Source organism: Pholis gunnellus (assembly GCF_910591455.1).
Source record: "Pholis gunnellus genome assembly, chromosome: 12".
In the NCBI taxonomy this organism is placed as follows: Eukaryota; Metazoa; Chordata; class Actinopteri; order Perciformes; family Pholidae; genus Pholis; species Pholis gunnellus.
In genome coordinates, this window is record NC_136539.1 from 48,037 (window position 1) to 112,157 (window position 64,121).

General features: G+C 41.0%; 1 protein-coding gene across 6 annotated transcripts; it reads left to right on the forward strand.

Moving 5' to 3' along the window:
• Positions 1-2,606: 2,606 nt before the first annotated feature.
• slc37a1 (solute carrier family 37 member 1) lies at positions 2,607-46,196 on the forward strand. 6 transcript variants are annotated; one of them, XM_079170058.1, is made up of 21 exons: positions 2,607-2,758; positions 3,569-3,827; positions 11,474-11,555; positions 15,267-15,390; positions 16,079-16,157; positions 17,071-17,206; positions 18,628-18,704; positions 24,193-24,359; positions 26,609-26,661; positions 29,692-29,769; positions 30,882-30,920; positions 31,737-31,859; positions 33,303-33,393; positions 36,393-36,455; positions 36,650-36,735; positions 37,278-37,326; positions 39,592-39,665; positions 39,776-39,854; positions 40,446-40,543; positions 41,416-41,480; positions 43,603-46,196. In XM_079170058.1, exons 2-21 carry the CDS (start codon positions 3,772-3,774, stop codon positions 43,616-43,618), a joined length of 1,635 nt encoding a protein of 544 aa, XP_079026184.1. In that variant the 5' UTR covers positions 2,607-2,758; positions 3,569-3,771; the 3' UTR covers positions 43,619-46,196. The 6 variants fall into 6 exon arrangements, with proteins under 6 accessions (XP_079026184.1, XP_079026187.1, XP_079026185.1 ...); XM_079170061.1 differs by having other exon boundaries at positions 29,695-29,769; XM_079170059.1 differs by having other exon boundaries at positions 3,595-3,827.
• Positions 46,197-64,121: the final 17,925 nt, after the last annotated feature.

A 64,121-nucleotide genomic window follows, 5' to 3' on the forward strand; every position in this document is an offset into this window, starting at 1 on the left:
AAAATACCTAGACCTCGTCACCCTTTATATGATGTACTGAGCATGGCCCCGTTCAAGATGAATACATGTACTCTTCCGCATGCCACGTTTAGTTCATCAATTTCTGTAATTTGATGGGGCTTTACAAGCTAAGATACCTCTCCTTGCCGTGGCTGTTAATACTTGACATGCTATTATAGCTATAGCTTACATGCATACATACAGTGCATGAGCTCAATTTATGGCAACAGCAGCTCCACAAGGATAGGCACACCCCCAATAATTATACATGTACATGATCAGTGTGCAGAGACGGGAAAACCAGCCTCATTAGAAGGTTTTGACTAAGATCACATCCCTTAGCTGATGATCTAACATCAGTAGAGTATAGTGACTTCAGATGTACCCAAGTCAGTCTTTCCAAGGTTCTTCAGTATGTCCAATGTTTGTGGTGAGCTTCCAGTGCAATATCAAATAAAACAGAGCATGAAGAACAAAATTGTTAAAACTTACATTTGTACACTATGTGAAATTATCTCCAGCAATAGAAGAATTTGTCCTCCAAAAGCAGAAAGTGAAAGCTACTGTAGATTATCTGCCTCATTTAAGGACCTCGAACAGAGAAGTTAAACTTTGTAAATGGTAATGGAATTTACTTGTATATCTCTTTTCTAGGCTTCCGTCCACTCAAAGCTCTTTAACACTACATGTCATCATTCACTCATTCACACCCATTCATACACTGATGACAGGGCTACCAAGCAAGGTGTCACCTGCCCATCAGGACTAACTACTATTCATAAAACAAAGGCACAGCCTGAGGGAGCAATTTGGGGTTAAGTGTCTTGCCGGAGCCGGGGATCAAGCCACCAATCCTCTGATTGAAGGATGACCCTGCTCTTCCACTGAGGCACAGACCCCTTTGTCTGGGTATTGGAGCTTTTATAACATAAGTATCTGGGGGTATGTAAAATGTGTTAATCATTCAGGCCTATTGTTAGAACTTAAGTGTACATTTGCGTTATTACTTGGTACGCAGTAATGATCTGTACAAGAAGACTGTAAGCAACTAAGTGTGTGGTAAAAAACTAGTACGAAGCCATTAAATTACATAATGAATATAGTAGTACCAGTAGAGCAGTGGTGGGCCATCAGGGCCAGCAAGGCCTTCTTTGCTGGACTAGACAGAATCACAAAGTTAAAGCTATTTTATAATTTCATAATTTTTCATAAATACACTGCAAGTATTACAATTATTTTTCCTCATTAGCTTATTTTCTCATTGCACAGCTACTGTCTTCCTCAGTTGCTCTTCTTCCAGTGCAGCTTGTTTTAAGTAGAGCTTTTATCCAATCACATTTCAACTCTATGTCTCTAAGAAGAGAGGCCCCAGGCCTGCTGGATAGACTTTGCAGTTTAAGTGAATGGGGACGATATTGTTGATTGTCATCGTCTTCAACCAATCAGATCTTTAGTTTGACATGTTAGGCGTATTCTTTGATGTGCCAGAGCCTGCTAGCTGGCCTAGCCATACGTGATTGGTCAGTGGGCTAGCGTGACATGTTGGGCGGTGACAATCCCAATATCTGCTGCCTCTGTGGAGCGGACATTTTCAGCCTCAAACGCACTAAAACCTATTCAAGAAATACAACGGTGGAGGCTCGACTGTCTTCACTGGCGTCTAAGAATCGAGAAGGACTTCTTTCTGGAACTAAAACGCACGGATATACTGAACAACCGTGAGATTAAACTCTTTATTAACAAAGAAAGGAGGACTTTGTCTTTAAATAGTGAACATCAGTTCTGGTAAGTTAACTGCTTTTGTTTGTACATCTGCAGTAGCTTTAAGATGCTTGTTTATATATTATTATTTGTACAACTTTTTTTGTCAAAAGCTGGATTTTTGTTTGGTTTTATATGTGATAGGTACTATTGTTACGTCCAATGTTGCGCTGGGGACATATTTAGCCAGTGCCAGTGTTGCCAACGTGGCGACTTTCTTGCTAAATCTGGCGACTTTCCAAACCCTCACGGGTGCTGCCGTGAGCCGCCCCAAAGCACTTATAGGCGGGTACTCTCACAGCAGCCTCGCGCAGCAGTCCCAGCTGCAGTCAGAGCAGAGAGGAGAGGAGACGCACTCTCGGCGTATTCATGTATCTGCACTCTGCAGTTAGTGTATTTGTAGGCGTTGAGCTTCATTTTTACACGAAACAAATAATAGCCTCAGCTGTGTTTCAGCTCCAGGACAGCAGTGAAGGCCCAGGAGAGTGATAGTAGTGTGATAGTAGTATACCAGTAGAGTGATAGTAGTATGATAGTAGTGTGATAGTAGTGTGATCACACTACTATCACACTACTATCACACTACTATCATACTACTGTCACATTACTATCATACTACTGTCATACTACTATGGCACTACTATCATACTACTATTACATTACTATCATACTACTGACATACTACTATGGCACTACTATCATACTACTGACATACTACTATGATCGTAGTGTGATAGTAGTGTGATGTTTGACTGTGGCCCACAGTGAGAGGCTCTGGTCAAACATCAAACAACCATCTGAGGCAGCAGGAGCCGGGAGTGACGTCAGAGCAGCAGAGAGGAGCGTGCGCCGCGACCAGCCCAGCTGTGTGCGTGCTCTGTGTGTGTGAATGGCTTTGAGGTGACAGTGGGCTAGCTTTCACACAACAAGGAAGTGGAGGACATGTCGCTCAACTGAAGGCACAAACAAAGACGAAACCGTCGACTTTCCCTTCGCGGTAAGCTCAGCAGCAGGAATGGAGTGTTTGTGGCTCATTGTGATCGGGTAACGTCACGAGACGGACCGAAGGTCAGCGATTGAACGTTTGATCTAGCCGCGATGTGACCCGCTAGCTGTCGTCTCGCTTGCGATGTAACCACGGTATTGTTTCACGCATGAGGGGAAAGGTATTGTAGCTTCCTCTGTTGATCGGCCGTGTCTCTGTCGACTGTGTCGATACATTATTGAAGACTGGAGGTTCTGGATGTGTTTGTTTTAATTGTTTCATGTTCGCCATATGTTATACACGAGGATTATGAGAGAACATAACCATCGTCCCTACACTCGCGTCGGTCGCTGTTCACGTCTGAAGTTCCAGATGCCCCCGTCAGTCCCAGCAAACATCGTGTGGTGTGCCCAGCGGACTTGAGACCAGTCGTGATTTGCTGCGTTCATGTAAGGGGAAAAGGCACGGAGCAACGGGGGTATAGACGAGGCCTTGACTCAAATGAAATGCAGTTATTAATCCAACCGCCTTGTCAAATTTGGCAAGGGAAAGTATATGAAAACTGCACTCCCAACAGCCTGCGGTGTATACATAGGTGTAAATGTTAGATAGTTCTGATGGGCAGGTGGCACCTTGCATGGTAGCTCTGTCATCAGTGTATGAATGATAACATGTAGTGTTAAAGAGCTTTGAGTGGTCGGAAGACCAGAAAATTGATATTTCCCAGTCTCCTTCTTTATCTCTTCAGCTATACCCTCTCTTATCGTTTCCTTTTCTTCTTCCCTCTCTCTCACCCCTCTCCCTCTCTTGTCATCTTCTCAGACTCCTGATTTGTGCTGTCCTTCCAGCTCCAGTGCTCACGGTTTCAACCGTGTATCCTCATGTTGCCGATCTGCAAGCAGCTTCCTCTGAAATGGAGATGAGCCAAGGCGGCGCCACCATGTTTGCGTGTACCCCATCAGCCTCCTCAGCGTGAGGCCACACCAGCTGCCCGTCACTGTCATTGTCAATATCCGTGCCCAAACATGGCCACTGTTCCTCCTGGGATCCGCCTGCTGGTGTCCTTCGACAGGGACCAGTGGTGAGTCTGAACCCGGTTGTGTGTGTTTAAGTGGGTGTAGTCTCTTTACATAGTCTTTTACGTAGTTAGACTTTCCTCTGAATTTTCCTCTGAGTTTGTGTTTCTGACAATTTACCATCAAAGCTAATGTAAAAGTGTTAATTGTTTGCCAGCTGTTTTAGTCGTTGGCAATCAGTTTATTTGAATTTGGATGTGCATATGTGCTTATTTCAATTTGACTTGTTGAATTTTTCCCCATCCAAGACTATTTCAACAAGATGTCACAGTTAATCAAGATATCATTTATTCAGATATTTCTGTGCAATATGGACATTTTAGTGTATCAATCAGCACATACAAACCTTTTTGTCCATGTGGGCTGAGCAGTAATGTCAGGTAATGCATTCCCATGACGTTTGTCACTGAGGATGGTGCATAACAGAGTCCTGAGAACAGGAAATACTACATTCTACTGAGGGCTTTCGGCTGCCTTTTAAAACATTAGTTGGCATAGTAGTGTTCAGCAGACGTGGGGTTGTTCACGCTTTGACGTCAACTGCAACAAGTCATACCAGTTGTTGCATTGCAGGAAGTTACATAAGGCGTATAAGAATCATCAGATTCATCTAAATTAAAGGATACGACTGTTATTGTATATCTTTCTTATTGTTAACATGTCTTATGAAAACTGCAAAACCACCAATGTGTTAGTCTGTCTCTCTTTTTGACGTTCCTAAACGGTCTTTGGTTGTCAGTAAATCTTTAAAAACAGCTCACACATATTAGGGGTGGGGAAAAAAATCGATACACCATAGCATCGCGATATTTTGCGTGGCGATATTGTATCGATACACGGAAGCCAAGTATCGATCTTTTATTATATAAACTATAACCTTTTTGGTACTATAAAAATAAAATCAATTGCTCTTTCAGTCCACTAGATGGTGCTGAGTTATTTTCTGGTGAGGTCAGCAGAGGTCCCGGGTCAACGTGATTGGTAGGAAGTTGGTCAAAACAAAGATGAGACATCGGAGAAAGAAATCAGAAATGCGCCGTCTGCGTTTGAATCAGACGTCTGGACTTATTTGGATTTTTTTTAACAAGGAAGGCCAGTAGGCGTTTTTTCACAGACACAGCCATGCCCAAGCTCTACAGAAAAGTGAAGCTTAATGGGATGAACGGTCGTACATTTGGAGGACACAGCATCCTCGCGTACTTGGAGAGAATATTGTTGAAAGAATGTGTAGCGTTAGACATTCCTGCAGCTATCTTCGTTATTACAGTCACCAAAGTGGTTAGCTAGTAGCTCCTAGTAGCTAGCACTCACGGGAGAAAAAGAACAGACGACCATCGTCTCTTTGGTCTGGGAACTCACACTCTGACAGTTTTATTCTGCGCATGCGCACAACAGCACCTCAGTGCACGCAGGCATAGGCCACTCAACATGGCTTTGCTACTCACATAGGAATATGCTCAACACTCCCACTCAAAGACATGTGTATAGCTCTCTATGTTGGTAAATAAAAACCAAAAATACACAACTTCAAAATAAAACATTTTGCATACTGGCAGTGTTCTGAAAACTTCAAAACATCTGTCAGTTCACATTACTCACCAAACAAATACCCCTTGAAACTCTCAAACTTATTCTTTGTCACTGGCTTGGTAAGAACATCAGCTACCATGTTTGCAGTAGGACAGTATTCTATAGATATTTTCCCTTCTGCGTGTGCAGACCGTATAAAGTGATACTTTATATCTATGTGTTTGCTTCTCTGTCTGCATACTGGGTTCTTAGATAAAGCTATCGCCCCCTGGTTGTCCTCATAGATCTTGACTGGTACATTACATTACATTACAGTCATTTAGCAGACGCTTTTATCCAAAGCGACTTACAAGAAGTGTATTCAACATCGGTATTCAAGAGAACTACTAGTCACCAGAAGTCATAAGTGCATCTCCTTTGCTAAACAAGTATCTAGAGCATAAACCAGGGCAAACGTACAGTACAGAAACAAACATACAATAAGTGCAACGAGCAAATCCGCAATACAATAAGTGCAACGAGCTAATACGATTACAATAAGTGCAATAAGCTAATACGAATAAAATAAGTGCTAAGTGGAAGGCTCAGGGTAGTACTTCTTGAAGAGGTGAGTTTTCAGCCTGCGCCGAAAGATGGGCAGCGACTCCGCTGTCCTAACGTCAGTGGGAAGTTCATTCCACCACTGTGGGACCAGGACAGAAAACAGCCGTGACCGGGTAGATCGGCCGCAGGGACCTCTGAGCGACGGGGAACCAGTCGCCCTGATGCAGCAGAGCGAAGTGGTCGGGCGGGGGTGTAGGGCTTAACCATGGCCTGGAGATAGGAAGGAGCTGTACCTTTCACTGCCCTGTAGGCTAGCACCAGAGTCTTAAACTGGATGCGAGCTCTTACAGGTAGCCAGTGTAGAGAACGGAGAAGGGAAGTTGTGTGGGAGAACTTGGGGCGCTCGAACACCAGACGAGCTGCAGCTTTCTGGACAAGCTCCAGCGGTCTGATGGCCGACGCCGTGGCTCCGGCAAGTAGAGAGAGCAAGTAACATGAGCAAGTAGCAAGAGCAAGAGTAAGTAACATGCTGGTTACCACTATCTATTCCTCTAAGTAGTTGTACAAGGTACATACTCTCTTGAGTCGTGGCTGCAAGTGCCATATACTCTGCTTCGCAGGTGGACAACGCCACTGTTGGCTGTTTCCTACTCTTCCACGATATAACTGGACCATTCTCAGTTAAGCTGAAACAGTATCCACTTGTGCTCCTCCTATCATCCTTATCAGCTGCCCAATCAGCATCACTATATCCTTCCAGCTGTAGGAGGCTTTTCTCACATTTCTGGTAGTGTAGTTCTTGATCTATCGTACCCTTTAAGTACCTCAGTATGTGTTTTGCTGTAGCCCAATGCTGTTGCTTTGGTTCTGCTAGATACTGAGATAGTTTACTCACAACCCAGCTCAGGTCATGTCTGGTACATGTCATAATGTATATCAAGCTACCTACTATCTCTATATCCTGTCGAATCAATAACTTCACCCTCACTGTCAAAGTTTAACTTTTGCTCACATGGGGTGGATCTCGGTTTGCATTCGGACATTCCAAATTTCACTAATATTTTCTCTATGTGTCTCTTTTGAGTCATTTTGATCTCTCCCTCACTTTGTCTGAAATCGATACCCAGGAAGTGTTTAAGTGGACCCATATCGTTCATCTTAAACCTTCTCTTCAACATTTCTTTTACATCACTGAGTAAGGTGTTGTTACTCGTTGCTATGATTAAGTCATCTACCCACACTAACAGAATCACTTTCTTGTTCTCAGATCTTCTGCTGTACACAATGATCAGCATCATTGTGCACAAAACCATTCTCTGTAAAGTGATCATGCAGTAACATGTTCCAGTTCCGCCCAGACTGTTTTAAACCATACAATGACTTGTTGAGTTTACACACTAAGTGTTCCCCTGTTTTTGACTTGATCTCAAAACCTTCCGGTTGCTCCATATATACCTCACAGTCTATTGGAGCATGGAGACAGTCTTCACATCCATTTGGTGTAGGGTAAGATCCTCCTGTACAGCCACCTGCATTAATGCTCGTACAGAGGTCATGTTGGCTGTCGGTGAAAAAGTCTCTTTATAATCAATCCCTTCCACTTGACTATACCCCTTTGCGACATATCTGGCTTTACAAGTTTCAGATCCATCTGGCCTCTCTTTCACTGCATACACCCAGCGACCTCCCACTGCTTGTTTGCCTCTTGGCAGTGGGGTCAGAGTGAAAGTATTATTCTCTGTCAAAGAGTTCATCTCCTCTTTCATCGCGTCAGCCCACATTTTTGACTTCTTTGAGTCCATTGCCTCTTTAAGTGTTTTAGGTACATCATAAACTACTCTGTAGAAATAATCTATATTTTCACTTTCATCATTATTACACTCAGCTTTACACTGATACTACTTTAAATATTCTGGAGCCTTTCTTTGTCTCATAGGGTATCTCTTTTCTCCCTCTTCTCTCTGGGTACTATCTGTCTGGGTCGGACCTGCCTCAGCAGTCTCCTCAACATTTGACTCTTTACCCTCCTTAGGCTGTCCCTGACCCTGGTTGACTATCTTCGGTGGTGTACCTCTTTTCTCAATATCTTCCCCCATGTCACAATCTGTCTGAGTCTGGCTATCTGCGCTACCTTTTGTGAGGAATTTCACCAGCCTATGTTTGAGGACTTTTCCTGTCTCGGGATAATACACATTATATGCTGGACTATATTTGTCATAGCCTACAAGGATCCCCTTTTTGCATCTAGAATCCAGCTTTTTCTTATCCTGCTGATATACGTATCATTCAGAACCAAATATCTTCATGTTAGATAGGTTAGGTGTTTTTCCTGTGAAAACACGGTAAGGTGTCTGCTCTAGCCGCTTACTGTAGCACCTGTTGCGGATTTGAGCTGCTGTCTGTACAGCATATGTCCATAATTGCTTTGGGAGGTTACTCTCCAATAGCATGCATCGAGACATCTCGAATAAGGTTCTCCAACCTCTTTCGGCAGTTCCATTCTGATGAGGTGAGTAGGGTGCACTCTTCTCATGCCTTATCAAGTTACTCCTAAGTAAAGACTGGAACTCCTGCCCGGTATACTCTGTGTGAGTTCCCAGACCAAAGAGACGATGGTCGTCTGTTCTTTTTCTCCCGTGAGTGCTAGCTACTAGGAGCTACTAGCTAACCACTTTGGTGACTGTAATAACGAAGATAGCTGCAGGAATGTCTAACGCTACAGGTTATGGGCCCAGTCAATCAGGCCAAAGGTGGTTCAGACTTTTATTCGACGGTGATGAGAAAAATTACGAGCTCTGGGAAACAAGGTTCCTCACGCACATGGAGTTACGTCGTCTCAGAGAAGTTATCTCGGAAGACCCGGAGATCGCTGAGGATGACGAAGAAGCTCTCGCGGATGACGAGGAAAAGAACGGTGAGGCATATGCAGAACTAGTGCAATGTCTGGACAACAAGAGCTTGTCATTGGTAATGAGGGACGCGAAACGTGTCGGAAGAAAAGCACTGAATATTCTTCGCGAGCACTATGCCGGAAAGGACAAACCCCGCGTTGTGAGTTTGTATTGTGAACTTTCCGCGCTCCATAAGGCCAGCAATGAAACGGTCACAGACTATATTATTCGAGCAGAGACTATATTCACGTCATTGAGAAGAGCAGAGGAGCATATTAGTGATGGGCTTCAGATGGCTATGGTAGTAAAAGGACTACCTGATTCATACAAGCCATTCATCGTGTACATCACTCAGACAAGTGACACTGTAACGTTCGGCGAGTTTAAAACAAAACTGCGAAGTTACGAGAGTACTGAAAAATATGGGAAAAGTGACGTGAATGCTGAAGAAGACAACGTGATGAAGACTAGCGGGGCAACGAGGTCCCGAGGAAGAGGAAGAGGGAAGAAAATGGACCTGGCTGATGTCGAGTGTTACACGTGCGGTAAAAAGGGACTATGTAATCAATGTAATCAGATTCTTTATTATCCCCCAAATTACAAGCAAATGTCTGTTTATTGTCCAACCATGTTGGAGGAAATGTGGGGCAGTAAATGTAGACCACACCCATGTTTTGGTTATGTCCGGAAATTGTACAGTTCTGGGGAAATGTCCATATGGTTAGTCAAAATTCTGATATACCTAAGTCTTTGTATGTTACTCTACTTTGGTAACATGACAGCAGATACTGTGAACCCGAGAGTGCCCCAAATGGGGGATTTGAGGGGGGGCGAAGAGTGTACACATGTAGTACAAATCACTTTTGAGAACAAATGAAATGATATTTTAAAATATTTCAAAAACGTACATGACGAAGAGATTCTGATCAAATGGACCATGTAACCTATTTTAATCACTCAAAAACATATATATACACAAAGTACTTCAAGGTACTGCAAGTACTACCACAATTTCACCTATTTCTCGCCAGGAGAAGGCGAGCAATGTTCTCCGTTATCAATCCCAGCCGCGATCTACGGCACTTTCACACACACTTCATATCCAGGAGCACGAGCACAACAAACTGCATCGAACTATTGCCTCCAAATTATTCTACTTTAAACCATTTTAAAGTTACTATTGATCTGCCACAGATATCAACTCAGCCCATCATAAACATTGAAACTGTCCGTACCTTTTAGATGTTTCCTGGATGAAAATCCCCAAAAAAAATTAATCCGTGCCGCCATTTCGCCATGTCTCTCTGATCGTTCTGTGGAAAAAACTGAGTCTCTGACGAGCTTCTATGACGAATGAGTAATAATTTCAGTTTTGGCCAATGGGTTTGACCCATGGGGGCAGATCACAGTTTTCGATTATTTTATTGGCTTAAAATTCTGTAAACAACTCAAAGAATGAATTACTGCACTGCCCAGAGTCTTTCGGGTTCAGATCTGTGGGAATTGCGCAAATCGGCCAATCACAGGCTGTGTTAGGTTCAAATACATCACGTAAAACTGAAATTCTGATGAAAATGAGCCATATTTTACAAGTTTTCATATAGCCCAGGCTCTCAAAATGATGCCAAACTTCTGTATTAGATAGATTGAACACTATTAGTGATAAAAGAAGTGAAATATAAAGTTAGATAGTATTTGAAAGTACAATAAAACAACTATATCGGCTGCTTTCAAAATCAGAATTGACGTTGGCTGACCTCAGCTGACCTGTACACCGGCATTGATTTCTCAGGCATACTTCACTCTATCAAAGCCAATTCTTTTTTTAAAAGGACTTGGAATTGACTTGCAGTGTCGATGTTACAGTTTACTGTTTTTGTCAGAGAAGAAATGACCAATCTGTTAGTTTGATATATTAGTAATATGACAGCTGGCTAACTCTAGCTAGAGTTAGCTTATGTTAACGTTAGCTATGTGTTTGTTTGCCGGGTGATATTTGTGACTTTAAAACAAGTGCTACAGTGCTGATACCCCCAACTTTAACTGATACCAAAACAAAAAGGTTATACACAGTATGCCAGGCGGGGCTTGACACAATTTTTTACCCTTTTGCCAAGTAGCTGAGATGTTCTTTGGACATAAAAGAAGTCCAAAATGTGAGCCATAGTGATGGAGCCCAGGCTGCTTTGTTTGGAAACCAAGAAATGGCTGAAAGCACTGCACATGTAGCTCTAGAACTCATTTTCATTCTTATTTGGAGCCAAAAAACACATACGTTTTTTAAATATTTCTTATGTTCCCTTTCATTGCCAATAGAACGAGATTAAGTAATATCCCTTTTCATTTTCTAATACTATGAAGAAATACCGTCACTGCAAAAACAAACACCAAATACCATGATATAGATGGTCTATCTCCCACACCTACTACTATCTGGTCATGTTACACAAATATCCCTAAATACCATCTTTTTTCTCTGACTGCTGTGGTTTTAGACTGTATTGTTGGCAATGAAGGAGATAACGCAAGCCTGTAAAAAATACAAGCGTGAGCTGTGTCCTGTCACCCCCTCACCTCAAACTGACATAGGACATGCTGCTTTCCGTCAGAGGGTCAGAGGGGGTGTTTGGATTTGTTCTCTGGTCCTTCAGCTCTCACTGCTGCCCTCTTGTGTTTCCTCTCTGCAGGTACAGAGCTCTCACTTTCCTCCTCACCTTCCTGCTCTACACCAGCTTCCACCTCTCCAGGAAACCCATTAGCATCGTCAAGGTAACAAATGCTCATTGTTATTGTATACTCAATATTTCACATGCCTGGCATCAAAGGCCCCTCGAGGGACAGGCATTGGAAATTAACAGTAGCTAAACATGCTGTGATACATTGCATTGGAAAATTGTTGTGCAATTCTCATTTCGTATATTCGAATATGTATTTGTCCCTATTGGATAAACATGACATGCATCTGCATCCCCACAAAAAGTAACACTCCCTGAGCCAGTTTCCCTGACACTGATACATCCCCAGTCTAAAACTGAACACTAAATTCAAATGAGACTGCCATTGATGATGATCTTATTTGAAGGCTAGACTTAAGCTTAGTACGGGGAATTAGCCTCCTGTGTTTAATAGCATTGTGAAGTATGAGGAACTGTGGCAACACATACCAGAGCATCCTTGTGCAAGATCAGTTATCCTACCAGCTTCAGCAATGACACAATAGTAACCTGCGCCTCAAGCAGAGAGCTGAAGAGAATTTCCATTCTAGCAAATGGACCTGTGAGTGTCAACGTTGTGTGTTTACCGGCTCTATTTTTATGACCAGTGCAAGCACAGCAATTTTGGCGCATTAAGGGGATAGTTTTTTTTTTTAAAGTGTGGTTGTATGAGGAATTCATCCATCAGCGCGTTACCCGTCGGTATTACCCTTAATATCGTTTTGTAGTTCCTAGTCAGGCTGTCTGACGGCAAGTTGAAGCAGTGAAAATATTCTAAACACAGCGTACTCCTCAACTAATACTGATTTCTTTTAGGTGTCTATAATAGGTTTTGCTGATGCCCCGTCCACAGCAGTACATTGCTTTGCTCCCGTGGTGGTATTCCTGTCTGTTTTGACTCAGAGGTAGAGTGTGTCGTCTCTGGTCACATGGTGTGTGACAGGGGGCAGTTAGCTTCGGCACCAACTGACATAGAGGACTCTTTTCTGGGCTCAGCTTTTGGGTTTGGAGGGCATTGGAGTGGAGGGGGTCTTGGGCTGGATTTAAGGTGGTTAAAACATGTGAGTGCTCTCTTTTGAATGTTAATTATCAATGGGCCTAATTATGCTCTACATGCATTTGTTGGTGTTTCTGTGTACGTGTAAAATGTAACTTTGTAACGGCGGCCGCTGATCACAGCTGATCACATCTGGATCAGCTGTCAGTCGGCTTTAACAGCTGGAGAGACTTTTGAGAAGTTTGTGTCTGTTCAAATGATCACTTTACTTAATAATAGTAACTAATAATACTAATAACTAATATAGACACATAGGGATCATGACTGTAGAGGTGTTGTCTCTCTGTAGCCTGTTAACAAACTGTGTCTGTGTTCTGTTTATAAGCGCTGGACCGATTTATACCGGCGGAATGCGTTCGTCTTATTTATGTATTTATTTGAGTCTGTACGTTTTGAAATTAATTAATGATTATTGTTTCTCTTAAATGATAAAACTCATCAAACACTCGTGAGGCTGAATGAACAGCCTCACGTGACTGAATGAAATTATGATAAATGATTTAAAAAGATCTCTCTGACTTTAATTGTTTCCATAATAAAAGTTATTGAGGGAAATATCAGATCATGAAAAGACAAAACTTTCGAATAAATGAAGAAAGTTGTTTGTGGTCCTTTTGTTGTTCAGTCTACAATTAACATTTATTTAAACCAGACGGTGAATCCGAAAACTAATCAAATATAAACTAGAGTTTAATCTGATCTGTCTTCACTCTGGTGTTAAACTCAGTCAGTCCGATCGGCTGCAGCGTCCAATCACATAACTGATGAACAATGAGGGGGCGTGTCGGCTGTTAAAACACTTCCTGGGAGTCTGTTCTCGTGGGTCCTCGCTCATGGCTCCTCGGAGATCCCTCCTCCCTCCTCCCTCCTCGATCCTTGCTCCTCAGAGCTAAATAAGAGCTTTGGGACGGCCGTCAATATGGCGGCGCAGAACAACTTCCGGTTCGAGCGAGGATCGAGGAGCAAGGAAATTACAATTAAGAGACTTGGGATGTACCCTATGTCTGCCGTTCTCTGAAATAACTGAATTTCTACATGCTTGTATGAGGAAGGGGTAGTCTTTTCAGTTTGACGAATCATTTTCTGAGCCTCGAAGGTCCGCCTCACCAGATTGGATTTTTAGTGGCTTAAAACTCTGCCAATCACCGAATTAATCATTTCACTGCATCCTACACTCATTTCCGCATCCTTAGACGTATCGCATGTGCAAATCGCCCAATCATAGGCTGTGCAACATTCAAAGGAAGTCTATAAGACTGGAACTCAGACGAGGGTGACCGATGTTCTACAGGTTTATAGAAAGCCCAGGCTCTCAAAATGATGCCAAACTGCTGTATTAGATATATTGAACTATTGTTTTAGTGATAAAACAAGTGAAATATATAGTTATATAGTATATAAAATTAGCATGGGAGACCTGGAGCAGCTGCATCCAAAATGAGAATTTGGCCTGATCTCGGCCGAACTTTCCGTACAAAAGCCTCTATTTTTCTATTGTGCTTTCACTTTATCAAAATAAAAACAGTATGTAGAGACTACTGACATGTTGTACTATGATTGTGGATTTTTTTAGGCTTACTGCTGCATTATTTCAAATACAAATCAACAATAGAAGTACTTTTTTTCCCAGGCAAATCTGAACATTTTCAATTTTTTCTGTGTGTTATCTTCATTCAGCATTAACCAGTAGCATATACACTGATATGTACACATCTTAACAAAGCTCACTTTTTTATTCAAATAGACCTTGTAGTTAGAGAGAAAAGCTCTTTTCAGTATGGGTATGACATTTTCGAGCAGAGGCCTCAAAATAGGCTAATTAGGGGTTATGGTGATATGACATAATGGGTAAGGCTGGGTTGTTTGGTTCCTGATGTTTTTCATTTGCTATGTCTCTCACTCTCACTCTCACTCTCACTCTCTATCTCTCTCACTCTCTCTGTGTCTCTCACTCTCTCTGTCTCTCACTCACTCTGTCTCTCACTCTCTCTCACTCACTCTCACTCTCTGTCTCTCTCAGTCTCTCTGTGTCTCTCACTCTCTGTCTCTCACTCACTCTGTCTCTCACTCTCAGTCTCTCTGTGTCTCTCACTCTCTCTGTCTCTCACTCTCTCTGTCTCTCACTCACTCTCTCTCTCACTCACTCTGTCTCTCACTCTCTCTCACTCACTCTCACTCTCTATCTCTCTCACTCTCTCTGTGTCTCTCACTCTCTCTGTCTCTCACTCACTCTGTCTCTCACTCTCTCTCACTCACTCTCACTCTCTGTCTCTCTCAGTCTCTCTGTGTCTCTCACTCTCTGTCTCTCACTCACTCTGTCTCTCACTCTCAGTCTCTCTGTGTCTCTCACTCACTCTGTCTCTCACTCTCTCTCACTCACTCTCACTCTCTGTCTCTCTCAGTCTCTCTGTGTCTCTCACTCTCTGTCTCTCACTCACTCTGTCTCTCACTCTCACTCTCACTCTCTCACTCTCTGTCTCTCTGTCTGTCTGTCTGTGTGTGTGTCTGTCTGTTTACATAGTTAGATGCTAATTAGTGACTTATTATATCAATATATTCTCACATATACCATTCGTTTAATTTCATGTATGAAGTAAAATTAGTATGGACAAAGAACATGGGGTTGAATGGAATATGTACACTGTGTGCCTGTTCTGCAAGGTGTTTTCTCTCTATCTGATTGCTGCTCTCATTGTTTTGTATTGACAGAGTGAGCTCCATAAGAACTGCTCATCAGTCAATGAGCTAGCCACCATTGCGTCCTCCAGCAGCAGCCAGCAGCCCTCACTGCCATCTCTCCACACAGGCACAGATTGTAGCTGGAAGCCTTTTGGTTCGTATCTGCTTGACTCCTGACATTTTTGGATTTTGGGGGTTTCAAAGAATGACAGAGTTTCGGTGTACTCTTAGTGCAGTGGTCGGCAACCTTTTTTTATATGAAGTGCCATATGAAATGTTCTTGTTAATCGGTTTATATATCAACATTAAGGTTACCATTGAGTTCAATTATGACTGTGCAAGAAAATTTAAATTTAATTAAATTTAAAATCTCAGAGTAGGCTGGGTCTTTGTGGAATGCGGGTGGAAACAAAATCTATCAAACCATTGTAAATAACAGGCCACTCAAGTGCCAATGACTGTAAAAGAGGACATTTGGCATGCGGATGAGAGGGCACTTTAGTACACTTATTGCTAGTGTGCCATTGGTTTACCTACTGTGTGCCACCAGGTTGCCTACCCCTATCTAAGTATTAGTCAGTCAACATGAAACTGTTCTGCCATTGGACTGTTGTCCCTTTAGCACCCACAAGTTGGCTAAAAATGTGGAAATAGAATTGTTTACATAATAATAAAAATAGAATGTACAGAGCATGTAGCAGTGCACTGCTGCTTTTCCAGTATGTTTTCTTCAGCTTTGCTCATGGAAGAACATGGTTGCATCAAGACCAATGAACACAGCTGAGGATAAACTAAATCTGATTTACTGTCCCTAACTATACAACTCTTCTTTCTATTCTCAGATAAAAGGAACTACAAACAGCTGCTGGGAGCCATGGACTACTCCTTCCTCTGTGCCTATGCGGTGGGAATGTACCTCAGGTAAGATGACAAGAAGAGGAGGACAGTTTTATTCATAGGTGAAGAATACATTTACCAAACTTTCTGAATGTAAGAAAAGGATATATATACAATAATCTACAAAGTCATTATGTCAGAGGTCGTGGTAGTGAAAATCTGTCTAAAGATACACATTAATAGGGAAAGGCATTCAACCTCTTTATATAAAGCTAAATGTCTTTAAAACTAAAATGCAATCTGTATCTGGGTATGTTAGGAAAACACATGTAAATGCATGATGAATGCATTGGCAGCGGCATGCATTGGATCAGCAAGACCACATTTGGAAGTGGTCAGGCTTACATTGTGATCTGAACTCAGCCATGTGCACATGCATTCCATACAGCATGGCCACATTCTGAAGAGAAAAAACCCAACTCTTCCTGCTAGCTTAAGCAAGCCCAGCCGAACTATCCAGATAACATATCCAGATCCACAGGTTAATACCAGCTGTATCCTACATTAAAAGCTAATCAACAGTTTATCTTTATTTTAGTTATCAATACAACATTTTGACGAATGAAGGCAAGATCTTAAAGGTGTTTAAAGCCCTGAAAGACTCCCAGCACCCAGATTTATCCCCCTCTCCCTCCAGGCTAAACCAGTTAGTCTATTACACAGTTTTCTGCAATCCTGTCAAGCAAGTGCCAGTTTGTTTCATTCCAGATACTTTATACAGTTGCTGGACCTGGATCATCCCTGTGAACTAATCACTTGTCCTGTGGTTTTAATGCAATGTTTGAGATATCCTGCTACCTAACAGACAAACAAACAGAACTCAAACATATTGTCCCTGGTGAAGGCACAAAGCTCGCATGTAGGGAGACATTCAGCAACCTTATTGATGAGAACAAGTTGGTGATTAATATAATGCCACCACTGTGTGCCCATGCAGCGGCATCATTGGAGAGCGAGTGCCCATTCGACTGTACCTAACCGTGGGCATGCTGACCAGCGGCCTGTGCACCTGCCTGTTTGGACTGGGTTATGTCTACAACATTCACAATCTGGGCTTCTACATATTTGTCCAGGTGAGACACAATATTTCAGCAGTAAATCCTGAAAAAACACTTTTGGCCCTGAGGACTACAGGGATAGAGCTGTGTTACCTACAGTAGATGGCGGTCGGCACGCCCCGAGTTTGGAGGAACAGACTTAGGTGTTTTTAGCCCCAGAAGAAGATGAATGAATAACCCATTCTGCCACTCCAAATACAGAGAGTATCACAGATGGATGTCGTCACACAAAGAGAGACATGTAAACATACTTAATCACAGGTTTATATACCTAGGGTGGGAATCTCTAGGCACCCCACGATTCGACTCTGATTCAGAGGGCTACGATTCGATTATTAAACGATTATTGATTCATCTGGATGTATAAAAGTGTTTCTACATGGGATTTATTTTTTCTCACTGTGACGATCTGCTATTTTTTTAAACACAGCATATTTGTAATGATTCTTAATTAAAAAACAGATGAATTTACTTCCATTATCTTTTTTTAATTCAATATTAGTAACAAATAGAAGAGCTGTGTATACTGGAGTGTTACATTTAATTTGTAAGACTATATTTATCCCATTAATGGGGAAATTTGTCTCTACATTTGGTTCAGTGTCTTGCTCAGGGACACTTCGACACATGACACATCCCAGCCAAAGATCGAACCGTTGACCCTGCGGTTACCAGACAACCCTCTTAACCCAGTGAGCCACGGTCGCACCCAAACAGCATTGCAAAGAGATAGCAACATCCTTGTAGTAAAAACACAGGATTCAGTATGCTTTGAGTCTTGTGACATAACAAGCTGCCCTTATTCACAAATAAATAATATAGACCTTCAACCAAATCCCTCTGTTCTAGGCAATGTGCATTCAGCTCTCGTACAAAAATAGCACTTTCTGGAACATGTGACTATACATAAAAACTATTCAGTTATTAAAGGCACGGTTACTGTGACACACGATTCTGTGGCCACGGATGTCACGCATAGCATTTTACTTGTATCCTACCTGCTCCTCAGTGGGTTAGGGTTAGGGTCGGAGAGAAGAAGAAGTGAAATGCAACTCCTAGCTTTTAAGCTAGGAGTTGCCAGTCGGATTGTATCCATATTCACCAAAACTCTGCTAGTATTTAGCCTAGTGTAGAACGTAAACAAGATGCACATGTATTATGTCTGTTGCGTTCAGGGGCAGCCGTATGGAATGGACAGCCCGGTGTCACAGAATTGTTACAGGCAATCATAACGTTGACAATTCAGTTTTAAGTTTCCAATTATTGAGTTTTCTGCATAGAGTCATAATCGTTCAAGAGAGAATTGCAATGCATCTAAGAATTTTTTTCCCCCACCCCTATTATATACCCATGCATTTACACAGGCTCACACTAATCATTTGTTTAGCGATGTTTCTAATACTTCACTGTCCTCATTCATCCTCTTGTGATTTTAGGTGGCCAACGGCTTGGTCCAAACCACTGGCTGGCCCAGTGTAGTGACCTGCATCAGCAACTGGTTTGGAAAAGGAAGGTACGGTCGAGTCATTCCAAAAGTATTTTTACGCAGTGTCTAAGGTGTTTGTTTTAAACAATGACCAATCATTAAGACCCAGCACTGAAGCACGAGGGGAAGATGGCGACCCTGTGTCTCTGAATATAATTCTACTACTATTTTAAGTCTTACTTTGTTTTAGTGTTATTATTTAAGTGATGCTTTTTAAAGGGGTTCTAGGTGCTACATCCTACCACTTTAACTCTGGCTAAAAAATACAGCGACCGCCTTTCAACTGTCGATTCTGACTAGGATCTCAGCTTCGTTGATTATTTAACTTATTAATAAAACTTAATACCTAACTGCTGACTTAATAACTTTTAGCTATCTGATGAATGGTGAGACACCACAGGATCTCGCTGTCAGGTACTCAGTAACAAACACCCACAGAACACAAGAGAGATTGGATTTTCTTCACTTCACGTAGGTTTATTTGCATCACACAGATTACAAGCAAACCAGCAAAGCAGAGTTGTTCCAGGATCAACTAACTTCACAATAGAAATGTACATCATTTTATACTCTCACTCTGTCCCGGGTCTGGTAACTTATCGGTCCCTAGAGACCCTCCCCAGGTTCCTGTCTCCCTGTCTCTAGGCTCCTAAATAGACATGAAAAGACATGCACCACCGGGGTTTGATTCATCAGCAGTCTCCTAACCATCATTCTCTGATTCCCACCCCTTGGATATCCTGCTCTCACACACAGGCCTCTGGGCCTCTGTGCTTACCAGCCTAATCCCAATGGAACAGCGAAACATTCTTATATAACATTTAGTGATGATTTGTACATGAGAAAAGGCTGCCATATGGTTGCCATATATCACAGCCTTCTGTGTACTTATTTCCTGATATTGTCGATACCCGTCATGAGTGGACACTGCACTAATTGTTGTCTGACAGCTCTACAAAGAGTGAACTTTTCTTTACCTACGTATTTAAGGTTACCAGGTTAAGGCTACTAAAAGGGCACACACACTTTGCCTTGGTGATTTGAATAACATCTGACAGCAGCAAAAACCTATATCAGGTTTTGATATGACTATACGTTGATACATTTTCCTTCCACAGGTGCCACAGCTGAGCGCTCCATTTCACATTGGGGTCTGATCTGAAGTACAGCTTCTGTTAATTTTCTCTGTGTCTGGCTTTTGTTTGCACTTATTGGCCGACCACACCCCCACAGCGGTTAGCGTTGAAGTGAGCCCTTCCTGTCAGTGGCTGCTACCCTCCATGAGACGGTTGCTAACCTATGGTTATGCACATATAGCTTTTGTACTGGCCTCCAGTCTTTTATTTCTTTTCCCAGCCACCTCATCTATGACCTCACTGCCCTCTCCATCTGGCTGTGCCAGCTGCGTCTAACTTACTGGTAAAATTGCAGAGTTGGAACAGAGAATATCTATGCTCAACAACCTATGCTCGAGAGTCTGATGCTACCACTCCTTGTCCTGCAGCTGGTGCTGTCCCTCCTCCCTCCTGGGTCAAGCTTGGGGCTAGACCTTAAGCTGTTCTCCATCTCACCACTAGCCCTGGTCCTTCATAGCAGAAAAGGGAGGCGCTCCTCTTGTACCCCTCCTAACCGTGACATCAAGCTTGAAAAGAGAGTCGATATCCTCGACCTGTATGACTTCCCTCCTTTTGTTCACTTAGCACCCGAAGAGAACCACACTGTACTGTATTTGCAAAGCCATCCTGAAGAACATCATCGCTTTTAAGACTTAGAAATATGGTTTACTAATCTCTTTAACAGGAATGCATTACCGTGGAAACCCTGCTTTCTCCTGCTATGCTTCTCATTGGTGGAATAAGATTCAGGGCTCCCTTAAAACCTCTTAAACACGAGCCCTATTTTTAGGCCTCTGCTCTAAAATTGCATACCCATACTAAAGGGAGTGTAAATCTCTTAACTACAAGGTCTATTTGAATAATTTGTATGTTATAATAATGGTAACACTTGTGAGATTTGGTCAGATGTGTAAATATCAGTGTATATGTTACTGGTTAATACAAAATGAAGATGGCACACAGCTCAAATTGAAAATGTTCAGGTTCCCCTGAAAGAAAAGCACTTTTATTCATATTATTTATTTGAAATAATGCAGCTGAAAGCCTGAAAAATCATAGCACAACATGTCAGTAGTCTCACAAAAAAGATGTGGCTTTGATAAAGTGAAGCAAGCCAAAGATATAGAGGTTTAATTATGGAGAGGTCACGCGAGGTCAAGCCAAATTCACATTTTGGAACCAGCTGTTGCAGCTGTTCTATTCTAATTTATATACTATATAACTACAGTCCCTGACAAAAGTCTTGTCACTTATCCATTTCGTAGAAACAACAGCTTATAACCTGACTTTTAATTAATCCATTGGTTTCAGAAATGGCTCATATGAAAGCTAAAACCCTCCCAAATTATGTTTAATATACTAAAATATATTTGCTTCACTGAAGAAAGATTGATCATTTAATGAACACAGAAAGGTCAGATTTTGGCAAGACAAAAGTTTTGTCACCTACAGAGAGTAATGTGAAAATTGAACAAATAATTTACTTCAAATACAAAAATATGTTTCATAACATCAGTGAATTAAGTAGTGGTGCTGTGAGATCCATATTTAATATCTTGTATGACTTCCATGAGCTTGAAGGACTGAATCCATGCGGTTCGACAATGATTCATACAATATATTGATGAAGTCATCAGGAATAGCAAAGAAAGCAGTCTTACATGCCTCCCAGAGTTCATCAAGATGCTTTGGTTTCGTCTTCCATGCTTCCTCTTTCATTCTACCCCAGACATGCTCAATGATGTTCATGTCTGGTGACTGGGCTGGCCAGTCCTGGAGCACCATGATCTTCTTCGCCTTGAGGAACTTTGATGTAGAGATGGAAGTATGCGATCCTGCTGCAAAATTTTACCCCTTTTATGGTTGGGAATGTAAGAGGTAGCTAATACGTCTTGATATTTTGGGCTATTGATATTGCCTTCCACCCTGCAAATCTCTCGCACACCCCCATACTGGATGTAACCCCAGACCATGATTTTTCCACCACCAAACTTAACTGTTTTCTGGGTGAATCTCAGATCCATGTGGGCTCCAGTAGGTCTCCTGCAATATTTGCGGCGGCTGTGATGTAATTCAACCGAAGATTCATCTGAGAAATCCACCTTCTGCCACTTTTCCAGCGTCCATCCTTTTAGCAGGCTATGGGCCTTGGAATTGCCTTTTGTTTAGTGATGGTTTCTGGGCACTGATTCGACCATGGAGGCCATTTCGAGACAGAATCCTACAAACTGTCCTGGTTGACACAGGGACTTGAGGTGACCAGGCCTGGTGGAGCTCTGCTGCAGTGAAAAAGGGGCTGGCCTTGGATTTTCAAGCCAACAAACTGTCCTCCCGAGCAGTTTTTTTTTGTGGGGTCTGCCGGACCTGGGCTTGTCCAAAACATCTCCAGTCTCTTCAATTCTTTTTCTTATTCTTTGTACTTGACGCTGAGACACATTGAAGGTGTCAGCCACCTCAGCAGTGGATCTGGTCTTCAGCCTCTTGATAATCAACGCTTTGGTCTCAGGGTGAATCTTAGGCATGTTGTCAGAGGTCAAGTTGCAGTTGATTTGAAGGTCTGGTGTGCTGGGGTTCTTTTTATACACACCCACTAATTGATTGATCAATTATTGATCACAGGTGAGACTGTAATCTAGGATTGGGTGCATCATATGACAAGGCGACAAGACTTTTGTCTTTGCAAAAACTGACTCAGTGGGCTTTACCAAGCTGTGAACGTTAGAATGCTTTTCAGCAGTTTCGTTTGGCACCAAAACATTATTTCAAAAGCTGTTGGGATTGAAATTAGCCATTTCTTGTAAAAAAAATGTATTACAAATATATTTGAGGGGCACTTAAGGTCAACTTGTACCCAAGCGACAAGACTTTTGTCAGGGACTGTATATATTTCACTTGTTTTAACACTAATAGTGTTCAATCTATCCAAATACAGCAGGTTGGCATCATTTTGAGAGCCAGAATCCTCTCTAAGGCTGTAAACCATGGATGATTCTCGTCTGAGCTCCAGTCTTCATGTGTGTATTGGAAGCTCAGCCAGCCTATGATTGGTACATTTTAGAAAATGACACCTTTTTAGACACGTCAAGAGTCTCAGCAATGCGGAAGTAGAAGCCTGGTGTTGATTGACAGAGTCTTTAGCCAGTAAAAATCAAAAAAACGCCATGCACCCCGAGCCTAAAATTCCATTCGCCAAAAGTCTGACCCCCTCCCCCCGGGTCCCACAAGTTTGGTTGACCCCCCTTTCACCAGGAAACAGAGGAAAGAGACACAGGACATGCATAGGAGCAGTGTTTAGCAGACAAACGGGGAATCATGCTGGTCTTTTCGTGATTCTTCGTAAAGGTAAGGTCCTGCTTGGATTTTTTTTTGGATAAGCGGTTTGTTGTTCTGGCGTTTGTTTGCTCACGGCACTGTACTGGTTTCACGGAGAGAAATTCTGAAGATATCTCTGGTTTCTGTGTTGAGTTCTCATGCTCTGCAATGTGTTGCTCGGCCGTGTAGCCGTTAGCTTTGTGATAGAAAATCGAAGTGGAGTGCATAGCTCGCCGACTCGTGGCGACAAATACGTGATATTGTGGTACATCTTGTAGTTGCTTATATTAGTTGTGTATAGTTGTGTTTGGAGTGTGTAAAAACTGACTTACATGATAGTGTTGCCGTTTAATCTGGTATATAACATGTATACGTGGGTTTTTTTAGCTCTCGATATGTACATTTTTTCGACGGTATATGCTACCCCCTCTGAGCCAGAGAGCCCCCAAATTTGGAGGCGTTGTGCGTAGCAGGTTAAGTTCGACCCAGTTTTAACCCTAGAACACTTTGAGCTTCTATTGAACAATGTTTTATACCATGAATGTTCCTGTTTTCATTTAAGTGCCTGCTTTGCCTTAGTGGAATGTACTTTTTTGTCTTATGCTTGTTTGTATTCATGTTTGTAAAAGAATGATTTCAAATGATTGTATAAGTTATATTTTGATATATTTTATTCTGACAGCCATCTTAAGAATCCATCTTATCATTTTAAAATAAAAATCATTATTATAGTTAACTTAAATCATTCATTTGGATTGTAATTAATATGTAATACATTCATCAGTTGAAATGACTTAATGACTTAGTTTATTAATTAGTTTTACACAATTATTGCACAAAATAAACAAACATAACAGAGATAAATAATATCACAGTGTAGGAAGAAGCAAAAAGCCAACTGGGCTTATTTGAAGTCTCCACTTATATAATATTAACATTTCACTATATTACAGAGAAACAGCTGGATATTAACAAAAGTGTTAAACCCATAGGAGGATATATGGCCATCAAGGAGGAGATTGAGAGAGAACTTGCTGACTGTGAAAGTCACTAACACACTGATGTCTGTCTGTCTGTCTGTCTGTCAGGCGTGGACTCATCATGGGGCTGTGGAATTCTCACACCTCAGTGGGAAACATCCTGGGCTCTCTGATCGCCGGCTACTGGGTGTCCTCCAACTGGGGCCTGTCCTTCATCGTACCGGGGCTCATCATCGCAGTCATGGGCGTCGTCTGCTTTCTCTTCCTCATTGAGCGTGAGTACAGCCTCCCCATTGGCTGGAGGGCTTTTACAAGTGGTTGCCAGGCTGGCAACCAGCATCAGCTTTTGGTTGCCGAAATTGAAAATATGGTTGCCATTTTCAGTCACCACTATGCAGTTATACGTCAGCGTAAAGGTGCAAGATACAAGATTGGGAGCATTTTAATTTCCTCATAATGGCTCTCAACATGGCTCGTAGCTAACAATAGTACAGCAAACAAGCTGGCATAGCTAACAGGAACCTGAGGGTGGGTGCCACACTTCCACAATGACACAAACGGTTGGGACGGCGTTATCAACTGTAACTGCCATATGAGAGCAGTGCAGAGCTAATCAAGCACGTACATGCACGTACATGCACTAAAAGCATGCACGGCCGGCCCGTCTTTTTCAACAAAGCAATAAGAAGCTCGGAACAACACATACCGAGGGAGACAGACTCAGATTAACCTGGTTCTTTGTCAGTTGAATCCAGTGGTGGGCCTTCAGGGCCTGCAAGGCCTGCAAGGCCTTCTCTGCTGGCCTAAACAGAATCACAAAGTTATAGCTATTTTATCATTTACATTTTTTTCTTAAATACACTACATGTATTATAATTTATACAAATATTTTACCCATTATCTTATTTTCTCATTGCACAGCTACTGTCTTTCTCAGTTGCTCTGCTTCCAGTGCAGCTTGTTTTAAGTAGAGCTTTTATCCAATCAGATTTCCCCCCTGTGTCTCTAGGTAAGAAGAGAGGCCTGAGGCCTGCAGACTCACAAGTGAATGCCTTTGCAGTTTAAGTGAATGGGGACGATATTGTTGATTGTCATCGTCTTCAACCAATCAGATCTTTAGTTTGACATGTTGGGCGTATTCTTTGACGTGCCAGAGCCTGCTAGCTGGCCTAGCCATACGTGATTGGTCAGTGGGCTAGCGTGACATGTTGGGCGGTGACAATCCCAATATCTGCTGCCTCTGTGGAGCGGACATTTTCAGCCTCAAACGCATTAAGACGTATTCAAGAAATACAACTGGGGAGGCTCGACTGTCTTCACTGGCGTCCATGAATCGAGAAGGACTTCTTCCTGGAATTAAAATGCATGGATGTACTGAACAACCGTGAGATTAAACTCTTTATTAACAAAGAAAGGAGTCTTTAAATAGTGAACAGCAGTTCTGGTAAGTTAAGTGCTTTTGTTTGCACATCTGCAGTAGCTTTAAGATGCTTGTTTATATATTATTATTTGTACAACTTGTTTTCATGAAGATGGATATTTGTTTGGTTTAATATGTGATAGGAACCATTGTTACGTCCGGTGTTGCTCTGGGGACATATTTAGCCGGTGCCAGTGTTGGCAACTTGGCGACTTTCCAAACCCTCTTGGTGACTTTTTTTTGTCAAAAGCTACTAGCAACAAATCTAGTGACTTGTTCTGGTGTTGTTGGAGACTTTTCTGGTGTTTTGACTCTGACGTGAAAGCACGTACATTCTGCACTGTTGTGAACGAGCAGCGGGAGCTGCCGTGAGCCCCTCCACCGCCCCACTGCACTCACAGGCGGGCACTCTCACAGCAGCCTCGCAGTCCCAGCTGCAGTCAGAGCAGAGAGGAGACACACTCTCGGCGTATTCTCTGCAGTTAGTGTATTTATAGGTGTTGAGCTTCATTTTTACACAAAACAATTAATAACCGTAGCTGTGTTTCAGTTGCAGGACAGCAGCGAAGGCCCAGGTATAAAATGCACGGCCCGCCACTGGTTGAATCATTTTGAATATTCGTTTGTGATGTTATATTTGTAGTTTGAAAAAATACTTTATTTGCTTCGCTATTCTCTCTAAAAGATGCTTGTGCACATGCGAGTAAACGCACCAGCGTTGTGAGAAGCCCTCTGAGGCAAATTTGTGATTTGTGATTTTGGACTATACAAAATTAATTGAATTGAATTGAATTGTCTGGTTCCGGTTCTATTGTAGAGCCCGACTCATTGTGTATGATGGGCACTTAATGCACTTTCTCAAAGACATTATGTTCCCCAAGTTAAGTGAGTTTCCATTTACAGTGCTAATTGTCACACTAATGGTTTGTACAAAGGCCTTTGACTTGCAGAAAGAACATGTTTTAATTGTGTAGCTCGCTTTCTGTCGCAGTTTTTTTCTCACTTTGCTGGCTTACTGAACAAAAGAAGCGGCTCTGAGCAAGACTTTGCAGGCTGAAAATCAAGGAGCATCATTAACTTCATGGCATCTTTTTCCCTCTCCAGATCCAAATGACCTGAAAAGCATGTATGCTCAAAATTCTTCTCCAGGCAAGAGTGTGAGTACAACAGAATTCTTCCTGTTTCTTTCTTCAGTTCATGGAAACACAATCACCACATTTCTTTGTATTTAATTTTCTTGATTCTTTTGAAAGCTTATATTTAATATGTGCCATGTGTTATCTTTACCAGCATCCTTTAGTGCCTTAGTGTGTCTCAATTCAGGATTCACACCCATTGCTGGATTTTTGTGGAATGAAATAGGATTATGTGTTCTACGAATAGGTGACAAATGGATGGAAAAACCTTTACAAAGGATCAGAGGAGCATAATGCAGGTGCTTCTACACAGGGCACGAGGGCTGAAAGTCCCCACACCTCAACCCAACTGAAGAGCGATGTGAGGTTCACTGCCCTCTTCTGGACTCTATGGGTAATACTGTCCTCTAGTGTTCAGAGAGCTGGAAACTGCGTGACAGGGAGACGCTGGATTATTTAGACAAAATATTTCAAATAGTATTGCAGCTAGCTGCAGTTGCTAACAACTAGAGTGTGTTGGGCATTTCACTGGCATCTCCATGCTCTGATGTCCCAACCTGACATTCTGGACCTTAGCATCGGCCCGCTGAATAATCTGATTCAGGGAGTTGCAACAGCAGCGGGGCATGTCTCATGTGTGCCCCCGCCCTCACAGTTGGGCTCTCACTCTCAGTTCAGCCGTCATTTGCCGTTCGCTCGACCTCAGAGGAACGCTGAGGCGAAGCGTAACAACACCTCTGTGAAGGAGTGAGCGTCGACAAGATAGAGCACCCTTACCTCCTTCTGCCTCACCTTCTCGTTGCCTGACCTATTCAACGGCTCTTTCTATGTTGGCCCCTGGGCCAGTTTCCCGTGACTCCTGGCCGAGACAGGATATCACAGCTTCCTAAAATGGCCACAGCTGGTCGCTCGTCCTCTAACACAGTCACACACAACGGTTCCTACACCCAGTGATGCGGGCCTCCTTCCCGCAGTGGGAACTGCCATTGGTGCTCAAGGCCTTGAGTGTGTGTGGTGGATGTTTCATGAAGGAGGAAACTACTCAGTATTATGGACTGTACCTCTCATCCCCTGCACAAAACACTAAAGTCACGTAGGAGCTCCTTCAGCTGTAGACTGACACCATAGGTGCAGGTGCACCACAGAACTGTCTTTTTTACCAGTAGCCATCAAACCATATAAAACGTCCACCTTCTGCAGGAAGGACAGCTGAAACAATAACCATATCATGTGCAATATTACATTTCAACATCATGTGGAATATTACTTTTAATATATTATGTGCAATATAACTTTTTATTACTTTTCAATATAATTGACTATCTCTCTCATTATCATGCACCATATTACTTTCCTATTTTAGTTTCTATTAGGTATTACTGTTCGTATCACTTCTTATACACTTCATACACTTTAGTTTTTCATCTTTTGTTGTAATCAGATTTTTGTATTTTAGTTGATTTCTTTTACTATATTTACTCTTACTATATTGACTCTTGTTGCTATTTTATTTTGCACTGCTATCGGTAAACTTATTTTACATTAATAATTGTCACTCTAGTGTTCATACATGTTTATATTTTTAATCTTCGTTCAAACTCTGGCACAAGAATTTCCTTCAGGATAAATAAAGTTGTATCTTATCTTTGAGTATCTGGAGCACTCTTCTCTGAAGGCTGCTTGCACTGACCTCCGCTCAGAGATTGAGTGAACTACCTGCCTTGTCGCTGCACCTCGGTTGCTTGTTGCTCCATGGTGACCGTAGCGTGACTGCCCTCAGACCAAATCCCTCCTTTGTTCCCAAGAACTTAAGGAGTTTTGGGCATCAGGAGCTGGCTGCCTTTTTGTCTTCCACCCCATGTGGGGGACAGAGAGGCAAAGTTACATCTACTTTTCCCAGTTGGCATGTTATATTGAATGCACGGCCCCCATCAGACAAGCTGAACACCGATTTAAATGCTTCGGGAATGGTGTGGCTGGTAAAGCCCCGTCCAAGGAACGCCTATAGGCAGGTGGAAAGAGGCCCTCCCACTGTGGCCCGCGCACATTCTACAAGCAACGAGTCAAGGACATGGGTACTGCGGCGCTGTGGACGCAGGTCATACTGTTCTATCTCTTGGACATGTCGGGCTTCTTTTGAAGGTCTGTGCTTGCTGGAATGATGAAATGGGTGGGTGTGTGTTGCAGGGGGGCCTGCTGCTCCTACGCTGCATGCTGAAGGATAGTTAAGCAGCTGGGTGTGCTGCATTATGTACTGTGGGGTCTGCAAGTATTTGGTTAGGCACGACCTGATTGGACGGCGATGCTTATGCAAATTTCAGAAGGTGCACATATTGGAGAGAGAGTATAACCCTAGAACCCAGTAGAGAGCTCCGCCTTACGTAGTTACAAGGGTTACAATATCGTAACCTTCTTTGTGGGGCTATGTTCTAAAGACTCTATATACAGGATTCTTAGCATTAATATAGCTTCAAACAACTATCTGCTGTGTAAAGATATAATGGAGTAATGTCTATCCGAGCAGAGTTAAGTCACTTTTCCTCTGTGTGCGTTCAATCCAGCAGAGCGTGCATGTGAGTCTCTCTGTTGTGCCCCACATGCTGGCTAAAGCACTGGCTACTGCTGATAACGCTGTTCTGTTATTGTGTTGTGATTAAATGAATGTAAATTTATTGTGTTGTTGATTGCTGCTAGACCGCCCTACAGGTGTGTAACTTTATTGTGTTGTTGATTGCTGCTAGACCGCCCTACAGGTGCGTTAGAGTAAACAGTTTTTGACCGCAGTTCAGATGTTGTTTCTGAAAGACGATAACTTTGCAGATTTTTTGTTTTCAAACCAAACAAAAAAGAGGAGCCAGAGAACATGAAACGAAGTGTGGTATAACAAGTCAGGACTAAAGATGGGAGGCCAGTGCTTCTAGAAAAAATCCAAAGAACATTTGGAGTCTGCCTCATGCTTTGGTGAACTCCAAACATCTTCTCTGATTTATCCTTTAAAGCCTGAACGAATGTGGAACATGTGTGAATAAATGATAGATTTTTCTCTTCAAGCAGGCTCCAACCAACAGTTGGAATGGTGTGAATGGACACACTGAGGTGTATCTGCAATACAAGGACAACAAAACCCAGGTGTGTGTCACTGTGTGTATGTTGCATTGTGTATTGTCACATTTTTCCAACTGAGCCCCACTTACTTCAAAAGAGGGAGAAGAGCACAGTGAAAACAAGTACAGACGAGTCAAATCTAGTTCATGTATGAGCTCAGTACTTATAGTAAGAAGCTTATTGAGAAAAGATAGTTTCAGGCAAAATTCACCCATAGACAACTAGTCCAACCAGTCACCAAGTTGAGATAAGTTAACAGACATAGCAGTGTGAGATTGCAACATTTTTGGATTCGGTAAAATAGCTCTTTTATCGCACAGACAAATATCAATCATGCATGGAAAAGAGAAAACCAAATAGTTGGAAGCTTTATTCATTGACATTCAAATTCAAAATTAAAACGCTGCGCATCTTTTTTTTTTTTTGCATTGTGTTTAAAGCTGTTATTTCTGCACAGTTGTTCATGAAGATCAGGCTCCAATAATATTATTATTGTCATACTATTTTTAGAACTAGATTCCAGTGGTGGCTGCTCAAGATTTAGAATTGTGTGATCCAACTATTTCTAATAACTCCAGAACTTTGGAAAGTCCTAATTTCTCCAATGTTTTTATCTAACAAAATGTTCTGCTTCAATCCATATTTGTTAGCATTTTGCCTTTCAAAAACATTTTCACTGAGCTCAAAAAACACACAAAAGGAGACGTCTTAATGGGACAGCCGAGCAGCAATCTGAGAGCACCATAAATTACATTTATACAACACAAAACCTATGTTTTTCATTTTATGTTCAGGTTGATAACATCATAAAAAATGACAACAGACATTTAAAGCTCAACCTCAATAGAAGCTTTGAATTATGTTTAAAGATGAAATGATATTCAGTACGACCCTACAACCTGAAGACTTCTCAATGTAAAACATCTATACAAGAGCACTAGGAGCTACAACTTAAATAAGAAATAATAAAACAAATGGAATTATAGTCCAGTAATGAACGGTTTTCGATTGAACAAGTGTACAAAATGAACTGGTAACTGTTTAAATAATGACATTTAACAGATTATCAAAAGATGGATTTTCCTGCCCAACACTTTAGTGAGTTGCATTTTAACATGTCATTGTAATTTATTCAGGTGTACTACTATAACGAGGATAGTGTTCAAAACAGGAAGGTCAGTTTCTTTAGTGCTTCTCGGGGCTTCGTGGTTTCTTAAGCAGCAGTTAGTCTACCATCCAGATTTTGGGGTATGCTGGATGAACACTGAAAAATGATTTGTAGGCTCAATCCAAATGTCCGTCCTCTGGACTCTCTGTAGGCTGCTGCAAGAGTGCTTGTGTTCCCTTGCCAACTTGATGAATATTAGATTTTTGGATTTAAACAGCCCTCTGTACTCCAGTAATGGTAGCACGCCAGTCAAGTCCACTGCGAGTGCAGCCGAGTTGGGACATTTGGATTTAGCCTCTGAGTCTCTTGAACTTTTTTGGAATTATAGTTGGGTTGGGTTGGGTTTACCACATGCAATTGTTCTTTAAACTTTAGTTTGATCTTGTAGTCCCCTAATGCATTCCATACAGTGAACCCTACCCATCTATCACACCAAATGAGTAAGCGGTCCTAGATTAATGCTTGTATTAATAGTATTTCACACAATCATGTTGGTGTGTCACCTTCTTTTTCCCCAGAATAACGGGGGGTGTTGTAAATTCTTACTAAATTGGATAGTCATCTTTGATTGCTCTTTAAATCACAGTTTGGCTAAGTTAACTATGTTCCTCTTTCATTTATTGTCACACAATGTGTCAGAGGTCACCATTGAAATGGTCCTCCACAAACTCATTGTGGGTTGAAAATCACTAAAACATATGAAAGCTACCTAAGGTACTGTGAATGATTGGCTCATGACTTCCATTCATTGTTCATTTAGTAGTTGGACTGAGTTGGAACAGCTCCACCTGCAGCCCCTGATCATTCTCCTTCTCTCCTCCAGAGTTACGACACAGAGCTGTTGTTGCCAAGGGACAGTGTGTGTGTCCCCAAGCAGCCGGTCGTGGTGGTGAAGAGGGAACCGCAGCCGTCCGCCATCAGCTTCATGGGCGCTCTACGTATACCGGTCAGACACGCACACGCACACGCACACGCACACGCACACACACACACACACACACACACACACACACACACACACACACACACACACACACACACACACACACACACACATCGGCTGTGGTTACACTTGTCTTTTCATTGTGATCAGATGCTCCAGAATGGAACTCAGCTATGTCCACATATGTGAGTCCACACTTGACTCTTCAATGCAACCAGCCTGATTGGCTAGTGATTGGATATAAGTTATGGTCAAAGAAGCGGCTGTAAAAAAGTGTTCATATCCCATAAATTTTTCACAATAAAAGCCCACCGTTATTTTTGCTGCCTACTCTTCCTCCCTGCAGGAGCACAGTTTCCTTTAAAATAAAATTCCCCTGTATTTCTTATTTACAAGACTTTATTTTGAGGCAGCAAAATCATGAAATGTTGGTTTATCATCAGTAACTTAACAGCGTTTAGACAGCAGTGCTCTAGCCCTGGTTTTCCTCCTCTCTTCCCTTTGCTCTCCTAGGGAGAGGAACACCGTGTTGGGGGAAGATGATGGAGAGCTACGTTTGATATAATGTGCCCATATTCTGTCCACGCCTCACGGAGAACCGAATTCAATGCGATCCAGGCCGCCACAGCTTGCAAGCAAGATCCGATTTGCGCCCTGGCATGATGAGCTGCATTGAAAAGACAAGTGTAACCGCGGCCATCCATCATCCAAAACAGCTGCTTTTCTACTTACAACCATGTAATTGTTTAGTAGAGCTCCAAGCTAATGTAGAGCCACCCGGATTATTGTAGGGCTCAGTTTATTCTGTTTCCTGTGCTGATCCCACTGAGCTTCACGTCGTCAGTAAATGAGATCTAATCTCTGGACACAGACACGCTGTTACTTTAATCCGGGAAGTGAAACATATAATTAACATTAACATATCATCTTTTAAGTTAGGAAATAGTTGCTTATTTACACATCCAGCAGCTACAGAGCAACATCAGCATTCATTTTCATTTGTTTGTGTCCACCTGAAGAAAGTCCAATATTCTCTCCTTTTAGCTCTGTTTATGGTCTCCACCAGCTCCTGAGGGAAATATGTGTCTCTTTAGCTGCTAAATGCTCCTCTATGTTCACCAGCTACTCTCTAGATGCGTCTTGTCTGCTGTTTGCTGCTGAGCAGAAACAGTACAGTGACTTTCGTACACATACTGGTCGAACCTTAGAGTTTACTAATAGATTGGACTGCTGTTTTGAATGTCTGGTGGTCTAAAATGCCTTGCGGTAATATATTCTGATGGATGTGTGTCTCTGCATGCCTCTGCACAGACTGGGTCCATTAGGTCAAGAGGTCATTATTGTCGGAAGCTTTTACTGCATCAGGGCAGTTGAGCCAGATCGATATCATTCAGTTACAGAAAATCTTCTTCACCAACAACCTTGTATTGATGTTTGTCTCTGAAGGGAGTGATCGAGTTCTCTCTGTGCCTGCTGTTTGCCAAGCTGGTCAGCTACACCTTCCTTTTCTGGCTGCCGCTCTACATCACCAAAACAGGTGAGGACCAAACCCAACTACAACCAGTATTGCTCTTCATTTTTCTGATTCTCCACAGAATTCTCACTTATGAAACTAAACAAAATAAGGTCAAAAATGATTGTTCCATTGAATCCTTGATGTTCAACACTATATGATAGTATAAGGTTATGTTCTGAGTCTGCTTGTTCTCAATTCTTAACTGACACAATATGATGTTCAACATTAAGACCACCAGTGTGTGAAACACGGGGGGCTCTCGATGGATTGACACTTCAGACGCCCTGAAAGCCTCATTAGCTAAATTTCAGGGAGTCTCTTAAATCATAAGACAATTATTTGTCGCTAAAATGTAATGCTTAATGCGAAGCAGTTTTCATTATTCAAAATACAAAACATTTATTCACAAATATGAATAGTGAGGCGATAGTAAATTGGCGTAAATGACACAGCCAGCCAGATGATTGCCATCGGGTATTTTGAACACTGAAGGAAACGCATCTGGCATAAGACTCAGACTAATCCAACAACAGGACTGTTAACATGATATCTCATCAAGCTACTGCTCTTGACAGACAGACTGTATACCTCGCCGACAGAACTCAAGCCTCTGGTAAGAAGAGTGGAGTGTTTACACCAATGATGCTCAAACATAGTTAAAGTTCATGGACAATGTTTCCATGATGTCAATTTTTAACATCATGATGCCGGCCATATTATCTGCCCACAGAATTCACCAGTGTTTTTGTTGCAGCTACAAAAAAATGGTTGGTTGATGGTCATCAGCAGACACATGACAAAACAACCAGATGGTATTTTTATTAAATCTCCACCAGAGGAAACAATACACTGGACCGTGTTCACACAAATATTCCTGACAGCTGCAAAGCCCTCCCCCGCCCTGCTTTGGACCATCAGATCATATTTCCCTGCTTCTGCTAGATACTTCCGCCCAGCTGATTAAACGGGCATAACCATCAGAAAAACAGTGAGAGTGTGGACAGATGAAGCTACAGCTGCTCTAAAGGACTGTTTGATGTACAGACACCAACAGTGACATCAATATCAGCAAACGTGTTCATTGTAGTGATCACAAAGACAATACAATGATTCCAGAACCAGAAAGCCTGGATGAGAGGAGAGGTGAGTGCTGAGAGCCAGCTGGAAGGAAGCATCCAGCATCGCCAGAGCAAGATTGAACGCTGGCATCAAGGAGGCAAAGAGGAGGAGTCAAGAGAGACTGATGAGAGACCTCAACACCAACAACACTAAAGACATGAGGCAGGAGATCCACAATGTCACAGGCTACATGCAGGAGCGCCCCATCATGTGTGAGGCCACGTTCACAGATGAGCTGAACATCTTTAATGCTCGATTTGATCTACTTAACGAAGAGTCAGCTGTCACGTCTGGACCGGACACTGTCAGGATCCACAGAGGATGTGAAGCTGCTGGGCCTGATAACATCCTGGTAGTGTACTAACAACATGTACTGACCAGCTAACTGATATTCACTGATATTTTCAACATAGCACTGTCACAGGAGAGAGTTCAGAATGTTGTTTGTTGATTTCAGCTCAGCCTTCAACACAATCTCCCCCATGAAACTGATTGGTGAACTTGAGTACCTCACTCTGGAACTGGTCATTAGACTTCCTCACAAAGAGACCCCAGCACCTCCTCCACTCTAGTGTTGAACACCGGAGCCCCCCAGAGCTGTGAGCTCAGCCTCCTGCTGTTCACACTGTACACCCACGACTGCTACCCCAAACATGAAGAGAACTCTGTTGTGAAGTTTGCAGAGAACACAAACAACTATGACACTTCATATAGAGAGGAAATCAACAACCTTCAGAGTGGAGCTCAGAGAACAATCTGCTGCTCAACGTCAGTAAAAGCAAGGAGCTGATTGACTTTAGAAAAAAGGAGGTGAAGACACACATCCCTGTCTACATGAGGTGGAGCAAGTGAACAGCTTTGAGTTCCTGGAAATCAGCATCACAAACAACCGGACATGGTCCTCACACATCTCCATCCTGGTGAAGAAAGCTCAGAAACTGCTGTTTTTCTTCAGGAAACCTAAGAAGAGAGGAGCAATAGAATGCCTTCTGACTGAAACATTACAAACTGGCATAGGATCTGCACATCCCAGTACAGGAGGGCTCTACAGCGGGTGATTAAGCCCTCATCAGTACCATCTACTGAGCATCAGTGATATTGGTGAGAAGAGGAGCCTGCAAAGAGCTAAAGGGATATTAAAAGACAAAACCCACCCAGCTACATCCTGTTCACCTGCTGCACCCCTATATATTCTGTGTCAATGAAATATATATATATATATAGATGAGGTTGTTGTGCAATGACAATAAATAACATTGTAACCTTGAAATATTCAGCAACAGGATTTCATTGTATTAGAGCTACACTTACATTAAACGCAAATATTCCAGATGTCTCATGCATCATGTTATACACATTGCCCCAAGAAAAGTGACTGATTTTGGTATCTTTGGAAACGTTTCAACATCAGCCAGTCAAGTCCCTCCCCACCAGGATGGGAAAACCATTTTGTTATGGACCTGGCTTTGTCAACAGGGGCATTGTCATTCAGGCTGGGAATCAATAAAAAGACTTTTGGAACCGACCTGTTTTTGTAATAGATTCTTTTTGCCTTTATTAGACCAGACAGATTGAGGCTGCAGGTCAGATTTGAACCAGACCTTTGCAGAAATGTCTCAGCTTTGGTACTTTGGGCTCCCCGGGCTCACCTGGTAGAGTTGCTGAACAGACCTTTTACACAGCGTTATTACATTGTTTGCAATGTGATCACCGAGCTGCAGTATCTCAGCCTGCCAGCTCTTTGTGGTTCCCTGAATAATGTTACATTTTATTGTGCTGATGTTCAATGTGTAGGCAGTCCCGCCCACTCGGTTTTATTATTTATTATGAAAGACCGTGCCAGAAAGACAATTGAAGTGTGTGTGTGTGTGTGTGTGTGTGTGTGTGTGTTCCTCCCTCAGCTCACCTTGATGCCAAAAAGGCTGGAGATCTCTCCACCCTGTTTGACGTGGGAGGCATAGTAGGTAGGTGCTTTTGTTAACCTTTTCCTCTTATGTGCATGCATGTGTTTTTTCTTCCCAAATTCTCTTACTGTCAGTATTTTTACATAGTTGTGTGCTTCATTGTTAGTGCATATTATCTTTCATACTATTTTACCGGCTCATCACCTCTCTCCATTATGTGTGCGTTTGTGTGGGACACCTGCATGCATCCACAGGGGGGATCTTGGCAGGAGTGATCTCTGATAAACTGGGGAAGAGAGCCACCACCTGTGCAGTCATGTTGCTGCTTGCTGCTCCTACAGTGAGTTCCCACTGCGCTGCTGCTACACTCATCCACAATCCAAACACCAAGCTAACAATGTTAGATTAGGAAATAAGACATATTTTTACTGCTTAAAGGAAGTTGATTCTTTGTCAATGATAGACACCGTCCAGGCATAGAAGTGACAGGAGCATACAGAACGTGTTTGGAACTGACCTGAACTGCCTCACCAGGCCTCTGTCTGCATTCGGTCCACCTGCTGTGTAGCACTTAGAGCAAATATCTTTCACTGAAGCTAAATGTGTGTCTTTGTTAGCAGTGGAGCAGTAGACAGACTACACAGTGTCTTTTGTTTATGATATACATGAAGAAGACATACAGTATTTATTGCCATTTTTTTAAAGTTTCTGATGACTCAAAGTAGCTACAGAACAGTGTTGACTAATTAGACTGAGATATCCTCTTTTCACTTGAGCTGAACGTATGATCATGCTGCTGCTAATTTAGTCAGACATGTGAATTATGAATAGTAACTGAAAATGTGAGTGTTTTGACGGTCATGCTTTCTATTCGTCCTGCAGCTGTACGGCTTCTCCATGATCAGTGAGTTTGGTTTGGGGCCAACCATCGGTAAGAGCCAGCTCATACTCCTCAGCCTACTCAGAGGCTAGTGCTGAATGTTAGATGATCGTAAAATATTCAGTGGTAGTTTTGAGAAGTAAAGAATTGTTGATTTTCTGGTTTCAGATTGTTTAGTTTGAAGAAAACTAGATAGATCTTCATGTTATGTCATTATGTAATAAATAGCTTTGGGTGCTTGTGTCCACTGACCAGCAAAATTAAAATTTAATATTTGTTTAGTTTTATACAATAAATGATTCATCAATTGTTGAGTAAACAATTGATGAGTATCTTTAGTAGCAGATCTAGTCAATGCCAAACCAATTTAATTACATTTTTATTAAGTGTTTGTTTTGTGTTATAACAACATGGAAATGAATCTTGTTATATCACAAATCCTTCTCTGTATTTCACAAAAATAACATAAGTCATTCAAAGTTCTTGTCATAACATAACATAAAAATATAAGTTGATTTGTTGTTATAACAAGAAACTTGCATATGGTGTTAAAAAGAGAAAAGGTAATGGCTGACGACAGAACATTGGAGCCTACTTGGGCTGGAAAAATTTGTACATAACTGTAAGAATGATATCACAAAATTGAGGCTGTGCCTGTTTTGAGTGACAGGTCGGTCGGTACCGCGGTGTCTGTACCTACCATGGCGTCGGTACCGCAACGTCAGTACCACGGTGTCCGTACCACGGCGTTGTTCAGCGTTCGGTTATACTAAAAGCCAATCTCAAAACTCACTTTTGAAACCAGTCTCAAATGGCCCTTTGATACTTACTATATAAATAACCTATTATTATCAACCACACAAGGTATGTTTGTTAACAGATTGAACCTTCATTGCACAACATGAGACTAATAGCCTTAGTGTTAAGTATTACAATTACACAGAAAAATAGGATTATCTTCAAAACGTTTGTTTCAAAACTAAGAGCCAATCAGCTCTTTGATCAGGCAACAGTCAGGCGTTTCCCATCATGTACTGGGTTTTGCAGTCGGTTGAGAGCAGTTACAAGACTTCAAGCAACGCTTAGCTCCAAAAACTGCGGCCACTTCAGTCTCGTGAGGTTATTGTTGCCTACGTGTGCATGACGTCAGAGCAAGTCGGGATCAAGTCATGCATTGTGCGGGGATCAAATCTGTGAGGCCTGGCTCATCTCGAACAAGCCTGACTTTAAGCCGCCCGAGAGCAGCAGTCCACTTTAGATGATGTGGAACACTGTGATTAGCTGATAGAAACCCAATCAAATACATTTGGGCATTTGGGTGGACCAAGATGACAGTAATCATAGATAGCCCAGTTAAATCTTTGGTAAAATACATTCAAACAAACCTGTAGGCTATTGAAATATCTTATACAATAATACATACAGTAGATACTAAGCCACAAGGCTACAGATGGATACATGTTCACTCTTTTAATTAATCAAATATAAATAATATTATTATTAATATACACATTATATGCACTTAAATCCAACAACTGGAGAAAGCAAGTGAAACTGCTATGAACAAGACAATTACTTTTTCTTTTGACACCATTTAATCTTAATCTTCTCCCCCAACAGGCAGCTTGAACTTGAAATAAAATTGTGCGTATGGTAGAATTAAATGAAATTTAAGGGGAAAGTGAAAAAAATGAAAGCTACGAAAAAGAGATTGAGTAGAGCTATAACAGAGGCAAATATACAAACCAATACATAATAAAACATGGTTTCCATGGAGGATTTAGATTCTACATTTCAGGTCAATATCATTTTTTGCAACTGGACTTTTAACTATTTATGTATCTATTATTATCTATTGATATCACATGCCATATATTTAAACATTAATGTAGGTCTACATCTTATTTATCATTGTACAATTTATTTTGTTTATTATTTATTCAAGTCTAATAGTGGTCAATAAAGTCAAATCATATGGCATCATCCAGAAAGTCTGAGGTAAAATTATCGCTTTCCTGTCCAGTCAGGAACTTACAGGAACTCTGGTTGAGCAACAACTCAGGTTTAGCCTGACATTAGCCTGACATTAGCCTGACATTAGCCTGACATTAGCCTGACATTAGCCTGACATTAGCCTGACATTAGCCTGACGGATCAGGTTACTTTCCTAGCATAAGTTGCCATAGTAACTGAGCTTCAACTACGTTGAATTTGCTTGAAGGGAATGAACTGAAAAACTGAGACAAGCCTTGTGGGTGGCTGTAGAAACTCCATAAGTTAAAACCAAGATACAACTTACCCAGTCTGTTTTCTCAGGCATGCTGTTGGTGTGTGGAGGTCTAGTCAATGGACCGTACTCCCTCATCACGACTGCAGTATCTGCTGATTTGGTAAGCATCTCTACCTCTGACTCATGTCTTCTGAACTTGTACATGATTATGTACTAAATCTGCACAGGCCCCCTCTCTCATTCCCTCTCTCTTTTGACCTTTGACCCTAGGGGACCCACAAGAGCCTGAAAGGCAATGCCAGAGCATTGTCTACTGTCACTGCCATCATTGATGGCACAGGATCTGTAGGTCAGTACCACTGATCAACCGACAATTAGGTTTCTGTACTGGAACATACACAATAGGAAAAGAACCCAGCAAGCACAATTTTAGTATTGGAACACTATATGACCTTCTGTAATGCAAACCTACCAAATGTCAAAAATTTAACTAATTAACCAATTAGGCCAGTGTTCTTTAGAATATTTCTAATTAACAAATCGTGTTCAAAACAAACAAAGAAATAAACAATGTGTTAGTCCACCTAATACTCAGTAAGTAAACCTAACAGCTGGTCACTGTAGTTTTTAGTAAATGCAACTCACGCAGGAGGAAATAGTGCATTTGATGGGGACTCTTTTCAGTGGCAGATTAATACATATCTGGTGCGCTAGTGAGTATTTAAAGCAACAGTGTATGTGGGATTTAGTATTGGGAAATAAAAATGAAATATCACCAACGTTATATTTTAATGATTTGCCTAGTGGTGCTCATACTGGCATGTCTTCTGTTCTTTCTCACATCAGTGTATTCACCATGTCCAAGATATATACTTGTCATTAAAGTGTTGAGATAATCCCCACTCACATCAAATGATCCTGCCTATGTTTATGATGTCAGGTGCAGCACTGGGCCCCCTGCTGGCTGGGCTGCTGTCTCCAGGCGGCTGGGATCAGGTCTTCTACATGCTGATGATTGCTGACTTCCTTGCTCTGTTGGTGAGTGCTTTAACCAATGAACAACAAAGTATCATTACCAATAGAAGTAGCGGTAGTAGATAAGTTTCATTGAGTTGTCCTTAAAGGTGAACTAAATAATGGTGCTCATTCACCAATATGAGGTCAGATCAGTCTCAATATTGCTCACAGATTCACAGATGGATTTGGGGATTTATATATAAATGACTCCCCATAAAAATATTTTTCAATGCACACAAAAAATTTTTTATATATAAACCACATCCACTTATTAAAATGGATTCATAATAATATTTCTAATGGACACGATGAAAATGTCCGCTCCACAGAGGCAGCAGATATTGGGATTGTCACCGCCCAACATGTCACGCTAGCCCACTGACCAATCACGTATGGCTAGGCCAGCTAGCAGCTCTGGCACGTCAAAGAATACGCCCAACATGTCAAACTAAAGATCTGATTGGTTGAAGACGATGACAATCAACAATATCGTCCCCATTCACTTAAACTGCAAAGGGATTCACTTGTGAGTCTGCAGGCCTGGGGCCTCTCTTCTTACCTAGAGACACAGAGGTGAAATCTGATTGGATAAAAGCTCTACTTAAAACAAGCTGCACTGGAAGCAGAGCAACTGAGGAAGACAGTAGCTGTGCAATGAGAAAATAAGCTAATGAAAAAAAAAATTACAATACATTTATGAAAAATTATAAAATAGCTATAACTTTGTGATTCTGTCTAGGCCAGCAGAGAAGGCCTTGCTGGCCCTGACGGACCACCACTGATATATGTATATATATAACATGCAGGATAGTACCCGAGTTGGAATTGTATATGTAACCTTAAAACAAGCTGTAGTAAAATAAATAAATGAACCACTATTTGACTGTGTGCAGCTTTTGCTACGGCTCGTGACAAAGGAGCTGACCTCCAACAAATCCCGTCCCATCTCCGCTGTAGAGTAAGTCCTGCTTTTATCCTGTTCATCATGTTACTCAATGTCCTGTTTCTATTAAATGTTCTCACTTTCCTTTCATTCCTTTAGTCTTTATTCCTCAAAGATTGTGAATCATTTTGCTTTTGTATTCAAATGTTGAGCTGTGGTGTCAAAATGTTTTTCTCCACTTTACATTTAAAAGCAACTATAACTAATGTCGTGGCAACATTGTAATCCCGCTCTGACAGTGTGGAACGAGACAAAAAGGTCTTACAGTATTGTCACACTTGTAATGCTCAGAGCATTAAAGGTACACAGGACAAAGGTTAGGTAAAAATATACCTTGGCTTGGTCAGCCCCCTCTGGATGTTTCCTTCAGTTAGTATATTGCAAATCTTTGTTCAAAAGCCTTCTCTTCATCATCTGATGACATCCAGATGTGCAACAATGCCTTAGTTTAGACTATCAGGCCAGGATTCATTCAGTCAAAGCTTACGTGATCAGATTCAGTATGATCAAACATAAGGGAAGTTACCATGATTATACAGTGCATGATCAGAGGAATTTCCTTTACACTATGAACACATACAGTACATTGAAAACTGTACCAGTTAAGTGTTTATTTCTTTTTTGCAGAATACATTACAATATGTTCTTGCACTGCAATTCTTTTTTTCTATCATTATTATTATTATTAGTAGTAGTAGTAGTAGTAGTAGTAGTAGTAGTAGTAGTAGTAGTAGTAGTAGTAGTAGTAGTAGTAGTAGTAGTAGTAGTAGTAGTAGTAGTAGTAGTAGTAGTAGTAGTAGCATCCCTGCAAGACACTTGGAGGACTGGTGAGACAAGTGGGATGGAATGGGGGCACTTGGGAATTCCGTAGTTGAAGTTACAATCTTGCAGATCTCCGGTTTGTTCTCTTTGGCGCCACCTCTGGGAATAAGCAGTAAACGCAGGGTTGTTTTGGGATCTCACTTCCCTGAGACCTCTGCTTGTGGTTTTTCCCAGGAACGCCACCACATAATTCTACAAAATGCAATTTCATCATACATACATACATGCATACATACACACATACATGCATACATGCATGCATGCATACTTGCATGCATACATACATACATTATATTACTTTACATTAGTTGCTAGCAGAATTGTCTGGAACAGACATGCATACCAGTTTGGATGTCCGTGGCTACAATGTATATGCCAATTCAATTTTAGAGGGATAACATTGAGTGCCACTAGATGGCGATTCAATCTATCTTATTATTGTATAGATAAAGTAGTATTCGTAATATATACCAAGAACCAATCAGATACCAGAGTTTAAAAAATGAGCTGTATGCCTCACTGTGTGGAAGAGATCATTCTTTATGTGCAAGGCTTGACTTAAACATTGTATTTTTATTCTCCAGGTAATTGAGTCAGTATTGGCCCGGTATTGGTGCATCCTTAATACTTTTAATTTAAAAAATGACAGGTTTTATAAGAAGGGATGCTTAAATTAAATCTATGAATTAGAAACATTACTAAATTAAGTAAAGGCAGATCTCAATAATGAACAGAAATGCATCATTTTCTGTGCAGGAAAATAGATGGAATCAATATTATAATGAAATATAGCATAATGTAATAATTATAATATAATAGCCATCCCAGTCATAATATTAAATGAAATAAAGTCCAATAATTGAAAGCTTAAGGATCATCTTACGGTTTGTGTTCTTAAAGAATCCTTACAGAAAATGGAGACTTAAGGATTTGATGGCATTCAGGTTTATTTACAGTGTTGAGATCTATTTGGACCCCCACTTTTGGATATGGATGTTAACAATACTTTATTATTGAAAAAGGATAAAGAGCCCTTCTTCTGTGCTCCGTCCTTAATCACTGTTGAATGCAGATGATCATTTATTTTCAAAAACCTCATCAGATGAACCAATATTCTAAAGCCAGAACACACAATTATGATATTAAATCGTTTGATGAATATACTTAATAAAATGGTGAAACGAAAAGAAAGTAAAGAACATTGTTCCTTCATTGACAACAGGTTCAGTCTTCATAAAGCTTATTGCTCCAGACTGTAAAACTTAATTACACCCAACTTATCAATATGATGTTAATGTTTGTTTCTACTTCACAGGTTGAAGGAGCACTGAGCACTTTGATTGAACTTCCTCCACGTAGGAGCACACACACACACACACACACACACACACACACACACACACACACACACACACACACACACACACACACACACACACACACACACACACACACACACACACACACACCGGCCCATGATAATATACACAGTGCTGTGCCAGCTGAAGTAGCTCACTGTACTAGCGTCCTTGAGGAGGAGCTGAAGCTGAAGTTGTGGCTGGTGAACCAAACAGAACTGCAGCAGAAATCTGTCTGGAGGATTCATCTTCACATACAGTACTTGCACGCTACTCAACTTTTCCCTCCTCTTCCTATGGCAGCCAATTTGAGCTTGAACACACTGCCTGGGATTGGCAGATATATGAAACGGGCCTTACTTTGACGTGTATATTAGAAGTAGAAGTGACTAAAGCTATTTATTTTGGATAGCAATCTTTGAAACAGCAACTTCCATGTCCTTATGTAGTTAACTTCCTATTCTTCTTCTTATAAGCCCACCAAACTTGGACCTAACCAGAACATCTTGAACCACAACAGTTAAGTTTTAACCTAACATCTTACACTATACCTAAGGGGACATTTTTTATTTTATGCCCAACCCTAACCCTCCAGTGGAACCGTGGTGGCGTCCAGTCTGGATGTAGACATGTGAATCATGATGTGCTCATTGGCAGCTTGAGAAAATAATACAGTCGATCAAGCTTTTAGGGCAGGTTAAGAATCGGGTCCTCAAAATTGGGTTCCTGCCAGACCCCCAAAAAATGGCAACAGCAAAGATGATAAGTGTGCAGGTGTTTGTAAGTCAACTTACAGAAATAAACCTCTTTATTCTTAAATCAATAAATGTCTTTGTTTGATGTGAAAAATGTTAACTTCTAGCCACCGCCATTGCAGCTTCCATGTTGCTAAACATTGACTTAAGATGGACCGATAGAACGCTCACCAATGAATATTCAGTAGCTGTGAGATGAACCCCTTTCACACACGGAGCCCAGCATGGCCCTGAAAGGTCCCCTGTGGAGTTTCTGATCTCTACTTACTTAAAGAAAATATAAATCAAAAATAATTTTATAAAGAAGTAGATGCATTCAACGGTTTTATTTGTGCTCTAGGATACACACAATGCATATGGGTGAGTAACACTGAATGTAAATAGAACTGCTTACAGTGCACCTTTAAAGTCAATTCACCTAAACTATGAACAATCTCTCATACATTGTATCTGTGCATACAAAGTATGTTTTGTGATTTGTCCAGGTTATCTCTAGCTCCACCCCACTACAATGATGGGTGAAGTTAAATTCAGTGTGTGGTGCTGACGACATTGAAACGTGACACGACATTCAACAGCAGCATCTTTCCACAAATACAGTAGTGTCCCTGTTATTATAGATAATCCGCTGGCCTCTTTCTACGGAGGAAAGTAGTTCAACTGTTGACTGCTTATTCTGTGGATTATTTAGAAACACGGGAACACAGTTTCTGTCATGTGTAGGAATCTTTAAAAGTCATATTATAATTCTTTGAAAATGTCGAATTTCTATTGAATTGATTGGGGTGTAGACTGAAATCTCCACCTGGACAAATTGTCTACATGGATAGAGTATGTTTGTTTGGGATTTATGTGAAGTGAGTTCAAGCTTAATGGGAAGACTTGTAGCTTCCTGTGCTCACACTATTGACCTAGTGCTTTCAAAAATCTGACAAGCAGCTCTCTTAAAAAGAAACAATTGAACTCTCCCTCTCTCTGTACAAATGAGTTTGTCAGATGGGATGCTGTATGTGTGGAAGGAGCACAAACCAAGACCACTACATCTCTCCTCTCAGTGGAAGTTGCTGTTTCAGTGTCTTCTTTGCCTTAAACCAAAGAGATTGTGGGGATCATGTTCATGTATTTTAATTAAGAGACTACTTATTTAAGTCATTTAAGTTATTCCTGTTGGTTTTGTGGCGGTTTCTTATTTGTTCTCATTTTGTTATGAAATGAAGGCACCAAAGGTGTATTTTTGTATAAGACAGATGATGTATGTTTTCTGTGGGTGGTGATCTGAGATATTATGAATGTAAAGTTCTTGTCAAATTAGTTGACTAACTTGTCAAACTTCATATGGATATGTTTTGCAGTGCAATGTTGATAACTTTAAGTAACATGTTTATAGTGACAATTACTTCCAATGTATGATCTTGTAAGCATAAAAAAATCCTATCGATGAAAATCTGAAAAGAAATCTGACACTAAGACACAAAAAGCTCACGGTTACATTTTTGGTTTTATTCTGCAAATGAATCTGTAAACTGTATCCAAGTAAAATCCACCAAATACAAACACCTTGTAATGCTATATAATTTAATATTGTAAAATTAGTCATCCATTATTCACTTATTCATAATGCCTTCTAGAACAAGACCACATGTGTTAATTGATTACATGTCAGTGGTAGGCCTAAACTTGAAACTTTGTGTGCCTTATTTGTTGTTTGTCTTTTTGCCAGGCACTTGATTTTGTAAAGAAAAAAACATATCCAAATGTTTCTTTGGGAATGAACAATAAATTAATAGTTTTCTTCACTCGACTGTTCTGGGGTTGTGTTTTTGATGGCTCTCTTTGCAGGGTACTACTACAGGTCGTCAGACCTAAATCGGTCTAATACATGGCATGGAGTGGCCTTAAGTCTCAGCTGGAGGTGGCAGGTGTCATCCGAAATGATAAGCTCAACAGACAGAAACCCACTCAGTGACACAGGCAGACAATACAACACACACAAACACACACACACACACACACACACACACACACACACACACACACACACACACACACACACACACACAGGATTGGGAAGGGCACAATTTCAGGAATCTTGATCCCTGATATGAGCTAGGACTCAACTAAATGACACTAAATCTAAAAATGTACCCTCTGCTTTTACTTTTACCACCCAAAGGTTTGAGAAAAATAATACAAATTCAAGTTACAGATGGTTAACAGCCAAAGTGGCTTAAAGGAACAGTTCACAATTAAAGAAACATGCTTTTTTGCTTTCTTAAAGTTAAGTTAAATGTGAAGATTGACAACAGTCTTGTCTGTGCATTAAAAGACCGTTCAGATTTGTTCATGTCTGTCTTCAGTCCACACTTCCATGGTGATATGTATGTTCAAGTTCAAGCTGTCAGAGCTACCATGGAGCCCACACTGCCACCAAAGCACTCCCTGAATTCATATAATCTAATATGGAAAAACAAAAAATCTATTTCAGACAGAAGCAGACAGAAAGGTCTACAATGTGTTTGAAGGATATATCTATGATGTCAAACTGATTCAGCAGCAAAAAGAGGTTAAAAAGATAAAGATAGAAGCTAAAAGACAATGAAATTAAGGAGCAACACTGTTCTTGTAAAGCCGGGTAGGTCTTTATTAATGATCAATAAAATCAAAAACAGCATGTGTAGACATTCAGTATACCTTCAGTAGCTAGCGTAGCATAGACGTGCTAATGCTAGTTAGTGATGTGCTAATGTTATCTGATAATGTTAGCTATACAGGGGTTTATAGAAACACATGTCTCCTTTTAACATCTGAGGATAAAGAGTATCACTATTACACAACGTTTAATTGAAACCCTGCCGACATGCTGCTCAGTTTTGAAGCTAGATGTTACGGTTTTCATACTGTATGAAACTAGACGACCTGGTGAATCCAATAGTGCCGGCCACGTCATGCTTGTTGAGAAGGAGGCTAAATAACACTACGAACAAGGTCAATTTTGGCAAGGGAAAACTGGCAAGGTGATTTTTGCAGGGGTCCCTTGACTTCTCACCTCAAGATACGTGAATGAAAAAGGTTCCATGGATATCCACGAGTCCTCCTGTTACAGACTTTAGGATAATCCCATGCAGTTTGGAGCAAAACTAAGCAGTTGTTTGCATGCAGTATGTATTATTTTTGCCTATTGTAATTGCATTAATTGGGCATGACCAGAAATCTGAGACTCTTGTTGATCCAATGAGCCCAATTGTATTAATTTGTGATGACATTAGTCCCCATTGTAGTCATTTCACATAGTGAGGCCACTCACTTTGAAACTTCACTGCTTCACTGTATAAAAATAAAACTTGTTGTGACCTCTAGGATAAACACAGCCTCATGAAACTTACCGAGCACAAACTAGAGACCCTCAGAGCATTCAGGACATTCAGAGGATGTTTGGCTTTCCTATGTAGACAATAGGGGGGTTTCTGAGCAGTTTCCAGAACAATGCAATTCTTATATAAATTGCCAAATGTCAAAAGGTTTTGATACTAAATCACAGCATGACTTTTTCTATGGTGTCCCTCGAGGTCTTGGTGTCTTAATGCCGTATTTTTTATGTTTTTTGATGATTTTTATAAATTCTCAAGCGGTAAAAATGTAGTACCAAATCGGTGTAATAAATGATATCCATCAAAATTGCTATAACTTATGGGACATGATAGACCATGGGGATGGCCATCATACTTCCATCATAATGTTCTAATCACGTTTTCTTCAGGTGTGAGTTATCAGCAGTGATTTAATGGTTGTCTAGTGTGTTAAAATGTGGACTTTTGTGGAGTGTCCCTGGGTAGGTAAAGCAACATGGTCCGTTTGGGTTTGTTAGTTTGTTGTTTTATTTGGTTTGTTATTTTTTGTGTGGTGTGCGATCAGAGCATTCGTCTCAGGGACATATCCAAAGCTGTCAGGTGAGTAACCAGCTTGCTTGGGGCTTAACCGGGCTACTGGTTTACATGTTGAAAAAGCCTACCGCTAACCTGCATGAAGACTAGAGTTCAGTGAGGTGGATTAGTTTGTGATAGGCAGTCTAGATAAAAGAGGGCATTCACATTAGTTTGGCGGACATGTCATTGTCTCTTTTGTGCACTAGTTGACCTGTGTCTTTAGATGTAGTCCATTAAGGTTTTTATTGCTGTTTCTGGATCGTTACACGAAAGATCAGCTCCTGAAAATTGCAGAAGAGTATGATATTGATCTACGTGTTGTTGGTGATAAATGGATAAAGAAAATGTAAAGGCTATGGTTAAACTGCAGTTGGTTGAGTATTGTGTGCTGGTTGCCAAGCAAGAGGGACTGGGTCAGTCACTTGCAGCACAGGCACTTTCAGTTCCATCAGGAACCTTACCTTCAAGGAGCAAAAAATGCATTTATTACATTTTCAATTCAATTCAATTTATTTTTGAATAGCCCAAAATCACAAATCACAAATTTGCCTCAGAGGGGCACTCCGGTGAAGAAGCAAAGTTGGTAAAGTGCGTAAATATCGGTAATATAAATAGTAATGTGACTGATAATAAAAATGATATTAGCAGTGGGAGTCAGCAGGGCGACCAGACCAGCGTCCAGATATAACCCCGATCCATGGAAACCTGCGAGGAGAGAAAGCACAAAGACTCCGGAGAGGAAGCAAAGTTACTAATGAGCATTAATGGGACATGAATTCATACAGAAGGAGAGAGAGAAGAGGAGAGAGGAGCTCAGTGTATCCTCGGAAGTCCCCCGGCAGTCTAGGCCTATAGCAGCTTATCTAGGGGCTGGTCCAAGGCAAATCTGAGCCAGCCCTAACTATAAACCTGAGCCAGCCCTAACTATAAACCTGAGCCAGCCCTAACTATAAACCTGAACCAGCCCTAACTATAAACCTGAGCCAGCACTTACTATAAACCTGAGCCAGCCCTAACTATAAACCTGAACCAGCCCTAGCTATAAACCTGAGCCAGCCCTAACTATAAACCTGAACCAGCCCTAACTATAAACCTGAACCAGCCCTAACTATAAACCTGAGCCAGCCCTTACTATAAACCTGAACCAGCCCTAACTATAAACCTGGGCCAGCCCTAACTATAAACCTGAACCAGCCCTAACTATAAACCTGGGCCAGCCCTAACTATAAACCTGAACCAGCCCTAACTATAAACCTGAGCCAGCCCTAACTATAAGCGTTATCAAAGAGGAAAGTCTTAAGCCTACTCTTAAATGTGGTGAGTGTGTCTGACTCCTGGACTGAAACGGGAAGCTGGTTCCACAAAAGAGGAGCTTGATAACTGAAGGCTCTGGCTCCCATCCTACTTTTTAAGACCCTAGGAACCACAAGTAATCCTGAATTTAGGGAGTGTGGCTCTCTAGTAGGATGATATTGTACTATAAGCGCCTTAAGATTTGATGGTTCCTGACCAATTAGGGCTTTATAGGTAAGCAGAAGGACTTTAAATTATATTCTAGATTTTACAGGGAGCCAGTGTAGAGAAGCTAATACATTTGTCTCGTGAAAAAGAAAGACAGAAATTGGCATTGGACAGGGGCCCAGACCCTGTGTGGGAGCCTGTTGTGCACAAAGATGGTAGTGTTGAGTTGTCTGTTCGTTTTGGGGGTTTTCCAGGTAAGGTTATCCAGGTAAGGGGCCCCAGGGAGTGACTGAAAGGGGAGACAATGTGTGCCTTTATTGCTGTGAGGCAGGCCACTGAAAGTCAGACGGCCTAATGATAAGGTCTCTGAAGCAGCATACTGGAGGCGGGCAGGTAAAACGTTCTGCACTGGCTGCAAGCATTCCTGGTCCTGTTGATGTGGGAGTTTGGCAAGGTAGGCATGCAGCCTATGTGGCTGGCGGCCCTATGCCGATGCCTTTTGTTTTAAGAAAGGTTTGTAACACAGGTTGGTAATAATACGAAGGTGCCCATTGAAATTTTAAGAGATACGGGTGCTGTAAATTCCTTTGTTCAGGAGTCCATTTTGTCGTTTTCAGATAAGACTGATACAGGGGATAACATCCTTTTGTAAGAAATTAGGTTGAGGGTGTTGTCTGTTGTGGTGCATAGGATGAATCTAGATTGTGGCTAGGTGCAGGGCGAGGTGCGTATTGGTGTGAGACCGGCGTAACTTTCCCAAAGTTTGCCCTGAATGTGCAGTTACACGTGAAATGAGTCGGGCTGAGACGAAGGGGGTAGACGGGGATGTGGAGGATAGTTTGCCACCTGATTTACATGACTGTCAGTGTTTAAGGATGGTTGGAAGGAGTCAGATCCGCCCACCAACCTTATTGACTGCGTGAATGGGTTTAGGCATTGACAATATGCTGCAGGGGAGTTGGCAAAAACACAAAAAAAATGTTGGCTGTGTTACTGGCTAAAATGAAGAAACAGTATGATTAGGATCAGCGGTTCCATCACCGGCTCCTCCAGTCCATGTGGATCTGTCCTTGGGCAAGACACTGAACACAAAATTGCTCCCAAAGGCTGTGCCTAGGGTGTGTGAATGGGTTAGATATTCCTGATGGGCAGGTAACACCTTGCATGGTAGCCCCTGCCATCAGTATATATGGGTGAAGAAGGGGTATAAATGGGTGAATGACATGTAGTGTTAAAGCCTGTGCTTCTCCGTGTTTGTTGGTGCTAAAAGTGACAAGACACCCTGGTTCTGCTCAGATTTTCAAATATTTTTCTGAAATAGGGTCCCATGGTGGTGCAGGAGGTGATAATCTTAGCTTAGCATAAAGATTGGAAGCAAGGGGAAACGGCTAAACTGGCTCATCCAAATGTCAAAATAATGGTGACTAATTAATGCTAAAACTGTCATTTGTTTAATTTGTACACCTGGAAGTTATTGTGCAGGGCAGTACCTAACAATTACTGTGAGGTGGCTGATGCTCAGTGATAGAGCGGGTCGTCTTCAATCAGAAGATCGGCGGTCCTTGGGCAAGGCACTTAAACCTAAATTGCTCCCGTAGGCTGTGCCTCCTGTGTATGAATGTTAGTTAGAGTCCTGATGGGCAGGTGGCACCTTGTATGGTAGCCCTGTCACCAGTGTATGAATGGGTGAATGATGACGTGTTAAAGAGCTTTGAGTGGACGGAAGACTAGAAAAGAGATGTCCTTTTACCATTTAAATTACACACATTTATTCCAACTCAAGAGGCATAGTTCAATTTATTTAAGTCTCCAAAACTATCAGAATTTCAACTCAAAAATACATTTACATTCCACAGAGTATTTTGAATTGTTGCCATCCACTCATTTAGCAGTTCAAGTTGTCTCTGATCAGACCCAGATGTGAATGGAGTTAGATTTTGTTAGACCTTTGTCAGTTTCAAACACACAAATCACAAGCCTGTGTCCCAATCAATAACCTCTGCACTTCTTTCAGGCAATCATTATCATACTTATCTTAATAAGTGAGAGTTCCAACTTCCCTTCAGCTGCAGGCTTTAACGTGGGTTTATTGTGCAGCAATGTTGTCTGTTGGGTGTTGCAGTGACTCATTGAACATAACACCACAGCATGTGTTTGCCCCCTGTTTTGCCTCTTTTTTCAGGCCTTGATGGATGGATCATCCACTAATGCCTTCTAAATGCCTGCTAAATTGAATTAGATACATTTCCAGTATTCCACTTCTCCATACTAAAGCTGTGCAGTATATTCTCAATGATTGTACACATAAAAAAGGCGTGTGTGCATATGTGTGTGCGTGCGTGCGTGCATGTGTATGTGTGAATGCGTGAATGCAAATGCTTCGAGAGCTTCTCACTGTGATGTGTATATACAATGGTTGTGTTCGGGTCTCTGTATTTGCACCTATTTACTGTCTTTGTACAGTATTGTATTGTTTATATTGTGTGGGTATGTGAGTGTATGTGCATAAGAGGCTTGTGGATACAACTTTCTAAATATATTAATATCCATAAAACGTTAAAACCCTGTAAAGCCATTTGTATCATATTTGTTACAACAGTTTCAGAGACCTTTATGTAATTAACATGAGCAATACTTTCCTGGAAAAACGTATTGTATACAATCCTATACATGTCTGCTGCCATCTGGTGGATTGTCAATGCACTGCAGGCAGTAGCAGGTATTTCAATTCCATTTCCAAAATGGCAGCCGTCATGACGTGACTCGTTCCGTTTTCGGCAGGGTAATCGTTGCTAATTTTGAAACAGTTACGGTAAAAATAAAATTTATAGTGTTACTAATATTTCAATATCAATATTTACTGTATTGAAGCAACCTATAATTAATTAATGTTTCATTATTTTTTTACAGTAAAATCATGTTGAAAATATAGGTATCAAATATGAGACAGCAGGTATATAAAGTAAGAATTCACCTGTAAATCCTTGTATTGTATTTCATCATGCAATCTGGATTATGCCATATCACAATGCCAAATACACTGTTTTGATTATTTAATTAAACTAATTAAGGTAGAAATGTCATAGTAAGATATATTGAGTGGAAATGTATGTTTTATATATATAATAACAAATCCTTGGCTATCAAAATCGTTTGTTATATTGCTTGTTTCAAAAAAAGAAACTCAGAGTAGACAATTTTTTTGTTTTTACTTTTAGATGGCAAAAAGGTAGTGTTGTGGGACATGTGTGACAACCCTCTCTGCCCTGTCTGCCTCTTCGTTTGGCTGCCTTCCTTGCAGGTGTGGCAGAGGGTCGTCAGGCAGAGTGGAAACACCTGAGGCCATTAGCAACACTGGCCCTGTGTGCCAGAGCACCCAATATAAAAACATTCTGGACTCTCAGTTGGCTTCTCAGTTGTTCCAAATGTTCAAAAAGCAATGAACATCATTTGTTATTGTTTGTAAAATAAAAATTGTTGTGATAAATAAATTGCCCTCATATACCTGATGTAGCAAATGTGATACAAAAGAAATATCATATAGGTAAATAAAAAAAAAAAATATGTATATATATTTTTGGACTAAAGGTCCAATAAACAATTCAATATCAAAAATTCAGAATTTTCTGAATATTATTTGATGGTTCAGGCTTCACAGGGTGTTAATCAATTGTAGGTGTAAGAGCCAGTTTGTATTCTTAGCAGTTTTTTGTATCTTATGTTTATTGCAATAGTATGTGTGTTATGCCCTTTAGAATGTTTACCATATAATAGAGGTAATTAGTAAAGGTAATTGGTCATGTAGTAGAATGTGCTTCAAATGTGTGTTTTTGCCCTATTAAGATAAAGGCTCCTCTATTCTGTCCTGCTATTGGATAATATTTGGTTGACTCCTTTAAGTAGGTTTTTCAGTGCTAGTTAGGTTTTGATGAAGCAGGATGTGGAGCAACAATTTTTCTGACCGCAAATTAGAGATCGCAGAAGACCGCCGATTGTAGACTTTTTAGTTTTAGTACTCCAGTTATTACATAAGGACTTTGTTTATTTTTTGTTTACATGGAATAAAACTACTTTTAACTACGAGCGACGAGCCTCATCCTTGGACAGCTAATAAGCAACATTTAGCCTGCAATAGGACATGGTGGTCTACGCGAGTCAGAACCCTTTACATCCTGCAAGAAGTGGCCAAGAAGGACGGTAAAATAAGCTGCCACTACAGTAGGCATACCTTATTATAATTTTTAAAGACAAACAAATATTTTACTAACGCTTTATACACCATTAGGCCATTAATAGGAACAGATTAGGGATGCTAGGTTGCTGTCTTCCATGATCTGTTACTTTGACTCTTCAGAAACCAAGCCAGGAAACCCAGCACGAGGGGCTGAGACGTCACTCCAACTTGTCTCTGGTTGGTGGAGATGGAGACATTACAACTGTTCTCCCCCAGGCATTGAACACAAAAACAAACACAAATAAGTTGTGTAATCTACCTGTACAACTCTGTACAGTGTGTGTATTTGTATGCGTGTGTGAGACACCGCGCCTGTAGGTGAGCGCGCGCAGACCCAGGAGGTCCGTAGTGAATGAAAGAGGCGGGGGCGCGCGTGAACAGGCTTTATGAGATGCGGCAGATAGCGAGGTGACAGAGCGGAGAGAGACCGGCAGTAAGAGTTCGAGGAAAAGAGTTTGTATCGGTGTGTTCGACAGACAAACAGGCAGCTGGAATGCTGTCGGACCGCTGACTCCATTATCATCACCCTCGGTTTGTTTAACGGAGGTGAGACTAGGACTGGAGCGGTGACAGGGACCACGGAGCAGTAACCGCACAGCGAAACACCGACGCCGGGAAGAAGAGTGGGGACCATGGGCTCCGCTTCGTCCTCCTACCGGGTCATCTACCTGGACGTGGACGGCAGGATCCAGAAGGTACTACACAGAGGCTGTAGATGACTGTATAACGGCTATGTGGCAACACTGTTAGTAAAACAAAGAAAATGAAATAAGAAAAAATCACATGGATAACATAACGTTACAACACTCCAAACAAGTAGGCCGCTTTATTAGTGATAGAACTCCTAAAGGCCACTGTTACATATGTATTTGAATAAATCCCCGTTGTTTCAGAAGAAGAAGGGATTACGATCAATACAAACATGAAAATGACATGGATGTTCAAACACGTAACTTTAGAAAAACTAACAACAGTTACCGAAATGATAAAAAAAAGAATATAGGCCTATAGTGCTCAAACTTTATTAGAGAATTTAAAATATTATTATAATTATTATTCCTAATAACCAATATCATAATTGCTAATACGCTACTGAATTAGCATATTTCAACGTTATGTTGTTAATGATGTTGTTATAATTGATAATGAAGAACTACATTTGATCTCACCCATAATGGAGTTCCATAATAAGCATGATAATGCCACTGTAAAGTATCATAAGTAAGCCTATACGGCAGTAATATTACAGAAGTAGCCTAGTAGACGGCAAATGACTTTAAAATATTGTGATGTGGGCAAAACACTGTAAATCTCGACAGTACTATCTCTATAGGTGAAGCTAAAGTAGGATTATGTCACTTCAATTGTAATATTGACAACCGGAGAGTATAGAAATGTTACTGTGGTGTCTTAAGGCACGTGTATTCAATTAAAATTCCAAAAGGTCCAGATTGAGAAAATCTCCTCGTGCAAAGGTCCGGAACATTACTATAATACCTAACTTGTACTATTTAGTGCCATATATATAAAGCCTAGTAGTAGTAACGTCTCTGTGTAGTCAACAACTGTCTAATCAAATAAAGAAAGTACACATCAATTATATTGTAACAATTATTATTCTCAAATTTTTAAAATTTTTCAAATTTAACTGGATGGATTATAAATAATACATAGAACTACATAAATAAATGTTCTTCTCATTTCAAGTAAAATAAGGGCTGGATTAAAAATAACTGACATAATAAAGTAATTCATTTTAGAAAAAAATAATTTCACTGAATTGTCCTGCAGCTTTAAATTCAGTTCATTCAGGTGTGAAGTGATGTCAATCAAAAAAGCCACAATATTATATTTTTCTCATCTTCTAAAAGCGAAATTTGTGTACAGGGACTTTAACTGTGGTTTTTAAATCATTTGTTTCAACTCTACTCCTCTCTGTTAACATCAATGTTGGAGAGTGAATTCATGTGTTAGATTCTAATCATATTGGGCTCTCAGGTTTATTTTCTGTGTCCCCATTTCAGATGTGAGTGAGTACGTTTGCTCTAAACGAGACACACTGTGCCATAAATACTGGAAAAGCTGCACCGGTTAAAATAGAAGCGCTCCGTCAAAATTTTGTAATTCTCAATTATCTATCGGTTTTAGGTCCTGGGTCCGGATAAAACGGCGTCTGGGTCCGGATCCGGACCGCGGTCCGCCAATTGGTGACCCCTGTCTTAAGGGATCAAACAAATGTCATTCAACATCACAAAGGGGCTTTAAACTCACGCTGTGCTCATTGGATAAGTCCATTTGATAGAAGTGGGATGTGGTTTGTTAGCAGTAGCGGTCATTCTTTCAGGACAACCAACTAAAAAAAGAACTGTATCCTTGGACCTTATAAAACATTTTTATAAATCCCTGTCCTTTGATATGAGATGTGAAGCCACAGAGAGATTTGAGGCTTGCTCGAGTTAGGTGAGTGTCAGGTCTGCCTTTATTCTTTCGTGCTGTGTATATTTGAATTGAGTCAATTATACACAAACGCTGGTACGGCCTTTAGTCTAAATGTCATGCCTGTTTATCACAGTGAATGTAATGATACTGAGCACTTTATTGGCTAAAAATAGTGTGCATAAGTAGAGACCATAGTTCTGATGATGTGTCTGAATCATCACCATTCACTGCAACCTAACTGTTATCGTCTTCTGTGTGTGTGTGTGAGTGTGTGTGTGTGTGTGTCAGATGCAGTGAGAAATAGATTACAGAGTGTGTGTGAATTGGAGATTATTGAGTGTCCATACAGGCAGAATAATCTCAGGTTGAAGAGTAACAGGCTCTGACCTCTAAATACACTCAGGCATGCAACTTATTCAACCAACATGACAATCCCAGACTGAAGCTTTTAGGTCACTAACTGACCAACCTAACAGCTATTCTTTCACCCCTCAGAGCCTTGCTCCGCTGTTGGATGTTAATGGTTTTATGATAAATCTTGCAAATTTTGAAGGAAATACACAGAAATGTTGCCACAAGTCAGCTGCAATAAAACCAGCTTGTGTCAGCTAGAGTAGAGTAGAGTCAACTTTATTGTCCCTGAGGGGAAATTTGTCTTGGGCACATTGCTAAAAACACAAAAACAACATGCTACTGATAACCTCTCTGTTACTGCCTGTAGTTTAGCATAGATAGTCTTTCAACTGACTTCATTCTTTCTTTCATTTATCCATCCATCCATTTTCTGAACCTGTTTATTCGGCTCAGGGTCACAGAGTTACTCAGTTCAGTTGAAAGGAAAACCTAAACACTGTCAGCCTCAACCACAAGAACCCAAATCCCACCAGAACATCCAGATGTATTGCCATCTGAACCATGTCTGCCTCAGTAAAATTAAAAACATGAATCACTGCCCTAATAGGAAACATCATTACTTACACACACACACACACACACACACACACACACACACACACACACACACACACACACACACACACACACACACACACACACACACACACACACACACACACATATGCACATGCACGCACACAAAAAAATACAATACATGCCCTGTTGGGCAGTCACTATCCCTCATAGTGTACATTTCAGATGGTTTGTCCCATTATTGCTAATGGAGAGGGGTTGCACTGCTGAAGTCATCTCCACACTGGTGTGTTGAGGCAGAGTGCAAGAGGCTCTGTTTACATTGACAAACCAATGGAGGAGCAGCAGCAGCTCATAAAAGGCCATATAATGAGGTTTATACTTTACCAGCACTTTGCATTTTTTGCATCATGTCTTCTTTTTGGAGCTCACACAGAGTGTGTGTGCTGCACAAAACCATGTCGTTGTCATGCAGACAATTTCAATATGGGGGATTGGCTCTTGTTTTAAGGGTTAATACAGCTTCATGAGTTTCAAGCATCAGACAAGTTTGCTATGGCTTGAAAACTCCTATTGGAGAAGAAATGGAAAATTTTATGGATAGAGTGTTCAGTACTATCAGCTACGGATAAATAGAGACAACAACTCCATTCACTCAGGGTGTCTTTGTTTTGATTTGTTTGTTTTTTGAAAGTTCTGGTGTGTGTGTGTGTGTGTGTGTCCTACAGCTCTTTGGTTGTATTTGATGCCTCACGACCAGCCAAATCTTACAAAGTTACTGTGGATGATATTGAGCTGTTTGTTGGTGGGATCAGTGGTCACTTGTTGCCATAGGCTGGAAATGCGTGTACCGGTCCCTGAACAAGCTGTGTAACAGACACAACCTCTAAGATTTGGATGACGCTGTTAATAATAGACTAGTTTCAAGTCAGGGTTACAGAGTGACAGTTATTAGCATTGATTTGGTTATGAAAGGATGAAAGATTGATACGGAAACAAATACAGTCAGTGGACAGTCTAGTGTTCATGCTTTCTAGCTTTAATTGAACGCATATTTAAATTACTTTGAAATGACAAACCTGTTGCATATTCAGCTCCTCTTTTCATACACATGAAAACTCTTTTCATACTCCACTCTGTGGAGAGCAGCTTGCATTACAAAGCCCTGTTCTTACTACCATTGTTTTCTCTGTTCTTTTCTCACGTCCATATTCAGGCTAATCACATTCTGGTTAGTGTGTCCGGTGTGCGTGATCAGATTGAATGTGGCATCTCTTTTATTTGCATAACACTGGGTTTGTGGTGTGGGATCCTCGTCCTGACTGCATTCAGCAGCAGCAGGGAACAGATTATGATAAATGGGTTTGTTATTAAAATCAGTTGTGCTATCTTAAAACGAGAACATGAATTTGTTGAGCATTGGTTAATACTGTGGAGAGAAAATTAAAATTACCACTCTACATCGTAGGGAGTATTTAACTAACCAAATTAATTCATAGTAAAAAAACAACAGAAGACATAAGAGCATATAAATGACCAATAAAGTCACTCAAAGAGCCGGGTTTAAGGGTAGCAGAGGAAGGACGGTGATATCTGATAGGATCAGCGGCGGTTCTGCATGCATACCCATAATGCTTCGCCAAAGTTAGAGGAGAGACAGAGTTACAGATTTTTGAATGAATGAAACCTTAATTGCTAGAAATTGACCAGTTAATCAGTTTGGGTGATTACCAGTACGCTCTAGCCATAAATGGGTGAAGGACTTTTAAGTTTTTCAATGTAGACACCGTCAGAGCAGAATTTAAATTAGGGAGCGATTCTCTACTTCATAAAAACTCCAAAAACCTTCAGCGCATTATTCTTTCTGGCGATAGTGTTCACTTTATTTCTCTCTAGAATATATAACGCAGCACCATCAGCTCTTGGTCCACGATACAAGACAGGCAGACAGGGAGGATCAGAAATCCTTCAACTGTTACTGTAACTTACTTACCAATTTGGTATTTCTCTCCTCCAAATAATCCAGCTTCATAACTCCCCGTTCATGAAAGGAGATCACACTTTAGGAGCCTCCTTACTCCGGGAATATGCAGCAACATTAAAGGTTTGTAAGAGTAGCCTTTAAAGAAGTAATCCTGGCCAGTCATCAGACTCAGAACAGCACATGGCCCATTTCAAATACATAGAACATATTCCAACGATGTAATCTATCACATCACACTTCAGGATATTCTCTAATTGATAGTTGAATTCAGAGTAAAAGTTAATTAAAGACAGCGTATGTAAAAGCAGCAGACAGAAGTAAAGTCCGGTATTTCGGCTTTTTCCTGCTTCAAACTACTGTTGTTTCTGTCAGCCTCTATTTATTAGTATTTATATAATATACTTGGGGGTACTTGCTTTGCTCAAGGAGCATAGACAAATATCAAAAGAATACCAATAACCATACATGACAGTACATAATATAACCTAAACATAAACATCATAAAAACATCATAAAAAGCTAAATTTAACAAATCGATAACAGACATCAGATTTCATAACATACATTTCCAGTAATATAGGAAGAAATATTTGTGTTGTATTAAATTCAATGAATCAAAGACTGTGTTTCAGAGCAGAGATGGAAAGCAGCTGTAGATGTGGTGTTTGTGAAGCACTGCTGTCTGTCTCTTCCACCTGTGACAGGCTGCCACTGCCAGACCGCTGAAGTGCTCTTTGACCTCTCTCCTCCGCCACAATCCCCTCCTTTGTCCTGACAGCACTAGTCAAACCAGCCTCCACCAGCACTGCAGGGCCGCCCCTTGTCATCTCGCAGCGACATAGCTGTTTGTTGATCTTCGATGCCACACATCACATGCAAATACCTTCTTTATCTATGTGGGTCATCCTTCTTTGTATGCCGCGGAGTGACACAAATCATTTGTCATGTTCAATGACAGTGCTTGACCTTGTTATGAAGCTGGAGGAGGAGAAGGGACAACATATTTATTGCCCCTGTGCTGCAACATGCACATTCTTTAATCAGAAGAAGAGACCCGAGCGTTGGTAGCCAAGAGTTTCTCCCCAGTGGTTGATTGCTCCACTTTCACATAACTGTAGAGAGAGGAGGAAGGTGAGCTATGATATCCTACTGTAGGAAGACTGTTAGTCTGCTAACGTTTAATTAGAACTACAAAAATATGTTGAAAATATCTACATAAGTAGCTGATTTAAAATGAACTCTAAATTAAATTTTGTTGCATCCATCACGTTATTCTGCCACGTGGAAAGAGATTGAAAATGTTCTACATTATATACGTTGCATAAATGGTAAATGGACTGTACTTGTATTTCTCTTTTCTAGTCTTCTGTCCACTCAAAGCTCTTTAACACTACATGTCATCATTCACCAATTCATACACTGATGACAGGGCTACCATGCAAGGTGCCACCTGCGCATCAGAACTAACTAACATTCACACAACATTCATCCATTCGGGAGCAACTTGGGGTTAAGTGTCTTGACCCTGCTCTACCACTGAGCCACGGTCGCCCCGCTAAACAAGACTAAAGACTAGCACACCAGAAATAAAATTGTTAGTGCACTGAAATGAATGTCTTAATTGTATAGCGCCTAAAAAATTCCCACAATGGAACAAAAAAGTAGTGTACATGGCATGTACAGTACTCTCTGCTAACAATCCCACAATGCAATGTTCCACATTTGTAAATGAAAGTTACCGTTGTATCTGACAGTGATGACACTAAATGATAATGATTTAAAATTGTCAGAAAACTAAATGTACTGCTCATAGAATAATGAACTACTGAGTGAACGAGGGGGGATATCACAGTGTTTTCATGGGATTAATAGGCCTAAACAGCAGGCACTGACCTTGGAACTGTTCACATTGTGGATGCTGCATTGACAAGTGCATGTAATGTTAAAATGTGCTGTTGAGAAATAATCATGTTCATATGAGGCTGTAAGAATAGTCTGTCTTAAGCCTCTCTGAAGCTGATAGAAATCAGCCGTTGCTGATAGAAATCAGCTTCATCCTTACTTTATCAGCCTCTGCTGGGCTTTAAGCCGAATGCTAACATTAGCTAGTAACATGCTAATGTTTAGCTTGTTTGTATGCTAATGTTACCAGGTTAGCATGCAGTCTTATTTTCTATAAGCTAAATAGCTCATTTGAAGCTGGTTATTAAAAGTAATAAACCTGAGCTGACTTGGCCAAAATATCAATATCTGATATGCAGTAAGGATTAAAAATGTGATATTTTTACTTTCCCTGCTTTACAAAGGTTGCCATCATGTTGTGAAGAGGTTCATATCCAGATTGAATATGTTCACTTTTTCAGTCAGTTGTTCCGTCATCGATTTTAAATTGTTCCTTATCATGTGTGATTGTGTGTGTGTTGTTCTCCCTCAGGTGGTGTTCAGTAGATTCTGCAGCCCGTGTGACATTAAGGAGCTGTTCTGTACAGCCCTGGGTGTGCCAAGGTAAAACGCACGCGCACGCGCACACACACACACACACACACACACACACACACACACACACACACACACACACACACACACACGCGCTATGGAGGGTAGAAGGGATCTGTGGTTATTCTGAAAAGTCCCACACGTGTGCGTCTGTATGTCATTAGTACAACTCAGTGCACACACATGACTCCTGACACACACAGGAGCGTTTCTAATTATTATACTGTTATGTATAAACAATCCAAATTCAGCAAAATCTCCCATCATCAATTTGAATAAAGTGATTGATCAGATTACATTTGTTAATGTATGTTTATCAAATGAACTTTCTTTTATGAATATAACTCCTCAGCTGCCTCTGTTTGTGTGCAGCAAGAGGGAGAGTAAACCCGGAAAAAATATTTTGAAAGGTTGAACGCCAACGAATATGGATTAATGCACCCGAGAGCTCCCCAATTGGGGGTTGGGGGGGGGGGGGGGGGGGCGAAGAGTACACACATGTAGTACAAATCACTTCTGAGAACGAATGAAATGATATAGAAATTCTGAGAAAATGGACCATGTAACCTATTTTAATCACTCAAAAACATATATATATACAAAGTACTTCAAGATACTACAAGTACTACCACAATTTCACCTGTTTTTCACCAGGAGAAGGCGAGCAATGTTCACCGTTACCGATCCCAGGCGCGACCTACGGCACTTTCACACACACACCGCATATCCAAGAGCACGAGGACAACACACTGAATCGAACCATATCTTCCGAATTCTGAATTCTTCTACTTCAAACCATTACAATTATTCTCCCGCAGATCAACAGACAGCCCATCATCATGATAATTGAAACACTCCGTACCTTTTAGATGTTTTTCTGGAAGAAAATTGCACCAAAAAAAATGTAATCCTTTCCTCCATTTGCAGCAGCTTTCTGTCCTCCTTTCTTCGAAAAAACTGAGTCTCTACGAGCTTATATGACGAATGAGTAATAATTTCAGTTTTGGCCAATGGGTTTGACCCATGGGGCGGACCACGGTTTTCGATTATTTTATTGGCTTAAAATTCTGTCAAACAACTCAAAGAACGTATCACTACATTCCTCAGACTCTTCCAGGTTCAAATCTGTGTCAAATGCGCAAATCGGCCAATCACAGGCTTTGGTAAGGTTCAATTGCATTCAGTAAAACTGAAATTCAGATGAAGATGAGCCATGTTTTATAGGTTATTATATGGCCCAGGCTCTCAAAATGATGCCAAACTGCTGTATTAGATAGATTGAACACTATTAGTGATAAAAGAAGTGAAATATATATTTATATAGCAGTGGTGGGCCGTCAGGGCCAGCAAAGCCTTCTCTGCTGGCCTTGACAGAATCACAAAATTATAGCTATTTTATCATTTATTCAAAATATTTTTCCCATTAGCTTATTATCTCATTGCACAGCTACTGTCTTCCTCTGTTGCTCTGCTTCTAGCACAGCTTGTTTTAAGTAGAGCTTTTATCCAATCAGATTTCACCCCTATTCTGTCTCTAAGTAAAAGAAATCTGCCCGAGGACTGCAGAATTACAAGTGAATCCATGTGCAGTTTAAGTAAATGGGGACAATATTGTTGATTGTCATAGTCTCCAACCAATCAAATTTTTTGTTTCACATGTTGGATGTATTCTTTGACGTGCCAGACCTTCTGGATGGCCTAGCCGCGTACGTCATCATTAACGTGCGGCTTGATTGGTCAGTAGGCTAGCGTGACTGTTGTGAAACTAGCTTGTAGAACTTTGTAGTAGTAAGAGTTTTTTTTACCTAGCTTTGTTTTTTTAACACTCAATGGCTGAAGGAGGAGGAGAAACGGATTTCTCGAGAAGGACATTTACAGAAAATCTTGACATCAGCCCTGACCCAGCCAGGAAAAGGATTTGTGCGCCACTTCTAGTCCAGTCACTACGAACGGTATTCCTGGCTGAGAGCGTCGGAGAAGTGTTGCAAATTTTACTGCTGGGAATGCGTTTTATTTGCGACTTTGCGTCTTGGTGTTTGGAGCTACGCTAGATTTGCTAACCAAGGCAGCAACACGACACCATAGCACGACAGGACACTTACAAGCTATGGTGCTTTTGAAAACGTTTTCAACCCGAGTGGATCTACAACTCAACGAACACGTTCGCAGGAGGACCTCTGGCTGGAACTGAACTGCACCGATGTTCTGTACAACTGTTTTAAACTCTTCATTAACAAAGAAAGGAGGATGGACT

Bases quoted from the DNA above. Each gene is read 5' to 3' on its own strand.
- slc37a1 (XM_079170058.1), top strand. From the start codon at position 3,772: ATGGCCACTGTTCCTCCTGGGATCCGCCTGCTGGTGTCCTTCGACAGG. The intron at 3,828-11,473 runs GTGAGTCTGAAC...TCCTCTCTGCAG, and splicing joins TCCTTCGACAGGGACCAGTG to GTACAGAGCTCTCACTTTCC. The intron at 31,860-33,302 runs GTCAGACACGCA...TTGTCTCTGAAG, and splicing joins TGGGCGCTCTACGTATACCG to GGAGTGATCGAGTTCTCTCT.